The 72,089-nt window shown below is 31.6% G+C and overlaps 3 protein-coding genes and 1 long non-coding RNA gene across 4 annotated transcripts; 2 read left to right on the forward strand and 2 right to left on the reverse strand.

Annotated features, from left to right (window-relative positions):
- Window positions 1–29,570: 29,570 nt before the first annotated feature.
- Window positions 29,571–29,987, reverse strand: LOC121121607 (longitudinals lacking protein-like). The gene has a single exon (XM_040716570.1). It carries the CDS (start codon window positions 29,985–29,987, stop codon window positions 29,571–29,573), a length of 417 nt encoding a protein of 138 aa, XP_040572504.1.
- Window positions 29,988–30,519: 532 nt separating this feature from the next.
- LOC121121635 (uncharacterized) lies at window positions 30,520–32,760 on the reverse strand. Its single transcript, XM_040716602.2, has 2 exons — window positions 32,016–32,760; window positions 30,520–31,780 (listed from the first exon to the last, which is right to left on the reverse strand). Exons 1-2 carry the CDS (start codon window positions 32,641–32,643, stop codon window positions 31,512–31,514), a joined length of 897 nt encoding a protein of 298 aa, XP_040572536.1. The 5' UTR covers window positions 32,644–32,760; the 3' UTR covers window positions 30,520–31,511.
- Window positions 32,761–63,376: 30,616 nt separating this feature from the next.
- On the forward strand, window positions 63,377–64,790 carry LOC139905912 (uncharacterized). The gene is made up of 3 exons (XR_011781039.1): window positions 63,377–63,462; window positions 64,089–64,143; window positions 64,585–64,790. It is a non-coding gene; the product is annotated as an uncharacterized lncRNA (long non-coding RNA).
- Window positions 64,791–65,100: 310 nt separating this feature from the next.
- LOC121121275 (transducin-like enhancer protein 4) lies at window positions 65,101–69,789 on the forward strand. The gene is given in 9 exon segments (XM_040716172.2): window positions 65,101–65,393; window positions 65,456–65,565; window positions 65,638–65,809; window positions 65,928–66,002; window positions 66,363–66,681; window positions 66,744–66,775; window positions 67,953–68,490; window positions 68,541–68,918; window positions 68,921–69,789. Coding segments are annotated over 9 exon segments (2,292 nt in total). The 5' UTR covers window positions 65,101–65,345; the 3' UTR covers window positions 69,541–69,789.
- Window positions 69,790–72,089: the final 2,300 nt, after the last annotated feature.

The following is a 72,089-nucleotide window of genomic DNA, read 5'->3' on the forward strand; positions in this document are numbered from 1 at the left end:
TAGATTTTTGAAACTTTTTCCCCAAAAATTAAATTTTTGGAATTTTTATTTTGCAAAAAATTTCATTTTTTTAAATAGCTAAATATTTTGGGAATTTTTTTTTCAAAAAATTCCGAAAACAAACCCCCCAACCCCCACCCTGCAAACATATATATATATAATCTTGGGGACGCCCCTGAATATGTTGTACTATAAAACGAGGAGTGCAACTTATCAAACCAGCTGGGGGACATTGTGCCCAAAGTTAAAAAGTCTTGCAACTGATCCCTGTCACCCCTAGGAATACATAGTGTGTAACATGAACACCCGGTCCACACAGTGCTAACAATAATAACACAATCATTATCCCCTGTCATAATTTACAATGTATGTATATAATAATAAAAAAATGATTTATTTTTTTTTGGTCCCCTTTTACACTTGTATAAACACCTTATTTATTTACCATATTATTACGCCAAAGTCACATACATAATAATAATCCAGAGAAACTTTTGTTGTGTTCATTATTTGTATTCGTTCACCGCCACCTTTACGTAATAATGTAATCATACAACACTACTCACGTCATGTACTGGATATCTTTAGATGAGTGATGATGATATAAGAAGTAATTAGTAGGAGCACATAGACGGATCATTAGGAGATAATGAGGTCAGCATCGTCTGGACAAGGGATATTTTGAAAACATTCACCTTTCATACAAAATGAAACAAAAGAAAAAGGCCCAAAATGCGTTGGTGACGAGTAAGGCAATTTTGAGACAATTCGGGACCATTGTATAAGATGCAAAGTGATGAATATATTATTGGAAAGGGATCTTAACTCAATCCATCACGACATGCTAAAAGCTCCAGAGCTCGGATGAGAAGTTCTTATGCATCCACCTTTCAGTCCGGATATGGCACAAAGAGACTACCACCTGTTCCTGTCCTTTGCCAACGCACTTTGGGGTACGAAATTTGACTTTCATGGGGGCCTGTCAAACATTCGTTGTCCGATTTTTTGACACTCGGCACAAGGGCTTCTACGAGAAGGGCATTATGAAGTTTGATGCTTTTTGAAAACGAACAGAACGGGGCATACTTGGCTTAAATCGGATGATTGTAATATTTCTTATAAAGCATTGAAATTAAGGGGAAATACGAAATAGCTTTTTCGTCAACCTATTACTCTATTGGAGTAGAAGGAGGGGGGATCTCAACTCAATCGGTCACAATTACTCGAATAAGTTATCCACGTAGGATTAGACAATCATTGTAGTTTGTAGGGTACATTTCTATTCATATATGTTGATAGTAATTTTCTGCAACAGAAGTTAATGGATTTGATGACATAGTAGTTCCTCTCCATGATACCTAATTATACTATAATGCTTCATGGTGAGATGCGATCTCCTCCGGTCAACTTCATTAGATCCACGCCGAGCCCCACTCCCTGAATCTTCATAAAAACAAACTTACAGATTCCTCCCCATTATGAGGCCTTCACTTTACTTTCAGGATCCTACAAAGACCTAATTCTCGGAATATCTCGGTCTCGAAAAAGTCGAGATCCCTTTCCCTCTATTCCAATAATATATTCTTCGCTCTGCCAAGTTATTTCCTTATTATTAAAAGGTTGGAATATTTGAATTTCAACTACTATCTGTCGTTGCCTCCAATTTCGAAATAGAAAGAGAAAGCATGACGTGGGGGCAAACTTATAGAATGTGGCCGACAATTCTGCACAACTACATAACTATTATTCAATAATAGTTGAGAAGTGTCTGCAACTTAATTATTCTCAAAAAATTATATTTTTGTAAAAAAGTTTCAAAAATCCATAGCTGTTCACAAAAATTTGAAAAATTAAATTTTTAGAAAAAAAAAAAAATCAATAATCCAAATCTGTGTACGGGAAATTAATTTTCTGGAATAGAATTTGATTTTTTTTTTTTTTTGGAAAAACTAAAAAATTATAATTCATTAAAAAAAAATTTCAAAAATTAAATAAAATTTTTCGAAAAAAACTTCAAAATTCCATAGTAAAAAAAAAATTATAATTTATTTTGCTTAAAAAATGATTCAAAAATCCATAGTTGTTCACAAAAAAATTGGAAAATTAAATTTTTAGGAAAAAAAAATCAATAATTTACGTCTGTTTACAGAAAATTAATTTTCTGGAAAAAAAACTTTTTGAACAAAATTGAAAAATTACAATTTATTAAAAAAAAATTTCAAACATTAAATTTTTTCGAAAAAAACTTCAAAATTCCATAGTTAGTCTAAAAAAAAAACATTTTTTGCAAAAAAAAAATTCAAATATTTAATGCTGTTTACAAAAAATTAAATTTTTTCAAAAAAAAAAAAATTAAAATAAAAATATTTCAACAATATATTTTTTTGAAGAAAAATTTGAAATATCCATAGTTCTTCACAGAAATTTAAATTAGTGGAGAAAAATGAAACAAAATTTCAAATATTAAATTTTTTTGAAAAAAAAAATTTGATTTTAAATTTTGGACTTAAAAGCAAAAATTTCTAATTTGGGTGGGGGCACAAATTTTTTGAAAAAATAGTTCAAATATTAAATTTTCTAGAAAAAAACAAAAATTATCAAATTGGGTGAGGAGGGTGCTGTTTTTTTAGATTCCCATTAATCGTTCCATCACTAATACATATTTTATTTATGCCCAAGGTTAATAGAAATACAAGGTTATACCAAGGTTTATAGAAATACAAGATTATACCAAGGTTTATAGAAATACAAGTAACGCGTCTACGACTGATGTTTGAATTCCACCACGCTTTTAATATTGACGTCATAGTAAAGGAATGGTTGCGTGTTTTGTCAAAATCTGTTTTTATGATTTTATGTGATTATCACTGATAATCACATCAGTATTTATCAGTTACCTGCTTTATTATGATTTTTGAGGGTGTAACGAAAGTATTTATTAGCAAAATGTTTAATAAAGATATACTACGTATAATTGACTTAGACGATTTTTATCCGTTACAGTAGATTTGGAAACCTCACACTCCATGAAATAGTAATTTATTGTGAACCATATTCTCAGAAAAATAACTAATAAAACGACAAAATAAGAGTATTTCGAAATATATTTGAAGTTCCAAATGTCATATAATGTATACATTGATTTTGTACATTTTCTAGTTTAAATTATATATACCTCACACTTTAACGGGTTAATGAATTATTTAATGTCGTGCAAAGTCAGTTTAATTATATCTTGTTGAATAAGTAAAATTTGAATGCATACATACATATTTTGAATATTCCAAAATGTTTAAAATGAGAAAAGATGCATGTCTGTAGTCTTTTCTATTCGCGTTTGATTAAAGTCAAGTAACTCATCACATATATATGAAATGGTCATAAATTACACCATAATTGGAGGTGCATCTTTGTGGCTCAAAGTTGATAATTGTACTACTTAAAATGAACAAATTTGCAATAAATCTTGAAGAAACTTCATCAAATGGCTTTGAGAATGAACAAAACCTCAATAGCTGCATTGAATACTACTAGATGCCAAATGGTAAACAGGGATACTTGAATATGATCAAAGTATTAAGTACTGAAAATCCCTATGAAATGTTTAAATGTAAGAAATTAAATAAGTTTTATTTTCATATTTCACTATTGTTCAGTACTCCAAATTGACTAACATGAGTAACATAAATACACGGTCAAACCATAACGCGTGTACGATTGATGTTTGACTTCCACCATGCTTTTAATAATGACGTCATAGTAGATGAATGGTTGTGTGTGTTTTGTCAAAATTGCCTGTCTTGCCCAAAACAGTCGGTACAACAATACATCAGATTGAAAATTCTAGCAAACCCGATTACATGATGGTCTAACCTTGCATTTCTATTCACCTTGCATTTTATCTATTTTTGAAGAAAACGAAATATGTTATTGAATAAAAGGCGCTTTAAAATATTTAGCTGTCCCAAAAAAGTTTTTTTTTTTCCAACAAATTTAATTTTCTATGAATTGCTATAGATGTGTATTATTGTTTTCCAAAAGGTTCATTTTGTAAATGGCTAAAAAAATTGAATTTTTTATTCGAAAAAAATTACTATTGAATTTTTCATTCGAAAATTTTGGATTTTTTTCTAAGAAATTCCAAAAACCAAGCTCTCAAAAAAAAAAAATATATATATTCTTTAACCCCTGATAATGCATGTTGAGACTCGCTCCAAGACCGAATATTTTTTTCAGTTAGGTCTTAGAGGATTTTTTCTGCTCCGATTTCAACCGATATTTCGGTCCATACGGTAGACCAGCATTTAATTGTTTTCAAATTGTGGACCAATTTTTTGGTATCTCTATATGTATACTGATTTGTTCAATCTCAATCTACGGAGTTCTCCGCAACATCTATGCAAAACATTTAACAGCATATGACGCCATTGTAGGTCCATCTTCATTGAATCAATGTAGCATAATCCTCCCTATAGCTTGAGAAGGTACAATGGTGCAGCGTCTTAACATTTTTTTTTTTTTTTTTTTGCAAGATTTTCATATGACGTCACTAATTTATCTTTCTTACTGACATAGACTGGGATATTATAATAAAGCTGGATGATCCACTCCTCACACAACAAAATTGCTGTGGGAAATAACAAATTATTTTATTCTTTGATTTTTCCTTTTGTGAATATCCCACCAAAGACATGCGGAGTTTTCACTCGTACATTAATGATTTATTAATAGTGATTATAATTAATAGTAGTATAATAATAAATGTATAATTTAATATGCAATGCTCAGTGATTCCGTTAACGACTCAAAATCAAATTTAAAAAAATTAATCACTCGATTCAAAACACTTAAAATGATTAATCTACGACTCAACACTTGAAACCCACTTCGTCTACTCTATAACTGTTTAATTAAATTATGTCAAATAATCAGGTATCTATGAAGTCATTCGTTGAGACATGTACATAAGTATTGACACTCCACATTTTTACTAAGATACTCTATTATTAAAACCAACAAAAAAAAACACGATAGGATAAAATATTTATTGATAATTAATGATATATACTTTGTCTACTTTGATAAACAGAATTTATATATATATATATATATTATATTTTAGAGGCAATAATTTAAAAAAATATATCGTCAAAGTATTGCCACCCCTTTAATTGTGTAACCTTTATTTATGATAACTTCAACTAATCTTTTATTATAATTTACAATTACGTTCAAACAAGTTGTGGAGAAAGAATATTGTGCCGCTCTTCAATACTACTAAATGACTCGAATTCTTTGATATTTTTGGGGTTTCTGGCATGAACCCCTTTTTTTTTTTTAAATCACCCAAAAGGATTTTCAATAGGATTGAGATCTGAATTGAACTGAGGGAAGTCCAAACCTTAATCTTACTCCTGTGAATCCACGAGGATGTTACTTTGCTGGAATCCTTTAGGGCATTGCCCTATTGGAATAACATCTTACGACCAAGGACTGAACTTGTGTGGAGAATTTCAAATTTTCCTCTAAAGTATTGACATAATCCTCTTTTTTTATTCTTCTATTCACTTTGACAAGCCTTCTAGTACCTTTGAAAGAAAAACATCTTCCGAGCATGATTTACTCTGGGTATCGTGTTAATAGGAGAGAAGGCTTCTCCAAATGTCCTCGAAACGACCTCGCAGCTCGATTTTTGTTTCATCTGACCACAATACTCTTGACCAGAAGGTCATATATCCTTCTCCAAGTATTCTTTGGCAAACTTTAATCTTGATCTTAGTTATCGAGGTTTGAGTTTTTGTGTCTTTCTTGAACGTCTTCCATGATAGCCTTTTTTGTGAAGCATTTTAGTTATCGTTCTTCGAGAAACATAAATCCCACTCCTCTCTAAATCATCTAAAATTAAATTAGTATTTGTTCTGGGGTAAATTTTGACTTCCCTGTAACCTTTTCTTTGCAAGTGAGGAGATAGTTTTGATGGCCGACTGGTACAAACCATGCATATTTCTATATTATATTGCAAACAGTTGATTTAGGAACATCCAATTTCTTGAAAATCGATTTGTATCCACTGCCTTACTTAACAAATTTAATAACTATTTTTCTGACTTGAATACAATGTTCTTTGGACTTGGCCGTACTAGACAATACTGAGGTAGTTCATCACGTTTAAAAAGATTCTCTTGGGAGGACTTGAAATACTCAGATTAAAGAAGATTTTGAATCTTCTTGTTTGAATAAAAGCATATTAAAAGGGATATTCTAGACTCGGATGAAAAAATACGACAAATATCAAGAATAGATCATGAATAAATATAGCCTAAACTTTTGAGGGTGCCAATACTTATCCACATTCTAGTATCTCAAAAGGCTAAGAAATATTTACGAAAAACTATCTAAAAAAACATCATTTAGTATTTTTAAATAAATATTTAGAATAAAAACAGTATATAAAATAGAATATTGAAATATTATAGGAAAACCAAAAAAAATATATGGGGTGTTGATACTTATGCACATAACTGTATATCTTAGTCATGCAAATGTAGGTATGTTTAACAACCCTGCTGTAACAAAAGTTGAAACACCCTTAGTCAAATATATATATATTTGTTTTTTTTTGACAATTTTTTGGATTAAAAAAATATGATTTTGGCCATACGTTTACACAAATCCGATGTTCACCAGATTGCACAAAAAACTTGTTGAAGATATCCTTGAAAGACATTAAATGATCGGGCAAGAGATTTCAGTTTTAAGAGTAAATGCAGTAAGAATGAGTGAATAGGAATCTTCAAATCCCATTTTTTTGGAATTGGTAATCTGAAGAATGAATGAATTCTCTTTTCCTTACCAATTGGCATTATTATTTCATTCCTGAGTAGTGAACATCCTTTCATAAATAGATTCAATTACATATTGAAAACCTGGTTAAACATTCGCATAAATCGCGAGGATTGTTACGGAGTTATGTATAATTGTAAGTCCTTGTTGGACTCAGAGTAGAACTGAGGATCGACAACAGAGTCATCCTTGCCAATGTTCCTTTTATTTTCCCTTCTCCCTCTCATCTCTCGCCACAGCTGATTGTATCATGACAGCTAAACTGCTCTACTCCAAAACATTATTCAAATTGTCAGGGTTGCAGGGTAATTATTCCCAAAAATACACACGATTTTCATCATTAAATATACTATTCTAAATGCATTAAAATACCCATTTGTAACGGATTTCATATGTGTATGTTTTGTTTATCCTTTTCTCTCCCTCCTTTTTTTAAAGTGGTTGGTGCCCCTGGTTCCTTTATGGGTGCATACAATCTCTGCGCCATTATGTAATTAGAAACTTTTGTTTATATAATATGAGAATGTTCAAAAGAGAACAAAACAATTACCTTTGCTTCTTCTGAAGTAATAAATAATTATAATAACTATGAATATTACATATTATTATTACTACAACAAGAACCAAGTCATTAGCGGTTTTTAATAATAATAATTTCTTTTGCAATATAGCTCTCCCCTTCCTCTTTTTTTTTTTACTCATATTTATAATACAAAACGTTTTGCATTTTGTATTTTCAGGAGTGCCACATGTTCTATTATTATTATTTATGTATGTAATTATGATTTGTGTACATAGGAATACTTATTATAAGCCTATATATTTATAGAGGGTGCTTCCGAAAAAATAACGCGTCAAGCAATACAATAATTAACTCCTTATAACTTTTTGAAGTACCAATATATTGCTAGATGCAACTGTGTATATCTCTAAATATGTGGGCCCCGTCAACACAAAAACAAACTAGAGTATTCTTCGACAAATTGTCCACAATTTATATCAGTAAATTATTATTTTTAACCCTTTGGACGTGTCGTAAATTGCATGCGTAAAGTAGGCAAAATTGTTCGTCTTCGTAAAGGAATGAGAAGTTGATAGATTTTATGGTTGAGAGGGGTCAATTCGGGAGTAGTACAAGTAGTGATGTAAATCGTGTGTATTTTTTAGGTTCCGCGTTTTTTTTATATATTGGTAATCTGAAGAATGAAATTTATTTTCCCTAACTGTTGTCGTTATTATTTAACTCTTGAGTAGTGAACATCCTTTCCTACTACACTCAATTATATTCAAAATCTGATTGAACATTCCCTCGTCATTGGAGTAATTCTAGCAAATTTCGTTATTTATATCCTTTTCTCCTTCCTCTCTTGTCAGAGCTGATTGAAACTGATCTAATGAAACGTCATGAGCATTACTCTTTCGATCCTCCTAAACATTCTTCAAATTGTCAGGGTTACCAGGTCGATTGTCGGTTTCTTATTTACACATGCCCATTCTACGCTGGATTTTCATCATTGATGAGGATGCTCTTTTTTTTACCCAGATTCATCAAAAGAAAATTGTAGAACTCTAGTAGAAATTGAAGTAGAATTGTAGTAAAAAAATTACCTTGTGTTGCCTGGTTTCATATTTCGGCCGTTTTTGGCGAATTGCATGATTCAAATGGGCCAATTGTTATTGGTAGCAATCATCATTAACGGTTTGACCGGGCTGTAGAAGGTCATACCATATGACACCACACTGGTCCTAGTACACAAACAGCATTGCCTTCATTTCTTTCATTTTCATTTCTTACGTCAAAGTCAACACTTTGGAATTTTTCAAACTACTTGAAGCACTGTGCTCTGCTTAGAGCATATCCACCGTAAGCTTCCACAAGCATTTGATGCGATTGAGAAGCGGGTTTCTTCAATTGGTAAGAGAAAATCAATTATGTCTGCACATTGTAGTTTGTAGGCAAAAAATTAGACATTTTTATGAGCGAAAAAAGTGCGTTGCTCAATGAAAATATACAAACAATAAATTAAATAATGTTGACAACTGTCGAAATAAGCATTTATATTTTTGGACCGGTTTATTTGGCGACAACTATGGACCAATAGCCGAAAGTCTCATTTCATAGGCGCATACCAAGTATAGTGATGAACATCATGTGTATTTTGGGTATGTTAAAAAAAAGAAAAAAATAATATGGTAACCCTGACTATTTTAAGAATGTTTTAGAGGAGAAAGGCTAAGTTGTCATGAGGTTTTATTAGATCAGCTACAATCAGCTATGACGAGGGAGGAGGAGGAGAAGGAAATAAACAAGGACCGTTTTTGATCACCAATTCTACTCTGAGTCCAAAGTGGCTCTTTTGTCCGCTACAATACGCTCCATGTTTCAAATTCGAACCCTGAAAAGCTCTACAATTTTCTTTTGATGATGAAAATCCAGCGCGGAATGGGCATGTGTAAATAAGAAACCGACAATCAACCTGGTAACCCTGACAATTTGAAGAATGTTTAGGAGGAAATAAAGGGTAATACTCATGACGTTTGATTAGATCAGCTTCAATCAGCTGTGAAAAGAAGGAAGGAGAAAAGGATATAAACAACGATATTAACTGGAATTACTCCAATGTCGATGCCCACTTCCACTCTGAGTCCAACAAGGACTAGCAATTATAAGTCCTCAACAAATCCGCAGGCTTTTATGAGCTCACACGAACGTTCTGAAAATAATTGAATCTATTTAGGAAAGGATGTTCAGTACTCAGGAGTTAAATAATAATGACAACTACTAAAGAAAAGAAAATTCCTTCTTTATATTACCAATTACAAATTAACAGTCCAACTAAAAATACACCGGATTAATCATCATTCTATATTTGTTTACCAGCCCACCATGTCCTTTCTGAATGAATTCTATTCAAACAAAAATAAATTTTAATAAGAAGAATATATTTCATTTTTATCAATGAACTTCATATTGCTTAAAATAAGAGTGTAAGTACACCTCTTGCAACCCAACATTTTGGAATCGTGCACGTCCGTATATTATTTAATAAATGAATAATTAAATAAATAAATTAAACAATATTATAAAGGGCTCTTTAGCAAATAACAAACAATATAAATTGTTGGACACAATGAAATTAAAATGTCGATTCGCATAAAAATCCACATTTTTACTACCATTAAATATTATGTATGTATATAAATATATGTCATATGTAAAATATAATCACTAATTCATAAAACGGAGGTAGGACGAGAAATAAAAAGGCTGTAAATTAAATAATAGTGGCCTTATTTATTACTTTTTCTATTTTGTTATGGAAAAAAGATCTATTCAAAATCCATAGGAACTGTTCAACCTCCTGTCAGCTGATGTGGGATGCCCGTATTGTAGCAAAACCTCAGGGGATTTTAATTGATATTGATGACTAAAAACATTATGAAATGTGAAATGTCTTGACGGAAATTCAACTTATTCTTAGTGTTGAAAATTTGAGATCCTGCTAGGATTTGATTGAATAGAGGGAGCCCTAGTGGCTATTCTTGTACATCAAACAGTTCCTATAGGGGTTATAAATAAACCACGTGGTCATTTTTTAACATAATTTTTACTTACTTCCCCCAATGGTAACTTAATTAGCTTCTTTTCTTTACTCACCCCTAAGGCCTAAGTCTCTTTATTACCAATTTTGTAGAAAATAATGTTTTATTTTATTTTTGAAAGGCCTAATTGTAGCATTTTTCAAAGAATTTAATATCGTGATAATTTTTTTATAATGCAAACATTTCTTTCTATTTCCCATATGTCCTTTAAAAAAAAAAAAGGTTATTCATTTTTTCAAAAGTGAAAAAAGTCAATTATTTCTCTATTTTTTCAAAATATTATTCCTTGATTCCTATGACGTAATTTATGCCATCTTAGCATATTTTCTGGTATAGGAATTTTAAATTGAATCCCAGGGGCGTCCGCAGGATTATATACATATGTATATATTTTTTTTTTTTTTGAAGAGGGTTTGGTTTTTGGAATTTTTTGGAAAAAAAATTGAAAACTCCACAGCTGTTTTAGAAAAAAGGGAGTTTTTTCCGTAAAATTTCAAAAATCCATAGCTTTTCTGAAAAAATTATATTTTATCGAAAATAATTTAACAAATCCACAGCTATTAACAAAAAAAAAAATTCGGAAAAAATTGAAAAATTAAAATAAATTTCAATATTAAATTTTCTAGTAAAAGGCAAAAAATGTATATATTTGGAGAGGACTACAGTCCCTCCATCATACCCCTTGCGAACGCCCCTGACTACACCTTTCGAGCAAAGACATTGTTTATGGGCAATTTTTTCGGAAGAGGAATACGGCCACACTTTATACATGAATTCAACACATATCGACATACCATTCCGTTACTATAGTAGTGGCTATATTTGCATCATTCCTAACTTTTTCTACAATATCATTGAAAAAGATTGAATGAATATAATGTACATCATTTGGCCGAATACAAATAAATAAAATAGTTGCCCCGATTAGGAAATAAAATTAATATGGATTCAAATAGGAATGCACATGTTGACTACCATTGAACATTTTATATATATGGCATATGTATGATATAACAATGGGTAGGCCGTATAAGGTTCAAATAAATAATAGTGGCTATATTTGCAGCATTCACCACTTTTTTTTAAACTTTTAGTATATTCTTAGAAGTATGGATTAAAATGGCATACCAATTTGTTTTTGACCGAATACGGTCATATAATATTTAGGGTATTACACATATTTTTTTATACACAATATAATTCCCATTTGACTTGTAAAATCCCTACTTTTGAATGTTATATACAAACATAATAAATCCCTAATTCAAAAAAGGAGGAGATTAAATTATAATAATGGGCTTGAAGCGTTCTAATTAAACAATAGTGATCATATTCCTTATTTTTTGTAAAATGAAATAAACAAAAAACTATTTTCCTAATCCGGTCACACACTATTTCTGGATTTTTTACCCACTAGTGATTACTTTATACTTAGCCAAAACTTGTATTAGCCTGACTAAATTACAAAAAAGTCCAGGGTGTTTAGAACCGGTCTGGAGGAGGGTCACAAAGAGGTAGGCTAGATGTCAGCCAAATTGATACTGCATAATTTTTATTTCTTCTTGCCTTTACAAGGTTAATAGAAATACAAGGTTAGACCCTCTTGTAATCGGGCTTACTAGCATTTTCAATTCAATGTATCGTAGCGACTGCTGGGTAAGAAAAACAGATTTTGACAAAACACGCAACCACTCATCTACTATGACGTCAATATTAAAAGCGTGATGGAAGTCAAACATCAGTCGTACACGCGTTATGGTATAACCTTCTATTTCTATTAATCTTGCCCTTTATGAAGCTTTAATGTACTTCTTGATGTTGTAAGTCATAGCAAAAAGTCTTGCAGTCCATCTTATTGGTAGTTGAGATGGAGATGCCAACTGTGTTTGTGGTCTTCTCGGCACTGAAGCTGCCGCGGAAGAGATCTCAGTCGCGTTGCCTTTTGGTCTGTTGCTCTGATATTTTGTCACTAAAAGATATGGGAATAAACCTCAACTTGCTAATTTTTGTCTAAAACGCTGTCGTTTGGTGCCGATTTGAAACAATTTAAATAAAGACAACGGGAGGTGGGGAAACCAAGATTAATTAAATGTTTGTTGCAGTTTTGGGTAACCAATCTGTCGAGGTTCTCGCTTCAAGAATGATTTTTGGGAGCTTTGATAAATAAAAACACTCTTCAGATTGGCAACTAACAAATGGGTTGAAAGGTCGTGAGCGTAAAAAAACTTCTTTTGTTCAAAATCAGCATTTTTAATTATTATTATTATCTTATTTTCTTTATGGAGGAGAGTCTCCCTAGCACTATTCAAGCAAATACTTTGAAGGAACAGCATTTTTACCAATCAAGAAGTAGTGTAAAATTAAAACGCGTAATTGTCCTTGATTCAATGCTTTAGAAATGGGAATTTTGTGCCCATGTGATATGTATCAAAATATATTCCACGTATTAAGGTCATATTTTTTACAACTCTAATAATCACGGTATATTATTGTAGCTACTCCCTTTACCTTGGATATTCTATAATCTCTCTCTCTCTCTTTCTTTCTTTCTATAAAATTCCTACATATTATCTACTACTTAATAATATGTATGCATATATTTTGATAATTACTATTACCTAACATTTATACCTACATATATATATATATATATACTAGTGATAGGACGATTCCAAGATCCCAATACGATTCTAGTAAAAATCCCAATGCCGGTCTTTAATATTTTAAGAAATAGTTAAAGAATACATTTTGCTATCAGGGGCGTCCACAGGGTTATATATATATATATTCTATTAAAAATCAAAAATTAAATTTTAAATATGAAACTATTTGAAATAAAGGTTCAAATATACAATATGATATCTACAATTTTTTTAAATAATCAACAGCTATTTTCCAAAAATTAAAATTTTTTGAAAAAAATTTCAAAAATTAATTTTTTCAGGAAAAATTTGGAAAATTATAATTTTGAAAAATAAATTCAAATTAAATTTTCAAAAATTTAAATTTTTTTTGTGGAAAAATTTAAAAAATCCTTAGCAGTTCTCAAAAAAATTTCAAAAATTAAATTTGTAACATCAATTTTTCTGAAAAATATTCAAATATTTATTTTGAAAATACATATTTATTCACAGAAAATTTGATTTTTTGGCAAAGAAATTGAAAAATTAAATTAAATTTTTTGAAAAAAGAAGAAATACCTTGATTTGGGGGAGGGGCCTATTTTTTTTCATAACTTAAAAAAATAATAAATAGTTAAATAACTCTAATAAATAAGAATCGGAGTCGGAAATAAAATATCCCGATCCCAATTCTAGAAAAAATATCCGATTCTCCTATTCGGATTAATCGACCCATCACTAATATATAAGTATATAGATATGTACATGTAATATTGTATATTTCATTAACTCCGTCTTCACTATCAATTAAGATATTCCCCCTCTTCTTTTAGTTATTATTATTCCTCGTCGAGTTTTTTTTAGTTATTGTTATTCTTCTTTTCCCAAAATTGAATATAATATATTTATGATTAAGATGATTAAAAATATATCATTTATACCTTTCTTATTGCAAGCAATATATATATATATATATTGCTTGCACGCCTTCTTTTCCTCCATGAGAAGCAGAAGAAGCCGAAAAAGGCACAGGAGAAGAAATAACAATCATACAATGTATGTATTGCAAAATATAATACAATAATAATAATGTGATTTTCACGTAGGCGGTTTTTTATTATTCTGTTTCTTACTTTCATAATAAATAATATGGAAAAAAAGAACAAAGGAATGCTTTTTTTTTTTTGTATTTTTTGCAAGGAGTTAGTTATTAAAAAAAAAAAAATTGTATATATATATTTTACAGTCAAATCTTTTTATACGAATATCATCTCCCATATGAAAAAAAAACCCATTAATAAATGAATATTTGAGTACGTTCGTTTTATTCCAATAGATGGATTTAGTAATGTGTATCTCGTGTTGTGTTAGTGCTCTCAGTTTACGCTTGACTGTATTTGAATTATAAGGTGTCCTACTATAAAAAAATTTAAATCACAGTCTTTTGATTTTTTGACTAGGGTTTGTCTGTGCACGTGCGCGTCAAAGGTGGACACCAACAAATATAAAGTACTCCATATTTTAGGATTTTTTTTCGAACAAGGGCTCAATGCAAAAAAGGCCACTGAAAATGTGAATATTGTTGAATGGTCTTGAAACTGTAATAGCTAATAACGTTGTATTTTGGTTCTGTGGATTCTTTTCCAAGGGCTAGTTTTCGAAAATGTGGATGAAATAATTGAAATGTTCGAGTCTGACCCTCATGTAAAGACTGTTTTGATTGTCAAGGATTACTTGGAACAATATTTTTTTTTAAAAAAGCATAAAAAATAATAGATTTCTTATGTATTAGTTGTGGGTAGCGGTCTAAAAATCTTCAATCGGTGAGAGACCGTTATGTTAATTTGATCCTTTAAAAAAGTTTGTTCTGGATCGATATTACAAAAAAACTGTTTCATTTAATATTTGGTTTACATATATCCTATGGATGAACAATGGTTTATGATGTTCGTTGTCTTTCAAAATGGTCAACATGGACCTACAATGACGTCATATGAAGTAATATATTTTGTATAAATCATATTTGTACAGCTCATTTATCAAGAGTAGGGAGAAAATCGGTCCACGATTTGAAAACGATTAAATATTTGTCAATTGTCTAAGATCGAGGCCTGGACCAAAATATCAGTCCAAATCGGTATAGAAAATATCACCTAAGACCAAACCTAATCTAACACTTATATATACGCATTATTACGGGTTTTTTTTTTAGGACAGTCAAGCATTTTAAAAAGCCTTTTATTCAATAAACTTATTTTACGTTTCTTCAAAGAAACGTAAAATGAATGTTTGTAACATTAAAAGAGGTTGGACTCTCTTTTAAGTAAATAAATACCTATGTATTTATATGTGGTTTTTTTTAGTACAGTCAACCCTTGTGTTACACACTTTTATTGAATGAAATATGTGAAGCGTCAATATAAAACAGTTTTGAACAAAAATCAATTATATTTTTCTACTTTCACCCCAATATTTCATAGAGTTTTTGAGTCAACGTATAGCCTTTGACTTCAAATTTGTGGGCCAAGTATAGATAACTAAGAGTATAGGATGAAGTTCAGGCCATTTATTTGATTTAATTATCGTAAATTGTCCCCCATATGACACATTTCAAATAAAATCTATCAATTTCTCATTTTTTTAATATAATTTTGACTGCTTTAAGTAGTGCAATTTGTAACACACATAAAGTGTTAATGAGAATAATTTGCAAACAGAAATGAACGATAATTTGTCCAAGAATACTTTCAAATGTAATTCACACTCAATTTCGAAAAAAAAAAAATCATTCTAGCTTATGTTTTTAAAGAGTTTTAAAAGTTTTTTGAGATAAAATACTCAAACTATAGTTTACTTCGTTTATTTGCTTTAAAAGACTTAAACTAAGCCCGATATGAACCCTTATCCAGAATCAAATGACTCAGTTTCTCATTCCTTTATTGTGACAATCTCCAATTTGCAACACAGCCAAAGTGTTCAAGTTATCGATAAAAATTGACCATAATTCGTTGAGGAATACCTTCAAATTATAATTCCAAATCAAACTTTCTTAAATGCACAGGGTTACCTTTTTAAGTAGAGCCCTACAATAAAAATTCGGAACGTTAAGGAAGGTTTAACTGTCTTTTTCTTTTTCTAAATATATACAATATAATATGCACGTACTTTTTCCATATAATATATAAAAATGATTTTTTACTTTTGCACTTCCTTATCACGTGATTTGAATTAATTTGTGGTTAAGAGAGACGCAGAGAAGGGGAAAGAAAGGGAGAAATGATTATTATTTTGTGTGGTTTTTCTTTCTTGGTTAATCAGAATTTTGCGGTTCGTATAATAATAATAATAAAAATAACAAGGGGAACAAAAAATAAATGTAATTTCTTGTTTCTGTTTCTATTTCTTGGTCGTTCTTCTTCTTTTTCTCGTCTTCTTCATTGCCTCTCTGATTCTTTTGTTGTGGCTTTCACAATCAAACATTCTTACATACATTGTACATACTTAACTAACAAACAAACAACACAGGAATAACAATAAGAACCAGAAGAAGAATAATAAGAAAAAAACCACTCGTTTTTATGTTCCAATACTCTACAAACTTTTATGAATACATATATGTATTTTGTAAAAATGATACTACTAGGGGGAGGTTACACAACATCTTTACTCTTCTTAATACTAAATGGGAAGACTGACTTTATACTTGGATGTTCTCTCCTCAAGAATGAAAGAATAACGATAAAAACTTATCAGAGTATAAATTAAACACTCTTAATAAAGCCAACAATAACTTAAAACTAAATGGAACGACGTAACTCGATGGACTACGTGCACGTGAGGAATTATTCTATTGACTTCAATACTTTGCGCCCCGGTTGTTCCTAGAGAAGGAAATATACATTAGTTATATGGACTTTCACAGAAGATTCCTAGGTCTGATAGCAGGGAATTAAGGAATTTGCTTTTTAGCAGAAAATTGACTATTTGAAATTTTTTTTCAAAAAATTTAATTCATATTCGATTTTTTTTTTTCAAAACATTTAATATTTGAAATTAATTAAATTTTATATTTACAGCCTTGGATCTTTGAATTTGTTTCCAAAAGAAATAATATTTGAAATTCAACTTTAAAAATTTTTTTCCCAAAAATTTAATTTTATGCAAACAGCTGTAGATTTTGGTAGAAAATTAATAAATGAAGTTTAATTTTCTAAATTTTTTTTACAGAAAAAATATAATTTTTTCTGAAAAGCAGTAAATTTTTGAATTTTCTTAAAAAATGGAATATTTGATATCTTTTTTTGAAAAATTAAATTTTTCATTTTTTTTCCAAAAAACTTAATATTTGAAATTAAATTTTTGAAATATTTTCCCAAATTTTATTTTTGTAATTTTTTTCTATATTTTTTGGTGAATAACGAGATATTGATTTTTTTAATAATTAATTAATTTTTTTCAAAAAAAAAAATCCATAAACCAAGCACCCCCCTCCAAAAAAAAAAAAAAAGTAAGTATATATATAATCATGCAAATGCCTCGTCTTATTATAACGACCCCATAGAAACAAGATTATTTTGCTTATAAAAGGGTGTATACTGAATATATGTATGTCTCTAAAAAATCATATGATTCTTTCTTATAATGTAAAATACCTAAGCAAAACGAATCCTTTTTTTTCTCAACTTCCTCTTTTTATCCCAGCCTCCTTTTGTGTCGAATTGTCCCAAATACGTATACATATATATGTATTATTTGACAACAGAAATAATACATGTATATATGTATGAATGTATAATATGTATGTACTGTGTAATCTGTTTACATAACTCAGTCATGCGTGATATGATAAAGACGACTACAACTAAACAAACATGAATGTAGGAGTCTCAAATCTTAATTACTCACTTATGTTCCTACAAGATCTCACAAAATACATTTCCACCCCAAATTGTCATCATTATGACAGATAATAAGTTACCTTAAAGGCAGGGACGTAATCATTTTGGGAGCAGAGGGGCTTCAGGGGCGTCCACAGGATTATATATATATACGAGTTTTTTTTTTCGGTTTAGGGGGAATTATTTATGTTTTAGTTAAGGAACTTGATGAAGAAGCTTAGGATTAGGCTTTAGCTTTAATAATAACCCCATGAAAACAAATATCTCTAAAAAAAACAATTGATTTTTTCTCATGAAGTGAAATTACTAAAAAAAAAAATACGAATAAGGGGATTTAAATTTTTTGAAAAATAATTTAAAAAATTAAATTTCAAATGTTACATTTAGAAGAAAAAAAAATCAATTATTAAAAAAAATCAATTATTCACAAAAATTAAATTTTTTGGGAAAAAATTTAAAAAATCTACAATTATTCACAAAAAATTAAATTTTTTGCAAAAAAATTCAAAAATCTACAGCTGTTCTCAAAAAATTAAATTTTAAACAAAATTTCAAAAATTTAATTTATAAAAAAGATTAAAATATTAAATTTTTATTTGACGAATTTCAAGTTGAGATACATTACTTTTTTGTGATATTTGACACTCTACATTTAATATTTTAATTTTTTTTTTTATAACAAAGGTGTCTGAATTTTTTATTTTCAAAACCCCGAAAACCAAGCACCCCCCTCCCCCTAAATAAAATCCTGCAGACGCCCCTGAAAAAGATGTATGAATTATCTTGGGCAAAGCTCTAGGTTACACAAAAATTAAAAAAAGTTTTTTCGCTCTACCAAATCCCCAATCCAGTATTTTTTTTAGCTTGATTGAATGATTTTTTTTTTTTTTGATCAAGTATCTACGCAGACCAACGTTAATAGAAATACAACCCTAGATCATCATGTAACCAGGCGTGCTAGAATTTTCAATTTGATGTACCGAACCGACTGCTAGGCAAGAGAGACATATTTTGACGTAATAGAGAATAACAACGGTATATTAATACCATATATAATACTAGAAATTATATGATTAATAGTAATAGTATATTCTCTTTGACGTCACTATTAAAAACCATAAAAATAAAATAAAAATTGAAATATCGAATTTTAGGAGAGAAATATTAAAATCCAAAGCTAATTTTCTAGTAAGAAGCAAACATTCTTTAATTGAGGGAGGGGGGGGCAACCCCTCCAGCCCAACCTCTGGTCTTGGCCTTCAATAAGTGTGGGTATTATAAAGGACTATTAATGGTTATTGGCAAGTCATGGCAGGGACTATGGGGTGGGGGTGTTACACCACAACTCCCTGATAAAGTCTTGCTCACTCATTTCTCGATAATAATTTGTCAAGTATTCTTTTTTATTTTCAGAGATAAAAAATTAAAAGTGTTATGGTAAAACCTTCTATTTCTATTAATATTACAGAGGCATAAGTTTACACTACATAGAAACAAACAATGTTTCCTTTATTAATATGGATATTATCAGCACCAATCACATGAATGGTTTGAATACATCTTTATAACAAATCTCTGTCAAAGTTTGACAGAGTTGTACATAAAACCCATGTACAAAGACTAAAATAAAAAAACTCATAATTCTTTCTGAGTGTTTAATAATATATGTAATTACCTGAGACAACCAGGTACTCTTTATCATCTAATAAAAACATGTATGGGTTTCATTCAATGACGTGCTATTGTTGTTGTCTTGTTATCATCCTACAAAATCGTATCGTAAAAAGTATACAAATATATAAAAATACATCGTTTTTTGTTTTGAGCTATCAAATGTGTTTATGTATTTTCTCTCTATTTCTATCCCTCTCCTCCCACTTAAATTGTGTAGATTGAAGAAGATAATAAAAAAATATAAATATATGTATAGGGTGTGCAAGGAAAAGTCCTCTAAACTTGAATGGCTTATTCCTATCTATTTAACTACTTTTTACTTTTCTAAGTTATGAAGAAAAAAAAATACCTCTCCCAAATTGAAGAATTTTTGCTTTTTAATACGAAATTTAATTTAATTTTTCAACAAAAATTTCCAAAAAAATTAATTTTCAGTAAATAACTATGTATTTTTGCAATTTATTACCAAAAAATTTAATTTTTAAAATTTTTTTCTTAAAAATTTTATTTTTTGTGAACAAGAATTCAGTTCTGAAAATAATTTCCGAAATATTAAATTTTTTTCAGAAAAACCATGGATTTTTGAATTTTTTTTCTTTAAAATTTAACTTTTTGTGAGTAGTTGTGGATTTTTGTAAAAAATTTAAATATCAAATATTGTATACCTCAGAATAATTTCATAATTTTTAATTTGTGAATTTTATTTTACAAAAATTTTAATTTTTGGATTTTTTTTTCAACAAAATTCCAAAAATCAAGCCCTGCCCCCTCTCAATATAATCCTGTGGACGCCCCTGATAGCAAAAGGGTATTTTTCACTATTATTTATAATATTAAAGAATAGGAATCAGCGTCGAAAATTTTTACTAGAATCGAATCGAAATCGGCTTTGGGAATTTTTTTTTTTTTTTAATCTTTCCATCACTAATTAAGACCCTTGTTAATATCAGCTGCCTGTTTTATGATTTCGGTGGAAAAAAATGACATACTGAAATAAAAGGGAGAACCTTCTACATTTAAAATAGTTTTAGTGATCGGGAAAATATTATAATTACATTTAAATATTAATAATATTATTATGAATTTAAAAAGATTACAACAAAATTAGGGGATCCTTCAGAGGGAAATGTTGCCTCCACGACAATCTATTAAACTATAATAATAATAAAAAGATTCAAGAGCGCACGCACAAACCGTTTTCCTTTTTCTAATCTGTAAACCGTTTTTTTTTTAAACAAAAGTCTCAAAACATAAATTGTTTACAATGAATAATATTCACTCCAAGTATTTTTGCAGGATGTCTTTTTGACCTTAAATACCCCTGCAAAAGATCCATAATTTTATGTCATTTTCTTTGATGCTCACTCCTTTTTCCGCACATTTTGGTCAATCTTTCGTAAAAAAATAAAAACATTTTGTTTTTAAATAATTTGAATGTATGAAATCCCAAAATTGTAATGTCTGGTCCCGTCCGAATCGGACGTTAAAAGCCTCACTATTGAACAATCCTCATAAATCAATCATTTTAAAATATCTAATTAGACCTAAATACAGAATAATGGTAAAATATGTAGTGATTTAAGGATACTTAAAGTGTTTTTTAAAGTCCAATAACAGGAATCAAAGTGGAACTGGACCTATTTTACAGTCCCATATTAAGAACGAATACAGCCCTAGTTAATAGAAAATATAAAGTAGATTTACTATTAGGATAATTAAAAAGTTTTGCGTTTTTTGCCATATGTCACTAGTGAGCTATATCTCAGATAAATACATTGAATTAAAAAGCTTAAAGTATGCCTAAAGGTTAAGCGTACACTTTATAAAAAGTCCATTAACATTTTTTGTGCTAGGTGAAGACAGTTGTCTGTTTCAAAATGTAAGTAAAAAACGTAAAAAATCGAAGCATTCTTCTGTATCACTACGACCAAGGTGAAATGGTGGCTAAAACAAATTGTGCTGTTTATGGACCCAATAGAGTATCCAATACAACCGTAAACCGGGGTTTCAACAATTATGTTCTGGTAATTTAGATTCGAAAATGCCGATTAAATAATGGAAATCGTCGAGTGTGAACGGCATGTGATAACTTATTCCAATGCCCGGGGTCAAAAGTACTCAAAGCAGACTTGCAACGAAAAATATGGCTTTCTTTGATTACTGGTGTCAAAAATGGCTGCTCCAACCTCACCAGGCCCTTTCTACTCTTTTTTGATGGTTTTGTAGGCTATCTGGTGTGAAACTCCGAGATCTCTTGCATCGCCCCTCATGGACTTGAGGGGACTTCGTTCTGGTAATTATCAACGTCGAAAATGTTGATAAAATAATGGAAATTGTCAAGTTGGAACGCCCCTGAGCACTTATTCTATTGCCTAGGGTCTGATGATTAACTAGAAAACAGTTTGGAACTATCTAAATGACAAAATCCTAGCTATGTTCATTTTATTGTAAAAATAAAGCGAAAAAATGCTCTAAACTTTTTAATTCATCTAATACTTTACTCAATATCCCTCAATTTAACTGGACATTTTACCGCCGCACTCTGTACGTACATATATATGTAAGTACATACTCCATTAAATATCATAATAAGGTTTTTTTCTTCATATATGTTATGTTAATCTATTTCATGATTTAAAAAAAACTGTTTAAATAAAAAGTATGTATATATGTAGAGGGATCCGCCTCTGGCTTTAAGATCTCTGTGTTATAATTAATAATAAGGTTTTTCTTTTTCTTCTCGTTATTATTATTGTTTTTCTTCTTATTGTTATTATTGTAACTGAGAAATTTCAAGGTTGTTTTTTGTACCACCATGTTACTTAGTTATCATGTACATCGTCTCTCAAACTTAATACTTTAGAGCAGGGGATCTCAAACATTTTCAGTAGGGCTACCCTTCTAAAGTTCATTTACGGTTTTTTTTTAAATACCTCTGGATACTATTATTTCCATCTATGGTAGCAAATGGTTTAAAGGAAAACAGTTATTTTCATACGACTTTGGGAGCCATCAACAATTGTTTCATTGATGAACTAGGGTGGGAAGTAAAATAAGTTTGACTTCCCTAAATAGTATGGCGGTCAAATGTAAAGTATATTGAATTATCTGATGATAAAAGCCTCAGACTGTGAGACAAAAAAAGAAAAGATTTTGAGTAAAGAGTAAAGGGAACATCATATTTCTTTTTTGAAAAAAATAAAAAAGCATGACTAACACATTTCAAAAAATTCCTTTTCAAAATGATAATAATATTAAATAAATAAAATTTATTAGATGCTGTGTTAAATGAAGGGGCAATTGTACCGCTTATAACTGAATAGCTCCAATGATGATGGAGGGAAGAGGGAGAGAGATGGAGAGGGGATGAAGGGGACAGCTGTAATAACAACCACTCACTCAGCAGTAGCAATATTAATTTGATATGTATAGGGTCTTCCATAATTAGGGCAACGCAGATTTGAAATTATATATCATTATTATAAAGATTTAAAAAGTTTCAAACATTACACAAAAGGGATATTTAGGTAAAAGTCTTTAATAGTGAAGAATGTGTCAATGTCTAGACCAAGGTTTATCTTGGTCTAGAGTCCTCATTTCCTGACAGATTCTTGCCCCTATTTGTTCAGGATTTTACACCTATTTCCCGGGAAAATTCGAATTTAATTATTGTTGTGTTGATCCTAATTTATTTGGTCCAGTTCAGTCTTAGCGTCGGTCCCATCAGTCCTTGGGACCGGCCTTCGGACTATCAGTACAAGAACTGATTAAAAAAATTAATTTAAGTGACGTCATGAAGGACGGAACTTATTAGGCTTGATATATGAATAAAAATCCTCTTGAACAACGAATATATTTCAAGCTGATGACATTCTAAAAGAGATTTACAAACATAACTCGCGCTATAAATCAAATAATCAAGGGATTTACTAATAATAACATTTTACGAACAAAGGCTCCACAGGACCGTTTTTTTTCAAATACAGAACTCAACTTCCTTCAGGATCCTTCTTTCTCTTCTAAATCGTATAACTTGTAAGCCTCTCAGATAAAGTTATATAATTATTTAACATGCAGGACTGGACTGAACTGATCTGGCATGCAATCTTCATAAGGACTGAATTATTTTATTATATAACTTTAATACATATTAAAATGGAATAATTTGATAGCTTTTTTATAACCTTTTATACTAACGTGCAAATGGTGGAACATGTCCAAGATGTGGGAAAAGTTATTTAGTTTGGGTTACTATATCTATATACGTGTATCATCAATTTATTTCTGTTAAAAAACTTTTGCATAGTATGATCTTCAAACCTCAATAACTTTCCCATTCAATGTAAAGAGGTTCCTCAATGAAAATCGCCACTGCCTATCACCATCAAATATAAATTATTTGTTCAATTATTTATCTAGTACCCTTCTCATAAAATAAACCCAAAAAATATCCCAATAATAAGTAAGTAAGCAGGGTGGGGGGTATGCAGGGGGTAGGATGGAGAGTCTGTAACTACCCCTCAAAAAATATTAATTCTGGCAAATTATGCAGCAGAGCAAAAAATGTAATACTTAAGATTTTTTGTGAAGAGCTGTAGATTTTAAAAATATTTTTCGAAAAATGTGATATTTGAAATTTTTTTGTAAAGAGCTGTGGATTATTGAATTACTTTTCCAAAAATGCAATATTTGATGTTAAATTTTTGATTTTCTTTATCCTAAAATGTAATTTTTGCGAATAGCTGTGGATTTTTGAAATTTTTTTCCAAAGAAAAAATAATAATTTTTTGTGAATAGCTGTGAATTTGGAAAATATTTTTTTCTAAAAATTTGATTTTTCGTGAATAACTGTTGATTTTTGGGGGATATTTTTATCAAAAAAATTAATATTTAAAATTTTTTGTGAAGAACTCTGGATTTTTAATGTTTTTTTCCAAAAAAAAATTAATATTTTGTAAACATTTGGGAAATTTTGTAATTTATTTAAAAAAGTTTTAATTTTTGGGCTAAAAAAATTCCAAAAACCAAGCCCTCATAAATCTTCTTTTTTTGCCCCTCCCCAAAGAAAAGAAGATATATATTTAATCCTGCGGACACCCCTGGTAGATTGCCAATTCTTTAGCAACGATACAATTATTATTCAATAATTATTTACAGATTTAGAAGAGCCAAGTCAAATTCCAGCAATCAACAACATTCAGACCACTCATAAGGGAAAAAGAAACATCAAGAGCTGACAACAAATTACAATGTTAGTTTTTATGTTAGCAAGCTCAGTAACCATCAGTAAAAAGATTTGACTCTGAACAATACACAGCCAGATGGCATTAGAATCGCTATTGATTCGTGAACAGCTGATACAACTATAGATTTCATCAGTGAACACAATATATATACAATCAAAGAAATGGCTCAAGTGGCTACGCCCCCTCAGTATCCCCCTTGTTCGTTTTAGGAGGGGTGGGTGGATGGGCGTGTATGATTTGGGATTATGATGAATCAAAATTGTTTTTTTCTTCTTCAAAAAAGAAAAGCAAGGAAAATTGTGGATTATTTCACATATAACTATTATTTTACTGGGGCGTAAGTAACAATGGATATTTTTAATACTATTCCTATCCAAATGTTCCAAATCTAATGAATAATTACAGGATTTACATATGTATATGTTCATGTATTGTAGAGCCGACCGAGGAAGAGGCTGCACAACCTTTTTCTTGAACATTCAAAAAACCTACATCATGAAAATGTAGAGCCTCATTAATAGTATAATGTAGATTATTGCAAATAACGCTGTTTTTAATGGATAAAGTAGTTATTTCCCGATTTTTTTATACAATCCCAGTCTCTTTTTCAATATTTTCGATACAACTGATATCAATTGAAATATTTTTGTTACCGTTTATATTGTAATCAGTTGATGTAATATTCTAAAAATCATGAAATAATTCAGTGATGAGAAATGTGAGATATTTAAACCCTTGTTACACAGGTAATAGTTGCAACAAGGTCGCTAATTTGCATCTCATTGTATGTATATAATTGCACTTCACACCATGCATGGTTTTTAGACAGAGTAGGGCCCTATAGATGTTTTTGAGAGTTAATTCATATTATCAATAATGGCGATAAGATCTATAATATACATCTTCTTATTTCTTAATCAGCTATAATATAGGACTCGGCAACATTACTTCCGTTTTCCAAAAGGCAATAAAATAGGCTTTATATATGATAAAATTTCATTTATACTTTCACTTTTTTGTTTCTTTTTAAATAACTTTTCATTTGAAGATTTTAAACGGGTAATTGTTTATACAAAAAGATGCAAAATTTAATTACAATGTTATTTAGTTTTATAAAAGTGGATCATTAGTTGATACGATACTAAGTTAAAGCAATTCTTCAGAGGACTTAAAAATGTTGGTTTTTCTGTAATAAATCTGGTGCCAATATAGTTCTACTTGGTCAAATCCAATCAGTTTTAATTTTAGCATGACCTCTGATCTGATAGCACCAAATAAAATTGCATCCGTAACTTATATTACACAATAAGTGTGGATAAATAATTAGCTATTGACAATTTAAAAAAGTCTTAAATATGAAGTTTTTTTCAAAATAAATCCGATTTCAATTACCCAATTTGAACAAACTCTGCCAATTAAGGATCCTTACATAACATCAAATCTGATGGCATCGGTTTTTCGTTCTTTATCATCATTATACGTAAAGCAATTAGCGTTCAAATAATTTGAAATTTAGAAAATGAATTGAAAAATCGTTGTTTGTATATTAGCAAACGAAGCAATTAACAGATTCTCATAAATCGAACAAATAATAACTCAGAAAACTGAATCGGAATCAGTTTAATTTTATAAAATATTATGTCAAATCATTTTTTTGGAGTATTTATTTTCGACGAGAAACTCACGTTTCTCATTACTCCAACGCATCATAGCGACTGACTCTATGTCCAAGAAAACTCATGAATCTCACCTTTTGAATAAAACCAATCCCACTCCGCTTCTAAAGCCTGATTGCCTTGAGCTATAAAAAAGGAAGTGTTGATGTTGCACCTTGAAATTTGATAGCTCAACATCATGAAAAGTATTTACTATTTATATTATTTTTTCTAGGTGGTCCATTCAAATCTGATCACTCACTAATTCAATAATAAATAAAGATTGAGCGATCTAAATTAATTTATTTTCTTCTGATATATTAAAGCATACGCAATTAGTTACAAAACAAAAAAAAGTTGAGCTCTCTAGTTTAAATACATGTTGACAAAATTCGACAATTGAACGTGTTTGACGAATTTCCATTGTTGCACTCCAAGCAGTTGAGCGTCTCCAGGAGGCCCTTATACGCTGCCGGCAAGTCCAAAACGTTGGAAAAGAAGAAGGGCTCTGCCAAATAAGGTCAAACACGACATAAAAGGAGTTAAATAAAACAGCCCAGGCCAATCACCTCATGTCTATGATGGCCCATGTAAGAGATCTCGGGATTTCACACCGGAATGTCCACAGAGCTATTAAAAAAATGGATAGAAAGGGCCTTGTGAGAGTGGAGAGGCCACTTTTGAGACCAGCCATGAAAGAAACCCATCTCCTCCATTGCAACACTCTTTTGAATTCTTGTTTGACACTTTTGAACAACCCCCCCTCCCCCTAACAGCCATGATGCAAATCCTTCGACTATCCCTTTTTGGGTACATGTCGAGGGGAAGGCCTGCAGTATCCATATTCCAAACACTGAGGCCCTTACCGCCATCCATAACGGGTGCCAGGGATTCCACAGCCGCATGGAACCCATCATTGCCGCTAAGGGCGGCTACATTAATGACTAAGAGAGCTAAGAAATACATCTATTTACAGTATTAATTTTCTTGAAATTATATTCTTAATTAATAAATTATATCTTGTTGTTGACAATTAAAATTCAAAGTATTCAGATTTGAATGTACCACTCCTCACTCTTCAAAAATATTATTTAGACATATCGTTTTATTTCTAACTCATATTAGATATTTTTTAACTTTTGCAAGTGGAAACCGTCCCAAACTACGGGAATAGTTGCAAAAATTGACGAGTGACACTCAAACGTAATTTATGGCAAAACGATTGATTCGTAATAACCTTAAAAGCATACATATTTATGGGTGCAGTGTTAAAAAGGAGCGAGTCTAAGTTAAAATAGCTCGGAGTAATGGAGCCCAAAAAGTATTGCAACTCTCTTGCCGTCTACCCTACATAATATATTATCGACAAAGTAGAGCACAATTGAATTCTTTTCTCCCTCAATGTAATAAAAATCAAAAGACTATAACAAATTATAATAATATGTGTTTGGATATTGTAATGAAGCCATAACTTTGTTATAATATTCTATTTGAATAGAAACCGCAGAGAAAAAAAAAAAGATATTACTTATTAATTACATGGTATTTAAGTTTCAAATATATTATGTCTGTGTGCAAAGGGACCACCATTAAATAGAATACATGATATTATATGTATTGTACAACCATTAGGGTGTGTCAATACTACAGAGAAACGCAAAATAAAAGAGTACAAAAGTTTTTTCATGAAAATACGTAGTTACACGTAGTTACTCGGTTGTATTTAGATATTCTCTGAAAGCTGTAAGTAACAGCTGTAGAAAAAGAAATATTCAGGGGCGTCCAGAAGGGGACGCCTGGAGGAGCTGTAGTCCCCACCTAAAAAAAAAATAATGGAATTTTTGCTTTTATTAGAAAATATATTATTTTATATCTAATTCGATTTTTCAATTTTTTTCTCCAAAAAAATTAATTTTTCTTAATATCTTTGGATTTTTTAAATTTTTCTCCATACAATTGAATATCTGAAATTAAATTTTTTGATAACCGCGGTGAATTTTTGAATTTTTTTTTTCAAAAAATTTAATTTTTGAAATTTTTCCCGAAAAAATTTCAAAAAAACCAAGCCCTCTTAAAAATATATTCCTGCGGACGCCCTTGATGTTTTTCAAATTGCTTACAACAAAAAAACTGGCAGGCTTACGAATGTTAAGTATTTACAATCCTAAATTGATGTACACCTCTTATTTTCTCAAGGGTTTGAAACTTGTACTAGAGGGGGGAATTATGTTAACAGTGCATCCTTCCAAATTGTGAACGAATTATCCCAAGCTTCAAATTTATCAAGATTCTTAAAAAGTACAAGTAGTGAGACAATTTCCTTAATATAAACAATTAAATCTGAAAATGGCTTCCCTTGGCCTCCACCATGGGTTTGATCCCATTCATGAATCCCTTGCATATCTTCTTCAAATATTCTTCTTACATGTTAGCCCACTCCTTCTCCACGGCTGCCTTTAGTCAAGAGGGTCGCAGTTTGGTGAGGACAGAGGCTAAATTGATTAGGTCCAGAAATTAGCCATGTTGTCTTCAAACCATTTTGAGAGGATTTTTGGCCAGTCTTACTTTAAGGCTCATTTTGTCGTTCTTCAGCTTTTAAATCTTTGTAATGAGAACCTTGGAGCAGGGAACGATGCAGGAAATCTCGTCATCACTCATTCCCGCATCAAGTTGAAGTAACACAAGATTTATTTTGGCCTCCATATCAGTTGTCCTTAGATAGATTTTTGAAACTGTGTAAAGCATAACATTTAACGTTTATTATCATTATGAAACAAAAACACATGTTAATCGATTGGTTTAAAATTAAATGATAGACAGAATCCAAGGATTTAATAGTATATATACGATGTGGGAATGATTTAATCAATTAGTCATCTTAATGATTAATAACACCGGACACCTACTCCCAAAATTATACTCCTAGGACATTTAGTGACAATTCTGATGGACTCAGACTTGATGTCTAAGAATTAGTACTATGAGGACTCTGACTCTAATACTGATGTTCTGATCCATTTTGAGTAAATTCTAAAGTATTGCTCTCATCCAGGTAGAGGGCTGAGATTCACATCTTTTTCGGGGAGTAGAATAATTTGAGAGACCTTTGATTTGAAACTCTTGAGCAATGGAAATGAAATCATCTAGTTCTTCTTGACCCACACTCACTTCTCCGTAATACATAAAGCAAAGGAGTAGCTCCAGATAATAAAAGTTGATCCCTCTCAAATAAATCAGGGGATATGTCTGGACGGGTGCGGATCCAATTATAGAACGAAATACAGGAGAACATGCACATAGAATCACCTTGTGAGCCTTGATGAGCTTTGATCCGGAAATGATCGTCACGTCAAAAAGTTCCTCACTTTGACGGAGATCCGAAAACCCTTGTTTGAAATTGGATTCATACTCATTCCATCGCAGACATAGGCGTTCCAGAGATCCCATATTCTTTTATTAAGCTTATTAATATTCAATGACGATATAATTTTCTTACAATTTATACTAATTTGAATATGAATAGATTTGTTGCTCTAAACGTTTTCTCTGACGTCAAAAATGGCATCATAATTCAGGAGTACTAAAGTAAATAAAGTACTCGTTTCATAAGTATAGTTGAAGCCAGTTGTATATCAAAGAATATATATATTCTACTTCAGGACATGAAAGAAAATTTCGAGTGCGAGTATTCATTTATATTTAATAAAATTGCGTTCCGTTTACTAAATAAATATACGCACTCAAAATTATCTTTTGTGTCCGAGGTAAAATTGTCTTTGTATTAAACAGGGAACATGGAAATTATATGGAACGATATTTGTTGCAACAAGATAAAAATAATATTTAGCAAAAATCGAGAAAATTCCGATTGGTTTCTTAACTTACACTGACGGTAGTACACGGCATTCTCGGAGTTTTTAAGCGTCAATGAACAGACCAAATTTTCTTTAATATTATAGAAGGCTAACAAAGGGTTACATGCATTATAAATTATAGGATATTATATCAAATGTAATATTATGGATAAAAAAATGTGTTATAAACTTCAAATAACATAGTAAATATATTCTTGAAAAAAACATTGTCTAGATGTGAAATCTATATTTTATTTGTGTCAAATATTCACAAATCGAAATTCCTAAAGACTGTTTAGCACTAATTCAAAAAAGAATTAGTTAATAGCATTTATTGCCACAAACCAAGCAAGATTTTTTCCGTACTGGCAAAAACAAAAAAGTTATGAAGAATAATGTTGTCGAAAAAATAATCCTCGATAACTGTTTCATTTTTGTAGTTATTGCAAAAAAAATGTGATAAAACTTTCTGGAAATTGTAAATACTATATTTTGATAATTGCATTTATTTAAATAACGTACTGTTTTGTGACATTTCTTCAGAAAAATTGAAAATTGACGTTTGATGAAAAAAGAGATTTTTTTTTTGAAAAAATAGAAAAATTATCCTGAAAATGACAGATATTTCAATTAAAAATCAATTTTTATGTGTCAAATTTATATGCAAACGAATCTCCAGATAAATTTCTACAAACTTTACTACATTTACGAAACCAATATTTCATTGGAAGTTCATTTTTTTGCACGTGAAAAGAAGAAAATTGTAATTTTGACAGACTTTTTTTTTCCACATAACATTTTTTATTATGAATACATTTAGAAAACGTAGTTATTATTATAGTTGTTGTTTTTTAGACGCCATTATATGACATATCGAGGATTAATGTCAATTTTTTTGCGAAAAAAATATTTACAAGATATAAATTTAAGCGGAGTAATCATCACGGCCATGCTTGTCATTATTTCAATCATCCAACCAGCCACTATGAAAAAAGTTCGATGACCTCTGAGAATATGTAATACAACTGAATATAAATTCAATTGCACCTATTTCTATATAGTGTCCATATTTTATACTACAAACTTATGACCCTTTTTTTTATGAGATTTTGTTGCTTCAATTAATAACTTTGGGACCTTCAAAACCGACGCTTTCAACTTTATGTTTTCTGTATTTGTGAAAGTAGAGACTACGTTTTGTATTGTATTTTTTCTCGCAGATGGAGCAAATGTAACCCCTTGTAACAAGGTGCTTGGCCTCAACATGATTATGCATATCACGCCGCCTTTGAGCCATATAACAACATTTTTTGCATTCATATCCCTTTCCAGTTTTTTGCTTGGAGTAGTGTTGAATAATTTCTCTATTTAAGGCTTCATCATAGTCTGGAATTGAAAAAAAATAATAGCCAATAGTTTAATTGAAACATGATTCAATTTTTAGTAAAGAGTGGTACTTGGACTCATTTTCATTTCATTTTCCAAGGCCTCATTGAAGTTACTACAGAATAATAATAATAAAAAGGATGAAGATATCCGTGCTAAATTGTGCGTAAGTACTTTACTGAAACCACCTTAGGACTTTCTAGCACCTGCATTACTAAATAAAATAAAAGCAAACCTTGGTTTTGTTCGGATGAAATTGATTCTAAAGATTCTTTATTCGTTTCCATTTGTTCAGATGCCTTGTGAATAAATTCTAAAGTATTGCTCTCATCCAGGATACAACATTCTTTTTTTTCTGTATTAGGGCAAGATTCTGAGAGGGAATCGTTTATATTATGTGTCACAAAGGAAGGGCCCTGGGAATCATGAGGTGGATATGGAGTGAGTTCATTTGGAACAGTGGAGGAGGTAGAGGGCTGGGATTCACATCTTTTTCGGGGCATAGAATAATTTGAGAGACCCTTGATTTGAAACTCTTGAGCAATGGAAATGAAATCATCGAGTTCCTCTTGACCCACACTCACTTCACCGTAATACATAAAGGAAAGGAGTAACTCCAAATAATAAAAGTTGATCCCTCTCAAATAAATCAGGGGATATGTCTGGACGGGTGCGGATCCAATTATAGAACGAAATACAGGAGAACATGCACTTAAAATCACCTTGTGAGCCTTGATGAGCTTTGATCCGGAAATGATCGTCACGTCAAAAAGTTCCTCACTTTGACGGAGATCCGAAAACCCTTGCTTGAAATTGGATTCATACTCATTCCATCGCAGATAAAAGCGTTCCAGAGGTCCCATTTTCTTTAATTTATCTTGCAATATTATTAATATTCAATGTTCATTATATAAACACAACACAGAAGTATGTGCTTCGAATGTCAAATCTTTACCGTTGTTGTACTTTCAATATATTAAATAATAGACAAACGAGACAGCAAATATACTGTAAGAAGTGCTAATCACTTCTCCGTTATCAATTAATAATAATAATTCGATATGATAGATTATTCATATAGGTTAAATACTCATGGACTGACGAATAAGTATAATAACAGGCTAGACTAGACCTCTTCAAATTTGATTTTTGTCATCAAAAATATAGAAACTGATGTTTGTCCCATGAACCAAGGTTAAGCTAACATTTATACAAATAACTTTAATTTTAGACCTTGAGTATGCCTGCCACAAAAGCAATTTAGCTTAAACATTGACGTTTTTCAAAATTGCTACAAAAGTTCATGCGTTGAAAGTGGAATCAAATGAAAGCCATGTATCAAATATGTATACTTGAATATGAAGATAAAAAATACATATTTGTAAAAATCGTATTTATTTTCAATATACAAACATTAATATGCTTTATACTTGTAGAGGATGACATCCTATGATACCTCATTATGATTTCAAAACGTTGCTCTTAATATAAATGTCTAATGAGAAGATATCCATAAATATTTAAATGATAATGCAGAGTGCAGATTGTTTACTAAAATCTATGATGAAAGTACTTATTTAGATATAACTTAAATAAAAAAGAAAACGGACAAGGAGATGCACGATCTAATATGAACAAAAATACTAATTTTTTTGGATTTTTTTGAAAAAAAAACCCAAAAATAAAGCTCTCCCAAAATATAATCCTGCGGACGTTCCTGACTTTTCCACGACAAATATCCAAATTTTTTGCTAATTCTCTGAATACTCAAATTGTATAGCATGGTCACATTATGAAATACCCGTATTTTCTTAATAGAACATCCTTTTAGATTGAAGGAAGGAAGATTTTGCATTATTAGTAACGCACAAAAATGTACATTCTTACACAAATTGAGCCTACCTTACTTTATACGTGTAGTGAAGTTCAATAATTTTAATTAAAATAACAGTGCTAATTATAGATTACTCACTTAAAATTTTGGACTATGCTAATTTCAGCTACAATTCAGAAACTTTACAAGATTTGAGAAAATAAATTTTTTTGTGAAAAAATCCAAAGGTTTAATAAGAAAAATTTGTTTATAGAACATTGACGATAATTCGCTTATATTAAATTTTTGAAAATAAATTCAAAAATCAACAGCCTTCACTAAAAATTAAATTTTTTTTAGATAAATTTTAAAAATACACAGCTTTTACAAAAAATATAATTTCAAAGATTAAATTTTTTGAAATTTTTTTTCAAAAATCAATAGTTGTTCACAAAAAATTAATTTTTTTGGAAAATAATTTGAAAAATTAATAGTTATTCACAAAAAATTTTTTTTTTTTTTTTTTGGAAAATAATTTCAAAAATTAGAGTTTAAATATAAAATTATTTGAAAAAATATTTCAAATACTAATTTTTTTTTGGGAAAAATTTCAAATATTAAACTTATAGGAAAAAAATTTGGAATCACCATAGATCATTGACAGCACGCTCGAGAGTTATTCTCTTGAATTTGATCTGTGTATTCCTATCTTAGATGGAGTAATTGTAATACTATAATGTTTACTTATACTTAATCAGTGCAACCCCATCTAACCAATAAAAGGAACATTAAAAGAAGAAAAAAAAAATCTATAGTTGTTCACAAAAAAATTATTTTTTTCTGAAAGAAAATTTCAAATATTAAATTTTTTTTGGAATATTTAAAAAAAAATTCAAATATTAAAAAAAAATATGAAAAATGAAATGAATATTTAAAAAAAAAAATTCAAATATTAAATTTTCTTGTAAAATCAAAAATTTATTATTATTTTTGCCTGCTGTCCCTCCATCCCTCCCCTGTGGACGCCCCTGAATTATCAATTACTTATCAATAATATAATTAAATTTTGATCGACTAAAGCTACAGGGTTATTCTGTATTTATGAGTAATATAACTCTTGGCAGATGTGCCACGGCATCTATTTTAGTAATTTTTATTAAAATTATCAAATTTTAGAGCACTAATATGTCAATCATCATCCATGGAAGATTAAATTATTGCATTTTCCCAAGTACTGTAAATCCTTTATTTAAAAATTATTCTCCCATTTTTTTATTGCAACTTGTACAATTTGCTTATACAAGTTACAACTTGTACACAATTTATATAAATACAAATGTATTAATTCATAATCAATTTTAAGGTTTAACTTGCTTTTGTGTCGATGGATCACATATATCACATATATTTTAAATAATTTTCTCATAATCATAAAGTAAATTGTATGTAGTAAGACATCATATCTTACCCCTTTCAAAAAATAGTTGAATCTTTGTTTACAGAAAGTTTAATCATTAAACAATCATCATTTCAATGAATTGGAATATGTATTATGCATGTTTAATTTAATTCAATTTTATAACAAACACAGATAGATTATGTCAAATTAAAACTTATATACTAAACATGAAATGAAGTTAATTCATACTTCAATCAAAGTTTTGAAGAAAAAAAAAATTAAGCCATGTATTATTCAATTAAGTTATCAAGTTTTACTAACAGTTTCATCAAGATTTATTTGAAATTTGTCCTTTCTATTTTGTAAAAAAATATCAACTATGAGCCCCCATGATGGCCTCTGCCTTCATTTATTATGCAACTTATGACGTCAGGGGTAACTCTGTATATTTTTAACACATATAAGGGGCTGATATATAATTATTAGAGTATTTTAGTAAGATGTGTTGGTCGCATTTTGACATCCAATAGTTAATAGTTCACTACTTTCCTTAATATCAATCAAAAAAGATTCTTTATTGTTATAAGACTAAATTATTTAGGGCCCCAAAATTGCCAATATCAACATTGCTAGCTTCAGAGGAAAATCCCCTATATAGCATTTTTTTTGACGTCATAAATTGCATCATAGTTGAAGGAAACGCTCATATTTGATATTTTTAGTACATTAAATGAACAAATTTTTAATACATCTTGATGAAACTTCATCAAATGTCTTTAAGAATAAGCAAAGACTCAATACTTGTATTCAATACTACAAGATACCAATGATGAACACACTGATATTCGAATTATATTCAAAGAAAGTGGATCTATAGACTATATCTATGAATGTTTGTATGTAGGAGTCTCTGAATCAAATGAAGGGCATTTTTGATCTAAGGTGTACATATATATATTATATGTAGATATGTTGGATCTAAAAAATAGCAATGCAGTCGTATTAAATAAGTATTGCAGGCGTGTGCATTAGAGCGGTTTGATTTTCAATTTTTTTCGAATTTTGATTACGACAAGTGCGGAAACGTTGTCATATGATATGAAAATTACCTATGAAAATTGCATTGTCCCATTTAGGTCGCACATTTCAATCAAATTATGAAAAAAAAAAAAAAAGCAAAACTCTTTACATAGTCAATATAAATACTAAAAAGATATTTATATAAAATAATGTCTATAGACATTTTTATAACCTTTTTAAGTTGTAAGATTTTTCTAAAATTTTAATATGAACCAGAGAAGGAAAAACCCGCGTATAGCACACATCCTTTTTTTTACTTTTTCAAAAAGGAAAGATCAAAGTTATCTCTTATAGTATTTTCTCTATTTTGCCCCATAAGGTAGCTTTAGAATAAAACTTTATTGCTATCTTTTATAGGTTAGACCAGGGGTAGGTAACCTTTGATACATGGAGTGCAACTTCAACATTTTTAATCAATGAGCTTGCCACAATCAACAATAATGGTGGAAAACATACCGAAACTACGAAAATATGATCTAATTTGCGAGTGCTAGTGAATATATCTCCGTGTGCCATAGGTTGCCTATCCCTGGGTTAGAATAATGTCTACAATAATTATTTCATGCTAAATAATGATTAATGCAGTATTCTAATCCTTATTGACGAAATAAATAGCTTTTGTCTACTTTCATACTTTGAGCAAGATGTGCAATCTAAAGATGACATTGTATGCATATTTTTGATCTAAGGAAGAAAAACAAACTGTTTTTCTTTGTTCTTCCTTATAAAATAAAAAATAATGAATGTTAAATGTAAACAAACTTAGGAACTAGGTAAAGCACAGGCAGTGAAAGTTATGCAGACTAAAGTATTCCTGGCTCATCCTCAGTTACCATATTATTTTTGTCCTCAAACCTCTCATTATCTTTCTTTCATTCTTGAGGAGAGAACATATATTCGTATTGAACAGCTACATGTGAGTGTGCTTATGAAAAACGGCATTGGTACGATCACCGAGGTACGCCTAACTCCGTTCGATGAAGAGGGTGTGGAAATTTGATTTGCTACAGTGGATTCAATCTTCAGGACATACAGGATTGTAGAAGAAAAAGGGAAGGCAAATATAATGGTAGCAACGCTACCCTCCCATATCCTCAGAAACTTTCCACCAGAAGATTTGGGGGCTCTTACTAAGAGATCAAGGATTGCTTTATTAAGAATTACTGCACTTCTCCTCAGAACAGATTCGGAGTGTCCAGGATCTTCTAAAGAACGAATCTCTTTCCCCAAGTAAGGTAATGTCGAAGGTTCGACGATTATTTAACCCGGCATTCGTACCTGACTTGAAGGATTCCTTATGCAGGAGGATGGTGATACGATCCGCCCCGGACTCATACAGACCCATGGACCCGGCCCAGACAAACATGAAGTCAGAAGAATTTGTGAAGGCTTGTGATGGTTTAAAGGAATCTGCTACGGCTGGGATGTGATTTTCTAATTCTCCTTACTGTAGTTCGGAAGAAATATTTGAGGTGTCTATAGTGAGAAGGCAAAGAGATGTGAATTGGAAGAAAAGAAGAAGTAAACTTCAATTTGCTATAAGCACAGGACTTAAAACGCTGAGGCAAAGCTCTGGGCCGCTATGTCCCTTCTTTTCTCTCATCTCAAAAACTAAGTAGTCCTCAGCTCTTCAGGGCTGAGGTTTTAAACCCATACAAGGATCTAATTTACGCAATCGACACTAAAACAAAATTATTTTCATTATCGATTCAGGAGCTCAGGTCTTTGTTTTATACAAAAAATTGGCACTTAAGGATTTTAAAAAGGTTAAGCTACCATCCTTGGTCGCCTTTGGAGGAATTTAAAGTTGTTCATTTGGGGTATCATACCTGGATATCGTCCTTGACGGGAAGAACTACTCCTGGATTTTTTATGTAGTAAACAAGGTTCCTCCAATTTTAGGTGTTGATTTTTTACGACGTCACGAGTGGCTCCCTCTTCAAAAGACAGGCATGCCTCCACCTCAACAAGCTCATCCTTGACCAAGAGTTCACGGAGCAGTTTCCTTTGCTCTTCTGTTCCTAGGAGTCTCACACATCTGCTTGGCACTCGGTGAAATACTTGATAGTTACTACAGGACCGCCATGTTTTGCCAGGGCTGAGAGACTTAGTAGGCCCAAAATAACGTTCCTGAAGGAAGAAGTGGGCGAGCTCTTGGAGCTTGGAGTTCTATGAGTGTCCTACTACTCCTTTTAATCGGCAGTACACATCTTGCTGAAGTCAAGTGGAGGTTTTCCGTCTCTGTGGGGACTTTTGTCCCCTGAATCGTATGTCTAAGCTGGATCACTATACCCTTCCAAACATGAGCCCCTTTTCTCAAGGCCTTGAGGATCCAAAGTGTTCAGTAAGCTAGATTTATGCAAGGCATACAATCATATCCTTATAGAGGATCAAGATGCTCACAAGACGGCAATCGTTAAACCCGACTATACTCCCATGCCTTTTAGGCTACAAAATGCAGCACAGTCTTTCCAGTGATCTCTCTTTAGAGTGCTGTTGAAGCTACAAGAAGCATGTCTCCGTCTCTTGGAAGATAAATAATGTAAATGGGCAGTACACTCTTTACATTTCCTGGGCCATCACGTCTCGGCAGAGGGAATTAAACATATTTCAAGTAGAGCTATTGGAGTGTTAGCTCCTCAAAAGTCTCGTTAAGAACTTCAGGTCTTTTTAGGATGGTTCAATATTATGCAATTTATATACCGCGTCTCTTTATCTACACCATGTATCCCATATTGCGAAAGCATGCCACGTTTTAATGGGATGAAAAGCAGCGGGAAGCCAAACAAAAAAATTATTTCTGAACGGACTCTATTGGCATTTCGAGAGGTTAGCACCCCCTTGGCACTGTCAACATATATGTTGTTGATTGGGATGGGAGGTTCTTTAGAGCAAAGAACAGGAAGTGTTTGGACACCATTGGCTTTTTGGTTCAACTCCTGTCCTGTGCAAAGCGAGGAAAGAGAACGTCGTGCCTGACACCTTGTAGAGACTAATAGCTCCAGTAAGATCTGAAATGTTTTCCCACTTGAAGAGTTGTTACAAGAGCAGGTTTCGAACGACCCACGTAGCCATGATTTTAAAGTGTCATCTTTTGTTTCTAGGAAGTTTAGAAAGTTTGTTCTGGTCGGTTTTGAAACGGAAAGAAATTTCAGAGTTATAATGTCATCAAACAAGTCAAGTAAAAAAATATTTGACTTAGCTCACGGTCTTTCACACTCAGGTTTTTAAGCTACTTTATGTGAGGTCTCCAAGTCATTGCGTGGCTTAATTTGAGAGAAACGGTCAAAAATGGACCCTGGAATGTCTATCTCGTCAGAAGAACAAAGCAGTGACTCATTCGTTTGGTCCTACTCCGTTTTCTCCTGATCCTCCAAGACTTTGCACACTTCTTATAGATATTGTTGTGCCCTTACCTCCTTCAAATGGATAAAGGTAGCTTTTAACGGTTTTGGATAGGTCCACAAGATGGACTCTATGTGTGATACTAAGTCTGAGATCATTGTGGAGTCTTTTTTTCGGGGTGGATTTCAAGATTCGGAGAGCCAGAGGAATTCTATTTATGGAAGGACTTTGGAAGAGAATGGGAGAAGTCCTCTGATCAAACAGTTTTTCCACTACGGCTTATCATCCCGAGTCGAATGGAATTCTGGAAAGATTTCATAGAACTCTTATGTTAGTCTTGACTGCAAGGATGGACCAAGAGGGCGAGTCGTAGTTTAAGGCACTTCAGTTTGTGCTCATGGGGATTAGAGCATACATCCTATGTTTACCGGGAGCACCATTTTTTGGTATCAGCTCCCACTTAGCAATGTTGTTGGCCGATTCCTCTGATACTCCAAAGGACAGGGACCTTTTCAATAAAGTGAGAAATATGAATGATATTTCACCGAAAATTATTTCTTAGCCTTCAAGCTGAGTCCAGACTTCTCTAGATGCACTCAAAAAGGCGAGTCATGTGTTTATTAAAAACAAGCCGATCAACCAACTTTATCTCATATGTATATTGGTCCATTCAAAGTACTGTCTAATTCCGACAGGGCTTTCAAAATAGACCTAGGTTATGGGTAAGACATTGTATCGGTAGACCCTTTGCCTGCTTTTTGGTGCTTAGGACGCTCTCCCTGTTTTTAAAAACTTATTTTAGATCCGCCAACAAGGATTTTATCATTCATTTTAAAAACAACAACTTCATTTTATGCTTTTATTTCAATTTTCTCATTTACGTATTTATTCAAATTTCTCATTGATTTTTTTTATTTTTTAGATTGGTGTAGAATCTAGGGGGAGCACTGAAGGACCTCTTAGAGCTGTTCTTGTTTATACCGCGTGAATATATCTAATAGAAGGACTCTAATAAAGATTAGTTGAAGTAAGTTAATCAACTTGTATGTACAAAAATTGATCACATGGTCATTTTTTCGTTTAAAAAAATGAACTGACAAATTGTGAACGGTCCTAAGCCTGCACAGTGCTCACTAATCAGTGCAATACAATTGATGAATCCCATAAAACTAGCTGTACCATTGCCAAATCTTCAGGATATCAGTTACCTAACACCATACGAGGGTGGACTGAATAGTTTTCCACCTCAATAAAAGCTAGTCACATCTGTTGACAATTACTCAGTCATTTTGATTTGAGGGTAGATTTTGAGGAGTGTCGAAACTTTATAAAGAGGAAAAATCATTTGTTATAGCCTGATTTTATTAATCAACCTAATGTACGTATATGATTAATCGAAACAACAATATTTTGTGCATTACTGCCTAAAAAATAACATTTAGATTCGTTCAAAAAGAATTTGGAATTATTATTAATAATACATATTTGTAGTATATTTAAAAATATAATCATTCAATGAACTAACCTGGTACAGCAATAAAAGGTCATGATTAAGGTCATGATCATGCTACAAATTATATTTTAAAACTTTTATTTAAAAACAAAACAAAATGAATATATTTGGACTTGAAATTACTTTATTTTCTCTATGCAATAAGGTGAATTCTATCAGTTTGTATACATGTATGTATGTTTTCCGTAAAGTCATTTTTGAGTTTACTTTGGGACTGCATAGATAACTCTGTCTAAGAAATAATAATGCAATCTTTGCTTGACATAATAAAAAGAAGAGAAATGGGAGTAAATAAAATTTCGGTCAGGAAGCTCTCAAGAGACTAAAGTACTCCCTGCTTCATCAGTTATCACGTCATATTTTAAAAAAAAGAGGTGTACATAGATTTTGGGTTGTAAATAAAGGCTTCTTAAGCTTGGAAGTACCATTTTGTTGTTGGCAACTAGAGCAATATTTATTTTTCTCAAGGTGTTATTTACATGTTTGAGAAAAGAACATCCAAGTATTGAGTAACTACGTGTGAGTGTGCTGACGGAAAGTAACACTCAGGATTTGTTAATGAGTGATCTTTTACATTATTGAAGTAAAGTGTGTCTGTTCGTAGACGTCTAATCACTCCGGGTAATCCCGGATTAGTTAAATACTACTCTGGGCGGGCAAGAGTTTGAAAATTGTGATAGAGGGGGAAATTTTGTTTACAGTGTGTCCCTCCAAATTGTGAGCGAACTTTCTCACACTCTGATTTATCAAGAGGGTCCAGCTTTTTCATCTTGATAATGACACCCTTGGAGTAGGGGACGATACGACAATTCTTGTCACTACTCATTCCCACGTAAAGAACCGATCACACAAGATGTACTTTGCCCTACATCTTAGTAGTCTTTGGTCTGATGAATAAATTTGTTTCACAATAATTATTTGCTTTTACCATTTTGATGGAACGGGGAAAAATCGGTAAATTATTTAGTAAGGCAATCAAACCTTTCCATAGTTTCAATCACGATTCGCTGGAACACGCTGTATTTGCATACTAAGTTTATAAAATATGCATGCTCATAAATTATGTATTTTTTTTTTTTTTTGACAATGGAATATTTCACAAGTACCTTGACAGAATATTTTATAAATTGAAAATATAAATTGAAATTTCGCTTTTGAATTTTTATCAAATCAGTTAAATGCTTTAAGTTAATTTGTACTAACACAATTTCTCCATAATTTGTAATTTACAAGAACGCGATTAATTCCACAGATAATTATGCTCGAAAGCTATAATTACTAATTACCACATCAACTTATCTTCCACAACTATAACATTGCAATAATTAATTAAAATATAAAATACCTAAATTCAATCTATTTATTGTCCCGGACTTCATCTATCTGACATGAGTTTCGAAACTGTGTAAAACATGACTTTTAACGTTTATTATCATTATGAAACAAAAACACATGTTTATCAATTGGTTGGAAAATAAATGCCAAGGATTTGATAGTATATATACGATGTGGAAATGATTTAATCAATTAGTCATTGTCATGATTAATAACACCGGACACCTACTCCCAAAATTATACTCCTAGGACATTTAGTGACATATCTGATGGACTCAGACTTGATGTCTTAGAATTCGGACTATAAGGATTCCAATACACCTATGTAACATTTATCCACGCTATTTATCATCTTAGAATAATTTTTGAATACTTTATGAATTTTTGAAAGAATTAAAACAAAACTACTAACTATTGGAGAACAAAATTGGTGGTATATTGTAAAGTCCCTAATCGATCAAAAATAAAGTAAATTTTACAGATTTAGAAATTTCATAGGGATTTTCAGTACATATTACTTTGAGTATATTCAAGTATCACAGTTTACCATTTGCCATCAAATAATATTCAATACAAATGTTAAGTATTTCCGTATTCTTAAAGTCATTTGATAAAGTTTCATCAAGATTTATTAGAAATTTGTCAATTTTATATAGTGAAAATATCTACTATGAGTCACAAATTTGTCGACGTATTCAATTATGACGTCTGTGAAAACGGTCCATTCATATTTTGATAAGAATTGTCTACAATGACTTTAATCAAACGTGGATAGAACAGACTACAAATATGCATCTTTAGCCAACTTTTTACCTTTTTAAAAATTTGTGAATATTCAAAATGTATAAGGATTTAGATCTTACTTATTCCATAAGATATGGTTAAACTGACTATTTACGATATCCAATAATTAAACAATCAGTTAAAGTGTGAGGTATATATAATTTAAACTAGAAAATGTACAAAATCAATATGTACATTATATGACATAATGAGGATTATTGTCAAATTTAGATAATATATATTTAAGGCGAGTTATCATTTCAAGTTTGATTACCTCTGAGAGTATATAATATAGCTTAATTAAAATTAAATTACACATATTTCTATATAGAGTAGATCTTTTAGAGTACAAAATTATAAATTAGGACACTTGTTTTTGAGGATATTTTGTTGCTTCATCTAATAACTTACGGACCTTCAAAAACGACGCTTTCACCTTTATGAATTCTGTATTTGTGTAAGTAGAGACTTGTTTTGTACTTTTTCTTGGAGAAGGAGCAAATATAACCCCTTGTAACGATGTGCTTGGCATCAACATGATTAACACAAACAAATCTCTACAAACTTTATTTTATCAACAAATCCAATATTTCCTATTTTTGCAACTGAAAAAAATGAAACTCCAATTTTCACCTATTGCTTTCTTTTCCCATAACTTAAGTATAAAAGAGAGTTTGTGTGTGTGACCTTTATGCTTGTCCATACCCTTGAACCTAGGAGGCTGAAATTTTGCATGGGTCCCTCTTGTGAAGCTGGTGCCAATTTTTGGAGGTTCATATAAGGGGATTTATTCAATAACCAAAACACAAAAACCATTTTTTGAAGCTCAAGGAGACTTGATAGGGGATTGAGTTAAAAATCAAAAGGTAATAGGCGTCTTAAAAATCTACTACTTGAATAACGACATTATCTAAATTTATTCAAAATTAAAAAGTTATTAACAAAAAATAGAAATGTGAAAATTGGAGTTTCATTTTTTTCAGTTGCAAAAAAAATGAACTTCCAATGGAATATTGGATTAGTAAAATCAATAAAATTTCTTTTGACATTCGTTTGCATATAAATTTGACACAGATATTTAGGTCAAATATCTGTCATTTTCGGATTTTTTTTTTTTAATTTTCATTTGTTGTCTTTATGTTTTCATCAAACGTCAATTTTCAATTTTTAAGAAGAAATGCCTCTAAACGTAGATTTTATTATATAATTTTTACAATATTTGAAAAAATGAACCAGTTATTGAGGGTTATTTTTCCAAAGACATTTTTCTTTATAACTTTTTTCTTTATGCAAGTACGAAAAAAAAGTTGGTAGGATTTTGTTTCTCTTTACAATTCCAATAAATGTCATTTAAACTTTTTTTGCAAAATTAGTACAAAAAAGTGTTTTTTGCAATTTTCATCAGGAATTTCGATTTGAAATTTTTTTGACGTAAATAAAAAATGGGTTTCTCATCCAGACAATTTTTTAGATGCATATACAAGTGTTGTAACAAAATATATATTTTCTTTAATTCATAATACTACAACTAAGGTTACAAGAGCCAAAAAAAAGTATTTGCTATCATGAGACTTTGTAGATTACCTTATTTAACCGGATTGGTGTAGTCTGATTACTAAATATTTAGTATAAAATATAGTCAATTTCCCGCTTCATCGTTATTATCATAACCAATGATAAAACTCCAGTGTAGAATGGGTATGTAAAAAAAAACCCCAAAAATTAACATGGTAACCCTGATAATTTGAAGAATGTTTAGGAGGAGAGAAAGGATGCTCATGCCATTTCATTAGGATCGGCTTTGACAAGAAAGGAAGGAGAAAAGGATATAAAAGGGACATTTGCTAGAATTAAACCGATATCGATCCCTAATTCTACTCTGAGTCCGACAAGGACTTACAATTATAACTCTGTAACAAATCATCAGTGTTACAATCCGTCTTGTATGTACACACACGAACGTTAAATCAGGTTTTGAATATAATTTAATCAATTTAGGAAAGGATTTTCACTACTCAGGAATTAAATAATAATGACAACTGCTAAGGAAAAGAAAATTCTTTCTTTATAGATCCAATTAAAAATTAACGGGCCAGCTTAAAAAACAGACCGCATTTAGATCATTTTCCATGTACATTAAGTATATTTCCTTCTCTAGGAATGGCCGGGACACGAACTTATACACATTCTGTAGAAGATATCCTTTCCCACTTCTGTTCCTTCTTCTATTCTCTCTCTATTTAGGAAAGAATATTCATTACTCAGGAATTATATAATAATGACAACTGCTAAGGAAAAGAAAATTTCTTCTTTATGTTACCAATTACAATTTATCAGGCCATCTAAAAAACTCATTGGATTTACATCTTGGATCATAACCAATGATGTTAATCCGGTGTATTTTTTGAAGAAATTAAAGGTACTAATTCTTTTTTTGCTTATGAAGTTTCATGAATATTTATGGGAAATTTGACCTTACTATGTTGTAGAAATATCCAGTATGAGCCCCCCAGATGGAGGCCCACCTTAATTTATTTTGCAATTTATGAGGGCAGTGAAAACTCTGTATATTTTTAACACATATAAGGACCGAAAATATAATAAAACCAGGTATTCGAGAGATAGATTTTAGTAAGATATAATTCTGTTTAGATATTGGTCCCATTTTGACATCCAATAGTTTGAAACTTTCCTTAATATCGATGATTTTTTTATTCTTATATAACAACATAGTTGTTTAGGGACCCAATATGGCCGATATCAAAAATGCTGAGATCAAAAAGAGCTCTATAGAGCATTTTAGTAACGTCATAAATTGCATCAGAATTGAAGAAGACGCCATCTTGGTGGCTCAAAATGGGTACTTTTACTTGTATAAAATCGAAAACATTGTAAGGGCTCGTAGTTGGAAATATCGTAAATTCAATCCCTTCCAGTGACCAGCGGAAATGTGCCAGGGTACTTTTGTTGATGAGTCAACATTTGTACCAAAAAGCCAATGGTGTCCATTCGCTTCCTGTCCATTGTTCTAAGGAAGATCCCATCCCAATCAATGACGTGACTGTCGTCAGTGCCAAAGGGCCACGGTTCTCTCGGAACCCCAAGAGAATCCATTCAGAAAGAGTCTTTTTAATTTTTTGAAAGGCTTCCTGCTGCTTTTTTCCCATTTGACCGTGGCATGCTTTTGCGATAGGGGATGCATGGTTCCCGTGTATTTAGAGAGGCCTGGTATGAACTTTGCAAATATTGAAAGACCTGAAGTTCTTCACGAGACTTTGGAGAAGCTAAGACTTGAATAGCCTCGACTCTACTTGAAAGAGGTTTAATTCCCTCTGCTGATACGTGGTGTCCCAGGAAATCTAAAGAGTGTACTGCCATTTACATTTATCTCCTGAGAGACGGAGACCTGCTTCTTGGAGCTTCGATGGCACATTAAAGAGTAATCCTTGATATTCCTCTCTGGACCTGGATGCGATAATGATATCGTCTAAATAAACAAAAACTCACGGCACATTTCTGAATATGGAATCCATGAGCCTTTGGATAGACTGTGCTGCATATTTGAGGCCAAAAGGATGCGAGTATACTCGAAGAGGCCGACTGGAGTAATGATTGCCGTCCTTTGAGCGTCTTGATCCTCAATAGGGATCTGATAGTATCTCTTGCATAAATCCAGCTTACTGAACACTTTGGATCCTCCGAGGCCTTAAGAAAAGTCCCTCATATTGGGAAGGAGATAGCAATCCAGCTCAGACATATAATTCAGGCGGCAGAAGTCCCCACAGAGGTGGAATCCTCGATTTGGCCTCTGTACTATGTGCACTGCCGATGAGAAGGAGGATGAGGACTCTTCTTCCTTCAGAAAAGCCCATTTGGGTCCACTAAGTCTGTGAGGCCTGCCAAAACAGGGTAACCCAAAAGTAACTATCGAGTGTTTCACCGAGTGCCGAACAGGCGTGTGAGAATCCTAGGAAGAGAAGAGCAAAGGGAACTGCTCTATGAACTCGTCCTAAAGTGTGATTTTGTTGAGGTGAAGACACGCCGGTCTTTTGAAGAGGGAGTCACTCGTGACGTAAATCCTTAAATTATGACGTCGTAAAAAATCAACTCCCAAATTGGATAAGCCTTATCTACTACATAAAAAATCCAAGAGTAGTTCTTCCCGTCAAGGACGATTTCCAGGGACGACATCCCCAACGTAACAACTCTTTGTCCTCCGAAGGCGACCAAGAACGGTAGCTCAGTCTTTCTAAAACCTTTAAGTGCCAATTTTTTGGGTAAAACAGAGACCTGAGCTCCTGAATCGATTAGGAATTTAATTTTGTTTTTTTGTGTCGATCGCATAAATGGAAGTTTGTTTTTTCTTTTCTTTCGAATTCACATCTCTTTGCCTTCTCACTATAGACACCTCAAATATTTCTTCCGAACTCGAGTAAGGAGAATTAGAAAATCACATCCCAGCCGTAGCAGATTCCTTTAAACCATCACAAGCCTTCACAAATTCTTCTGACTTCATGTTTGTCTGGGCCCGGTCGATGGGTCTGTATGAGTCCGGGACGGATCGTATCACAATCTCCCTGCATAAGGAATCCCTCAAGTCAGGTACGAATGCCGGGTCTAATAATTGGCGAACCTTCGACATTGCCTTACTTGGGGAAAGAGATTCGTTCTTTAGAAGATCCTGGACACTCCGAATCTGTTCTGAGGAGAAGTGCAGTAATTCTTAATAAAGCAATCCCTGATCTCTTAGTAAGAGCCCCCAAATCTTCTGGTGGAAAGTTTCTGAGGATATGGCAGGGTAGAGTTGCTACCATTATATTTGCCTTCCCTTTTTCTTCTACAATCCTGTATGTCCTGAAGATTGAATCCACTATAGCAAATCAAATTTCCACGCCCTCTTCATCGAACGGAGGAAGGCATACTTCTGTGATTCGAAATCGTTCCGATGCCGGGTCATCTGGGTCGGGCCGTGTTGGAGGATTTGAAGCATTTGCCTACTCCATAGTAGAGGGCTCTGAAGGAAATTCTTTTGACATAGTGATTGCCATTGTGTTCAAATGTTGGGGTCACCAATGAAGAAGTCTACGCAGGTTGATTATCTTACTTCAAACAACTTTATTAGAGTCCTTCTATGAGACATATTATTGCTATAAACAAGGAGAGCTCTAAAGGTACTTCATGTATATGAATCTTTGAGCCAAACCAAGGCATTTTTGATATGAAATATAACAATATAGTTAATGTAGATTTGACTGTTGTTTAGCATGTATCATCTACTGAGGGTGCACTGAATATAGGGCTCCTCGATGTATACAAGAAACATATTTTTACCTCAGGAATATCAATGCAGTCGTATAAATGAAGTACTGGAGACTTGTGAATGGAGCATTGAGTATGTACAATAGGGTGAACTCTCTTATAGTGCTCCCAGATAGATATCATATACATATTTTTGATCTAAGAAATATCAATGTAGTCGTATTAATGAAATTATTACAGGTACACTCGAATGTACATACAAGGAGTACTGTTTGTGTTATTTGAAATATATATTACACTGAATATGAAATCTAATTTGGCTCAGCAATGAGGTAAAGCAGAGTTAGTGAGCACTATACAGACTAAAGTATTCCCCGATTCATCGTCACATAACATTTATTTCCAAACTCAAAACTCATGATTACTCTTTCATTCTTGAGGAGATAACATATATGAATTGATATAAGTATTGAGTAGCTACGTGTGAATGTGCGCATAAAAAAAGGGTAAACAACATTTGTCTTTGAGCTGAAGTCAAATTTGTCCGGTCAAGGCCAGGAACTAGCGCTAGTTAGAATTAAATTAAAGAAATACGTACTAAAAATCCCCAAAAAAAGGCTAGATTAGTACGTGTTTTTATTTTGTTAGATCAACTAGGAACAAAAAAAGAACAATTGGAGAAAAATGTCCTATTATTCCATTGTTATAGTTAACTTATTGTCTACAAAAGTATATAATTATTATCTAATAGTTTACTAATGTACCGAAAAAAATTTGAACGATTTCTTTGGCCAAAATGAGCATCAAAAATATCAAAATTGAGATCAGGATCTACAAGTTATTTTTCTCCAAAATATTTCCCTTTTATCAGAAATTGTTTTAATATTTTTTTTTTTATCTTCAGAAAGGATATTCAGTAATTCAGTATTCTTCTGTTTTAACATTTGTAAATTGTTTCGGGATCTTCAAGAACTTACTTTTCAATCGAGGGGGTATCTTTTTGATTCAATTTACGTGCAATCTTCATCATCTATTCAAAATAGGTTATGTAGTACATGACAGCCTTTGTCCATGATCCCTATCAAATTTAATCGCACAGGATTCAATCATTGCTAAGAGAAATTTGCCCTAAAAATATTTCTCATTTGTTGCAAGATTTAAGAAGGATTATTCAACATTAATTTTGAGCCAAATTTCACATACATCTCATTAGCTGTTGTCGGAATCTCGCTCCCTCACATATTTGATCATTCAATCATAAACCTCAAAGCATCATATACATACATAGTTTTCCCTCCAAAAAGAGACAGGGTTAATTTTTCTTTTGAAAAGGGCTTTTCCTTCCAAAAACCTCATCAAGGAATCATCAACGCTGTTGTGTTATGTATTTAAAATTCAACTAGTCTCTATTAACTTGATAGGAGACTAGAAAAAGGAGTGATTTTCTCCAAAATGGTCAATAAAAAAATTGGGGGGGATTCGCCGATTTCTCACAATTCCTAAGTCTACTCCTTAATTAAGTTAACCTTAATGAACAAAGGTTTTTATTGCTAATCAACTTGGTTTTTTAGCTCCCAAAATGGCCGATTTTAACAATGCTGACGTCACAGGAAAATGCTACATACTGGCAAAAACATAATGCGTCTAACTCTAAGTTCTATCTATCCACAACTCTCCCTTATCTCCATTTCTATTTATTTTGTAGATGGAGAGGGGAAGACTGAGTAGTAATATTATTTTTCTCACCCTAATACTACTACAACTCCTTGTCACTCGTCTCCCCCGGAAGTTATTTCTCATTAGAACTCACGTGTCATCATCATACACCCCCCTCCCTCCCAGTCAGTTTAACAAAGAAACAAGTAGAACGCTTTGCAGAAATAATTCACGTGATTATTATTTTGTTGTTGTTGTTGTTATGACTCCCAATCCGACGATGATCCGGGGTTAGTGTGTTCTTTCTCTCCCTCCCCCTCCCCCTCCCTTCATATTTCATTATTATACAGCTGAACCTACAACAACAATAGACATGTTTATTTATTCTGCTCCAAATATGGAAAAACAACCACACGAAATGGCTCACGCATATACATAGATATATGATCAAATATCACATACATATATACAATACCAAGAACTCACTCCATCATTTGTATATATTAAGTAAAGTATAATGACCTTAAAAATAAAGGGCATGACCTTTATTTTTAAGGTCAACTGGTTGAAATGACAGAAAATGAACAAATCTATTTATTTATATGTATACGTGCTATTATCATATTTTCGTATCACACCTCTAATTCAGTTTGACAAATAAACTCAGGGGCGCCTGCAGGATTTTGAGGGCTATTGGGGCTATTTTTTTTAATAAATATCATATTTGACAAAAATAATTTACATGATTATTCTTGAAATACGTTATGACTTCTAATCAGATGATTCGGGGTTAATTCCTTTCTTTCTCTTTCCTAATTATCCGGCTGAGTTTAATACAAGAGTAGGCATGCTTAACCACAAAATGCTTACCTCTGAGCACGCATATAGGCCACCAAATATTTATTATATTTATACACACAATACCAAGAACTCACTTTAACATATATTATGTAGGTTGAACTTAAAAACGAAAGGTCATGCACTTTCATTTTTAAGGTCAAGTGGTTATAAAGACTTGAAATGAAGCAATGTATCTATTTCTTTTTATAAATACATGCATTGATTATATCTATCTGCATAAATATTTACAATATATATGTATACTAGCAAGGATTACTCGGCATTGCTCGGCCTAAGAAGGGAGAGGGGAATCACATAGGAAATCGTCAAATTAATTGAGGAAATTAAAAAATTATTTAGAAAATACTTCTATATACTATGAATGTTATGTTGTTGTCGAAAAAGATCCTGATGACTCTAATTCTATTTCTCTTGGATTCTTCAGACTATATCAATTTCGTCTTACTGGGGATCTTGTAACATTTTTAGTATTGTTATGAATTTATAAAATATATATTGTGTTATAAACCTTTCTTATAACACAACAACATTTAAGCATCTAAAAATTTGTTTAGATGAAAAGTTCATTTTACATTTACTTACAAACATTCCCAAATCGAAATTTGCAAAGAAAATTGTAAAACAAAAAACAACTTTTTGGACTAATTTTGCAAAAAAAAAGTATATATTAGCATTTATAGAAGCATTTATTGGAATTGTAAATGAAACACAACCCCATCAATTTTTTTTGTACTCACAAAAACAAAAAGTTATGCAGAATAATATTGTGAAAAAAAAAAATATTTTATAAAATGTTCCAGAAATTAAAAATATTGGTAAATATGACCTAATTGACATTAGATAGAGTTCTAAAATTTTATGTACAAAATATATCATTTTGTGGCATTTGATTTTTAAAAATTGACGTAAATAAATTGAAAAATTATTATTCAGAAAATGACAGTTAAATTATTATTACATGACTAAGCGGTATTTTAAAAAACAAAGAAACAAAAAAATAAAGTGGTAACCCTTACGAATTGAAGATGTTTGAGAGGAGAGCAGGTTAGTTGTCATAAGGTTTCATTAGATTAGCTACAAGGAGCCGTGTGGAAGGTACAGGAAATATGCATAAGGCCTGCTCTGTATCTAGCTATCATATAGGCAGAAGATAAACTGATGACTATCCTCAATTCTCATTTTGTGTCAACGGATGATGGGCTGGAGGGGCTGTAGCCCCCCAAAAAAAGAAATTTTCGCTTTTTACTATAAAATGTAATGTTTGAAGTTGTTTGTTTCAAAAAATGTAATATAACTTTCCAATTTTTTCTTCAAATTTTTGAATTTTAATTTAATTGGTCGATTTTGTTTAAATCCAAAAACCGGACGACCCTGATTTTAATCTGAGTTACAATAAGGACTTACATTTATAACTCCTTAACAAAACCAGGGTGTGACTCTTTCTCGCACTAGTGATTACTTTATACTAATATGTTCTCTCTTCAAAATAAATAATATTAATAACAGCTTTAGAAAACAAAACAAAAATATTTATTCGGGTAGGAATTACAAAAATACTTCCATTATTTTTTTTTTTTTTAATTGTTGTAATGTAGCATAGCATTTACTGATCAAGGGTCAATCAAATTCGGTATCCAAAAGTTCTCTGATGCCCGTCTTTGGTGACAACAACCCCAATTTTATGCAAATGTAAGTATCCCTAGTTTAAAGGAAAAATAATTAGCTTACAAAGAACTCCATTGACAAAAACGACGCCCGTGGCAAGCATTTTAGTGATTTTGGTCATTTCTAGTATGGTCCATGTGACCCCAAAAGCAACATGGCCTAAATATAGGCCAAACATGCCCTCATTAAAAGCCATGCATGAGGCTGGGGAAAATGCCCATCAGTTCCCCAAGTCTATCGGGTACTACGTGAAGAGCATTCAAAAGGTCATCTTGTCCCTCATAAGCAAGTGCAAGATGGGGGGGATGCCCTCAAGAAAGGTGAAAACAAAACCAAGGACAAAAAAGTCAAGGAAATGTTGAGAAAACGTCCCTTCGTAACATCCAAAAGCTTGTCAATCCCCGGAACTGAAATTCTCACCTCTACTTGGAGTATAGTTAAGGCCTCAAGTCTTTGTGGAGACTTGGTGCACAGGCTAGGATAGGCCGAACTGAAGGAGGAAGGTAGTTTTGATACAGTACGGTGCTCCCTGTCATAACGTTGTCCAGGCTTATCTGTTCCCAGAACTAGGTTACGAATAATTTATGGGCAAAAGAGATGGTGCCTTCCTCCTCCAACGACCTTGTTTTGGAGGCTATGACCAACTGAGTATGACACACCAAGATAATATCTGCAGGACCTAGAGAACTGTCTTGGAGACATCAAGGAGTTATGTGTCGAAGTCAGAGAGAGGATTAGGAAGGTGCTGCCTACAAATTGGAGATCATTTCATTCAGTTTTGAGTATAAAAATATGCTTATTTTTCGGTCGATTTAAAAATAAAAACCATTTTGAAAATGACAGTCCTTGAATACGTATATTCCCCCCCCCCAACAAAATCTGATGTTAGTAACTCACTCATAGGCACTCAATGTAATATATTAATATTTTGTATATATCCATATAAAATTATGCCGTTTTGGACTAATCATCACGTACATATACCTAAAACTTCTTCTTCTTCCTTTCAACTCTAAAGAAATTAAGTCTAATAACAATAATAATTTTTCTTTTTTAGAATACATATATAAAAAAATTTATTAACACTTTTTTTTTTCTTTTTCTTCTTTTCCTTTCCTCCCCTTTTTTTATAGCACATGAAAAAGAATAATAAAATAATAATATTACTTTTCTGCGAAAAAGATTTTTATTTTTTTAGTAGTGTGTGTAGTGATCAAGTTCTTCCAACTTTTATTTTCCTTTTTATTTTCCTTCCTTCCACTCTTTTTAAAGAGTCATTCCTCTTTAATCATCCATCTTTATTATTATAAAAACTTACTACTTCAATGCTTATTGTTATTTTTTATTATTTTTGTGGTTTGACATTTTAATATATTGATTTAGTGCGTTTTTCCCTTTCTTTCTCTTTTTCTTTCCTCTCTTTATTCTTTCCACCTTCTTCAACGAAAAACTTCTCATACTAATGAATTATGTACCGGGTGGTCCATTGAAATCTGAAAACTTACTACTTCAATAATCAATCAAGTTTGAGCGATTGAAATTAATTCATATTTCTATATATTAAAGCATAAACAATTACTTACAAAACCATATCTAAAGTATCTATTTGGGCGAGCCTCTTTTCAGCGTCGTTCATTTCAGAAACATTTTCATAGTCTAAACCAAAAGTAGCTATGGATTAGAGGGACAATCTATAGTTTATTTATTCCTTAAAGAATGCTGAATATGTCTTTGTTCAACGAAGCTAAGAGTCTGATTAAAGAGTACCCTAAAAGATGCCTCTAAACTTCCTTGAAGCTTTTTCCCTAGAAAGAAGAAAGTCAAAAATGCCTCATGAACTAAAGGTTTGATATCATAACATTTGACAACAAATATAAACGGAGAATGTACATCCTTTTTTTAACGATACCACTGCATAAGTACCTATTAATCAAAGTGTTTGAACTCTGGGGAGTGATGGTATTTAATAATGACGTTATTTATCTTCTAATACAGGAGTAATAGAAATACAAGGTTAGACCATGATGTAATCAGGATGGCTAGAATATTATATTTGATGTACTGTAACTACTGCTGGGCAAGACAGACAGATTTGGATGTTAATAAATGCCCCTCTAACAGTATCAGTCAAGGAAGTCGATACGTAGCTCCTCTTTATAAATGGTATACTCTTTGACGTCACTATTAAAACCCCTGTTGGAAGTCAAACAGCAGTTAGAAAAGCACTATGGTATAACCCTGCAATTCCAATACGCTTTTTAATAGTGACGTCATAGAGTATAACTCTTTTCAAGAGTAGCCATATATCGCCTTCCTCGACTGTTACTGTTAGAGTACCGCTCTAATAATAATCTAATAAGTCAAAATTTGTCTGTCTTGCCTAGCTGTTGGTCGGGTGCATCAAATTGAAAATTCTAGCAAGCCGGGTAGCTTGATGAACTAACCTAGTATTCCGATTAACCTTCCTAATGTTTACTATATCAAAATGTCATTGAAATGAAGGAGGCCTAAACAAAGCTCGTAAAATATCTAATTGCTCCAATGAATGTTGCTGAATATTAAGACTGGCTCAAATGAACGGACACGGTACAAACCATTGTATATTGTTAGTGCACACCCGGTACATATGAAATAAAAAGGAGAATAACTTATACCATCATGTACATAAATAATATGTACATTGTACTAACATACATATATGTAATATTACATACATATATATATATATATATATACACGCGTGTATAACAATAAGAGAAGAAAAACTTTTTTATTGCTGGCATTAAATGCACCTTAGTGGAAAGAAAGATTTTTATTTTTATTTTATTTTATAGTCCCATTACCGCAACTTGCTATAAGTAAGTATGTACATAAGATTAATATCATGTTTATAAGTCAATATAAATAAAACCGCATTATAAACTAAATATAACTAAGTGGAAGAGAGGACTTCTTTTTTATATTTTGATTCTTTCTCGGGGTTTTTTTTCTTCTTCTTTGGTATAGAGTCATAGGAAATAGATTGACGACTTTGGCACGACCACAAGAGACAGCATAATATGGGTTGAGAATACTTTAAGTCACAAAATAGTGTTGATACGTTCTCTACGAGAACGTATTTTTTTCCTTTAGGTATGGTCATGAGTAATTTTTTTAGACTGGCAACTGGGTGGTTCTAGACCGTGTTATCAGACTGTAGGCCATTTTTTTTCTGTCTCAATATATTCATTTATATTTTACAGTCTCAATAACTTGACCGATTTTGTTCGATCTCAATATATGGACAAATTTTAATTCGGTCTCAATTTATGAACAGATTTTTATATGTCTCAAAATAGACAGACCCTTTTTTTTGTTTCAATCTATGGACCATTTATTCCCTTCTCAATTATTGGACGGAATTTTTCCGGTCTCAATTTATGTACAAATTTTTTCCGGTCTCAATATTTAGATAGTTGATGTTTTTTTCCCCGTTTCAAAACATGGTTCAATTATTTTACGTCTCAATATTTAGAGCGAGTTTTTTATCTACTCTGATTTATGAGTTGGTCAAATATGATTTATGTAACACATTTAACCCTGAATGTCGTCATTGGAGGTCCAGGTTCACAGCTGACGTTATAAACAATTATTCATCTATAGACTCCGTCTATATCAATTTTTTTAAATGAGATCCTACCCGATCCATCTTTATCTTTAAATCATAATTAAAAATCCCAACAGTCTTTCAGAACAAAGGCAAATCTACTTAAAACAATACAGCAATCAACAAAAAAGGTGAAAAATTATAGACCTTGAAACCAAATTTCTGGGATGCGTCTAGAACCCTCAGAACCTTAACTATAGTGTAGTACCTTCCTTTGATTTATGGGACTTAAAGCAAGATCTTTTCAACCATACAGAATATATTCAATTTGGATACAAATCCTTCTAGCTTGCATTTATGTTGAGGGGGGATACATCATATTATTGTTACTAATATATATTAATAAGTTATAGTCCAGCATGTATTGGTATGCAGAATACACGCTCTGGCTATCTCATAATTTATGTAGTAAAGAGAGAGAGAATGCTTAATGTATTAATAATAAATGGGGTTTTTTTTCTTCATTTCTCTCTCTCGTATCGCATTGTATGTATGTATGTATGGTTTTGTTATTCTTGTTGTTTTTCATAGAATGGTAGTATATATATTTGGTAAATGCAATTAACGAAAACTAATTACAAAAGAAAAAAGGGGAAAGAGAGTTTTTTTTGTTTTGCTTTTTATTTTGTTTTTCTATTATGCGAGTACCTTTTCTGTTTTTTCTTCTTTTATTTGGTTTCTATTTAAAGAAGAAGAAGAAGAGAAATAAGGAGAAGAAGGGAGAAGAAGTAAGAGAGGGGAGCAAATGTTTACTCTTAATGTATTATGTGAATGTAGTATACACCATAAGGAACCATTATAATAATATCCAGGGATCACTCTGTATATTATTTATGTATCAATATACAAGTAGGACACGCAGCAGCCTTTCGTATATCACACCTACCATTATTATCATTGATGGTGTACAAAGTTGGGATGGCACGATTTCACATAATAATAATATTAAAATAATAACTTAATAAATATACCAATTTGCTATCAGAGGTAAACAAGGGATTAAGTATGGGGGAGGGGAGAATTAAAAAAAAAAAATTATGTTAAAACAAAATTTAAAAAAACATAACTGTTCACAAAGAATTAAACTTCTTGGAGAAGATTTGCAAAAATCTATGGCTATTCACAAAAATTAAATTTTTGTGAAAAAAAAATTCCATAATTCACAAAATTTTTTTGGAATAAATTCCAAATATTAAATTTTTATGGAACTTTTTTTTCAAAAATCTTCCACGTTTCTCAAAAAAAAAATTAAAAAATAACGTTTCCAGTTGAAACTTTTTTGAAAAAAAATTTAAATATTACATTTTTGCGAGTAAAATTTCAAAAATATATAGACATTTACAAAAAAATTAATTTTTGTAAAAAAAAAAATCCAAAATCCACAGTTGTTCACTAAAAAATTTTGAAAAAAATTTCATATATTAAATTTTTTTCAAAAATCCTCAACCGTTCTCAAAAACAGCCTCTCCAGCCAATCCCCAGTGCTTGTACTACAAAGCTTAGGATAAATTAGGTAGAAAAAAGCAAAAATTATTTTTTTGGGGGGGTAGGAGGCCTACAGCCTTATCCCCAGTGATTGTACTACAAAGCCCTTACTTAGAGGTAGACTTTACTGTTATGACTTATATGTATACAGTCATATTATGTATATATAAATAATTGTATTAATCATCCCTTTAGTGAACAAGAGGCAATATGCTAACAAGCTATTAATGTACACTACACATCTACACACGTATCTTTATTTTTATTACTATTATAATATTATTAAGCTGTGGGAGTGTTTCAAGGTCATTTAAGTATGTATAAAAAACTAAGTAGTTTATACACCGTACAGTTATACCTTAGGATACGAGCCTTCATCAATATACAAGTTTTTTGAAAGGGGCTCCCTGTTGCAACAAAATTGGGGACTAGCATTTTTTATTTTAACACCATTCATTTATGACCTTTTTTGTGCAAAAACAACCCTTTGATGACCTTTTTTATAAAATACATTCTTCTTTGATGACCTTTGCTTTAAAAAAGACATCCTTTGATGTCTTTTTTCTTAGGAAATACTTTTTTTTCTTGATCGTTTTTTAGAAAGGTCAAATATTGACAAAATGTACTATATAATTGCTATCATGGGGATGAGGAGGGGGGTGGACAAAATTGGTCCACCTTTGCCATTCCGTTACCTAAAGCTACACGAAATATATCCTGTATTAATATACGAGATAACAAAGGGCCGTGACTTGGATTTTCCTTAGAAAAGAGGTTTAGGAGGGCTTTGAGACACATATTTGTTATTTTTGAAAGAATGTTTTCTTTTAAATTTTTATAATTGCCAAATTTGACAAATAAGAGAATTAAAAAAGACAACATTTTGAATACATAAGTTTTTAAAACTGTCTTTTTGACAATAGCCTTATAGTCAGTTGTGGGGTTATGAGCATTGAGCATCCACCCCTAATCACAGGCCAGGCAAGTTTGGCTATACATGTTTATTTTTAATTTTCTAAGCTCTAATCATTATTATTTCAATCCTAAGAAGGGAAATTCCAAGTATAAAGCAATACCTAGAAAGATTAAGAGTAAAGCTAAGGGTTTGCGCGAGAGTTATACTTTATAACTGTAAGTCCTCGTTGGACTGAAAATTGACCACAGAGTAATTCTTGCCTATATTCATGCATTTCAAAGATTAAGACTTGAGTTTATATCCTTCCTTATAAGTAGATGATCAAATGTGTGACAAATCTTAATCTTAGTTCATTACTGTTCGAGGGGCGCCTGCAGGGTTATATCTGGGAAGGGGTTTTATTTTTGGAATTAAAAAAAAAAAAAATTCATCGTTAGTGAGAGACCAATAAATTTTTGTAAAAAATTTTCAAAGATCCATAGCTATTCTTAATAAGGCAGAGGTGTTCAGAAAAAACTGAAATTTCCAATCAAATGTCTAATATAAACATTTTTAGGAAATACATTTCAATTATTGAATTTGTCGGAGAAAAAAATTCAAAAATCCATAGCTATTCTTAAAAATCCAGAGCTGTTCAGAAAAAACTGAATTTTTTTGGAAAAAATTTATAGAATTAAATTTCAAATGTTATCATTTTTACGAAATATGTTTCAATTATTTAATTTGTCGGAGAAAAAAATTCAAAAATCCATAGCTATTCTTAAAAAGGCAGAGCTGTTCAGAAAAAATTGAAATTTTTTGGAAAAAATATCCCAAATTAAATTTCAAATATAGACATTTTTACGAAATATATTTCAATTATTAAACTTTTTGAGAAAAAAATACAAAAATCCATCGCTATTCTTAAAAATCTAGAGATGTTCAGAAAAAACTGAAATTTTTTTGAAAAAAATTTCCTAATTAAATTTCAAATATAAACATTTTTACAAAAAAATAATTATTTCAAATGTTATCATTTTTAAATTTGTCGGAGAAAAAAATTCAAAAATCCATAGCTATTCTTTAAAAGGCAGAACTGTTCAGAAAAAATTTCCCTAAAAAACTGAATTATTTTTTTGGAAAAAAATAAAAAATTTCTCAAATTAAATTTCAAATATTTACATTTTTACGAAATATATTTCAATTATTAAGTTTTTGGAAAAATATTTTTTCTCGCCCCTCCAGCCCTCCCCTGTGGACACCCCTGCTGCTTACGAGCTATTTCTATGTATAAATCAAGCTCGTATGTCAAGGTATCACTGAGGTGTGTACTTCACACTCTACATAATAGAGAACGTCGGAAATTAATCGTTGGGTTTAGACGGCTCTGTCAGGTAAGTGAAAAAAGAGAGAGAAAACAAAAAGGGCAGGAATTTTTCTTTGCTTTTTTAATTTGTAATTCCCTCCTTTTCTTTTTCCTTCAAATGTAATTAAGCACAATGTAGTATTATTATTATTATTATCATTTTCCTTTTCTTTTCAACAGACAAGCTTGTGGCTTTGAAAAACAATAAGAAGAAGAATAAATTCCATTGAAATATACACATATTATACATTTACGTCAGCCCAAAGTCCTGAGGTTATAATATAAATGTTGTTGTGTTTTTTTCTCTCTCTTTCTATCTTTTTCTAACTTCATATGTGTGTAAAATATTATCTCCATTCTTCTTCTTCTCCTTTTCAAGACATACATAATATATACATTTATATGTTTATACTAGATTTGTTGTGGTTGGGGTTCGGTTTGAAAATCATAGATTGCTAAGGTCCACACATAGGGTGTACACAGGTTTATCTTATTTTTGGGGATGCATGGTTCTTTAGAATTTTTTTGGAAAAAAATCCTAATACTACAAAAAAAATCCTAAAACTACAATTTAAAAAAAAAAATTACTAAAACTACAATTTTTGAAAAAAAAAGTTAAAGAAATTTCAAAAATCTATAGTTATTCTCAAGAAATTAAATTTTTGGGAAAAAATTTCAAGAATCCTGATCTCTACACAAAAAAATATTTTTTTAAATCTACATATATTCTCAAAAAATATTTTTTTCGAAAAAAATTTCAAAAGTCATTAGATGTTTACAAAAAATGAAACTTTTGTGAAAAAAAATTATAAACTTGAATTTAAATTTTTTTGGAAAAAAATTCTGAAATTGAGTTTTAAACTTAAATTTTAGTGAAAAAAATTCCAAAATTAATTTTAAATTTAAATTTTAGTAAAAAAAATTCTAAAATTAAATTTAAATTTTAGAGAAAAAAATTCTAAAATTAAAATTTTTAATAAAAAATGTCTGCTACACTTTAGAACAAAGAGGCATAACGAAAATTAAGATTTCCATATTTGCACAAGGTATTGGTACTCGTGGCAGTGGTGACAGAATCATATGATGTCAAAATTGTGTCAATTTTGAGATTTTAATTTATCATTTATAAAAAAATATTTTTCAAAAACAACTCCCTCCATAAAATTGACTATCACTGCACAACTACGTAACTATAAATCTCTTAACTGAACATAAAGGGACGTCCACAGGGGAGAAAACCTCTTGAGCGCCGTACCCCCCCCTCCATCAAGGAATTTTGCTTTTATCATGGAGTTTTTTTTTTTGTTTTTTTTTTTTCCCCGTAGAATTAGGTTGAAAAAGCAATTTATTTCAATTTTATGAGTAAATCCCTGATAATTAGTGGAAAGGAACGCTAAATTTTGTGTTTAAAAAAATTACTAAGTGACTGGAGTCCTATGAGTCTGGCCCTGATTAATTTTGTCTATCCTAGGACTGGTCTTATCAGGCTTTAAATCTGTTATTATTTTGGCGTCTAAGTAAAACATTTATTTGTATAAATAGATATTTTTGTAGGAATCCTTTTCTTGGGAAAAAGAAGTCATTTGGTCCAATTCAAAGCTAGAGCAATTTAAAAAAAAAGTCCTGGGGAGGCCCCTCATATTTAAGTTTAATTTACAAAAAGATACAATAAGTTGTTGAATGATGTATTGACGTCATTTGTACTCGTATCATCATAAAAAATGACATCTGCAGTGGAAAGAAGAGGTTATTTGAACAAAAAAATCTACTCAATATACCAGGCGGGCTTTGCGTCTTTGTTTTAAAGATTTACATATAACCTGACCAATTAATTTATAATTTTTGTTCAACTAAACAATTTATATAAGAGTTTGTACGTGATGAGTAGCATGGAAATTAAAAATCCTACTAGAAAAACGATTTTATATATGAATAATTGTTCTTTATCCAAATATCCCATGGATTGTTGTGTTTCAAATTTGATTCAAACATCTCATTTTTCTTCACTAACATATGTTTTCAATGTCCCCCACCAAAAAAAATCAAAAACCTTTCTTAATATGTAGTTTGCTTCATTTTTAATGGGTCTACCTAAATATCCCTCGAGATCGAATGGAATTTATATTTTGATCCACGATCTGAAACCGTAGTTCGAGACAGGCAAGTCTAAATATAAATCCGTCAAGAAAGATAGCAGGCAAATTCGATCTCGAACCGAGTCACAACCAACACTAATATATATATATATATTATACAGCTATAACAAACCTTCTTTTTTTTTTCTTTTTTTCGTAAGAATGATAATAATAATAAAGGAAAAGAAAACAATAACAAAAAATGGAATGTGAAGAACTTTATAAAGTAGAAAAGAAAATCATTCAGCAGAGTTCTTCTTTGTATACTCACTCAAAACGATAATCGTGTAAAAAGAAAAAAGAGAATAAGAAATGGAAGAGAGGGGAGAAGAAGTGATGTGAGGGGGGGGGGGGAAGAAACAGAAGATGGAGAAAAAAAAATAGAAACATATATAATTGAGCACGAAATAACTTACCATAAAGGAAGAGAAGAGGGGGAGGGGGGGGGACAAGAAGAAAAAACTTATTTACTTACAGATACATTGTAGAACAATAATAACAACAAAACCAAAAATAGGAAAGAAGGAAGAGAAAGAGTACCTCAAGAACAACCTCACTTATCCCTTGCATTCCCCCTTCTACACCCCCTTTTTAAATCCAGAAAAAGTTGATTTTTTGGAAAAGGTCATGACCTTAAATTAAAGGTCACGAACGAATATAAATATGTGATTGTGCACAAAATAACTTAATCTAAGGAAGAATCTGACATATAAATTGCCCAATGATAATAATAAGAGAATAAAAAGAAAAAAGGAGTAGAAGAGGTTGATACCATAACATGTACTTTTCTTTAAAATTTGTTCAAAAAAGGATTACATATAGATATAGAGGTGAAGAAAGTAAGGGTATTTACCTTTTAAAAAAATATCGTAGTCCACTTTTATACCTCTATGAAATCATAGAGATTTATTTTCAGAATAAGGTCACCAAAAGGTCATGACCTTAAATTAAAGGTCACTAATGAAAAAGTTGTCAAATTCATATCAAGGGGTTGTCAAATCATCTCCACATACGTTATTGTTATTGAGGATGAGGGGCGTTCTTTTTTGACAAATGAGAAGAGGTCGTTAGTTCTTTAATAATCCTGTAACAATAATAACAAGAAAAATAAGTAGTAGTTCGTGAGGCATTAACTAATATACATGTGTATATTTAATTTGTTTTTATCAGACAAAATTATCTCCCAGTCTCTTAATAATAAACATAAAATAATAAAAATTCCTGATAAAATTCTTAACTTTAAAAGTTAATTAAATATAATAACAATAATAATAAAAAGAGAAAAGAAGAAGAACTCAAGCGGGAGAATAATAATTTTGTCAAGAGAGAGATAGATAAAATTTGACAAATGTATTAAATTATTACTTGACAGTCTAACGTAGTTAGTAGTGTGATGGAATGATTAATCAGAATCGGGTGTTTTTTCTGGAGTCAAAAAAATAATCCGTTTAATTTGTGATTCCGATTTGTGTTTATTACTGGTATTAAACTATTTAATACTTTTTTTAGATTATGAATAAAAAAATTGTCCCTCCAAAATTAAGGAATTTCTGCCTTTAAAATAAAAAAATTTAATATTTGAAATTTAATTAAATTTTTCCAAATAATTGGCTTTCTGTGGATAAGTAACTATTTAATAAGTTTTTCTCCAAGAAATGAAATATTCGAATTTTTTTTCCAAAAAATTCAAATATTACAAATTTGATTTTTGTATAATTTTTTTTTTGTAGAACAGCTGGGAGTTTTAGAAATATTTTGAGAATAGTTGTAGATTTTTGAAGGAATTTAAATATCAAATTGTATGAAAATATATTTTTTTTCCAAAAAAATTTATATTCCAAATTTTATTTTTGAAATTTTTGTCTAAATTTTTTATTTTTTCCAAGAACAGCAGGGAATTTTTGAAATATTTTGAGAATAGTTGTAGATTTTTGAAAAAAATTAAATATCAAATTATCGATTAGATTTTTTTTCAAAAAAATTTCAATTTTCAGATTTTTTTTTTTTTTTAAATTCAAGTTTAATACTGAAAATATTAAAGAATCGGAATCTGCATCTATAATTTTTACTAGAATCGCATATAAATTGACATGAGGATTTTCTTAGGGAATCGTTCCCTCACGTGCAGTAAGTTCATACTTAAACTATTTACAGCTTGTAAAAAAAAACTCTCTCTGGCGACACAAGCCAGACTCTTGTGATTTTTTTCTTCTTCTCCATCTCCCTAGCTGCTCTTTTTAATATATATACGTGTCGTGTCAACACAAAAGCCAGCTAGAATCATTTGTATCCGAATTGAATCTGGATTATTACATTTGTTTTCTTTGATGAATTATCGTTCTCAATTCCTATGAAAAAATCACTCTTAGTAAACTTTTGGGGGTATCCTGCAAAGTGTAATTGACATGTGGGATATTGGGGCCAATTTAAGGCTCTTAAATCAAATAAAGGGCCTATACTACAGCTAAAACTCTAAGGTATCTGAACGTCTACCAGAAAATTGATTAATAAGTCTATAATTGACACAAAATCAATTAAATATTGTACAAATTTCTCCTTTTCTTCCAGATTGTTTTTATGTTATTGAACCCATATGTATCTATTTTGTATGTACACATATTTAGACATAACCGTTTCATCATCGACCACCCGTGAAGCTTTAAAAACGTTAAGAAGATATACTCTTTTTTTATGAGCTTAGAGGAGGAGAGCGCGCGCTCTCCTCCTCTCGCTACGGTGATTACTTCTTCTATTATTATAATAATGGATAATAATCACCACCCTGTGAGTGAGTATATGTGTGTAATACAAATTTGCCGATAATAACGAGTTCTAAATAAGAAGAAAAATATCTTTCCACTCGTTATATTATTATTTATATATATGTATATTTATTGAAAAACCGCGCGGGCGCGCTCGTTGCATTTTTCTTTTTCCTTTTATGGAAGGGAGAAGGAAAATCCATAAATCTTTTTTTTATGGTCATCGTCGCCGCAAAATAAAAAAAAGGAGTGCGCGTTTAGTAGTTGTATATATTTCTTTTTTTTTAATATCATGTTCTTTCTTTTTTTTATTGCTTTACTCAGTTCAATCCTAAACTCTGAGTAGGGCAGTTATACGTACGTTGTTCCATGTTTATATAATGATTTTGTGAATGCGATACGATCAAATTGAATAGCTACATCAATAATCAATCTCCGTTTGAGCACAAGGAGTAGGATCTAAATAGTTATTATTATTAAACAAAGTGTCATTGAATAATATATGTACCTACAAAAAACTCATTTTGTGGCGGAGGAGAATATATAAAGTGCTTTACCATTACTAGAATGAATCCTGCAGCCGCCGTGGCTGCTGCAGCAGCGGCTAGACATAATGTGAGTTTTTGTGCTTTGTGACTTTGTTCGTGTTGTTGTTACCCTTGTTTTTGTATTATTAGGCATCTGGCGGTCCTAATCACGGCTCTGGACCTCCATTCAAGCTCAATATCCTTGAGTCGATCGAGCGGATTAAAGAGGAGTTTAACTTTCTTCAGGGACAGTATCACAAGTAATGTCTACATATTTGTTCATTCATTTATGAATATATACTAATAATCTTGATGAAATATTATTTTGACAGCTTGAAAATGGACTGTGAGAAGCTTGTGCAGGAAAAGACGGAGATGCAGCGTCACTATGTCATGTACTACGAAATGTCCTATGGCCTGAATGTGGAAATGCATAAGCAAATGGAGATTGCAAAGAGATTAAGTGCCATCATTGGTCAATTACTTCCCTTCCTATCGCAAGAGGTAAGGAGATACATAATTATATAAAAGGTTCTGTGTTGAATCAAGCTCTGAGTTAGTTTACTTTTTTTTTTTTTTTTTTTTTTCTTCTTTACTTCTTTTGTATTTTTTTGTTTTTCAGCATCAACAGCAGGTTGTAACAGCCGTTGAGCGTGGAAAGCAAGTTTCTATGTCAGAATTAAATGTCATTATTGGGGTAAATAGAGCTATTAGCATTTTTCTCTTTCTATCTCATTTCGTTTTTATTATTATTATTATTGCTTGTTTTTGTTATATTTATTTCCCTTGTGGAAATAAATATACATATATTAGGGGCGTCCGCAGGTTTATACTTTGGGGAAGGGCTGCTTGCTTTCAAAAATCAATAGCTAGTCACAGAAAATTAAATTTTGAAATATTAAATTTTTACCCAGCTGACTAATTTGCCCAAATGACGAGAAAAAAAAAATAGTAACAAGCAATAACTACAGCCCACCCCCTGCGGACGCCCCTGTATATGTGTAGAAAAATCCTCAAATGACATTCATTTCATCCATCCTTTTCTACTTCAACTTAGCAGCAACAACAAAGGCCTGATCTGAGTCGTCTCATGCAACTCCAAGCCCAAGGAGCAGGACTTCCCGGTTCTCTAACAGGCCTACCACCAGGCCTTCTCCCTGGAGCAGCAGCTGCTGCCGCAGCTGGATCAATTAATCCCGGCTCTATACCAGGTCTACCACCCTCCGTGTCCACTGCAAGCCTTTTAGGCCTACCCACTTCTTCCTCATCCGCGGCGGTGGCTGCAGCGGCTGCGCAGTTAAACGCTATGCGTTCTGCGGCAGCTGCTGCGGGGCTACCTGACTTTGGGATCAAAAAGGATAACGAGGATAATAAATGTAAGTGTAATTATAATCTAATATATATTTACGACTCCTCATGTTTGTTGTGTTATTTGCAGTGAGTTTAAATCATCACGGCGATGATAGGCACGTAAGTTGAAATACTTTGGATTTGATTAAATATCCATGCATACATACATACATACATATACTCAACTATATACCCCCCTCCCCCTTTTCAAGAATGTTTATTCAGCAAAGATTTATTTTATCGCTATATTAATCCTCTTTCCAAGAATTCTTTCTCTCCCCCCCTCTGTCTCTCTCTTTCTAATTCTTCTCTCTTTATAAAATAAACAGAAGAAGAAGAAAATAAGAAATACTTATAAATGGGATAACTTTTCTCTTTTTCCGTTTCTTTTCTTCCTCTCCCTCTGTTTGAGATTTATTTAGTTTTTTTTTTTTTTGTTTTTTTTAACATGTTTATTTAACATTTTATGCAAACTATGATGATTTCTTCCTATTGACGTACGTCCGTCGTTACATTCTATGCTCACCCCCCTTCTTCTTCTTCTTCTCTGAAATCATAATCATAAAAAATAAATAGGAATAATAAATGTTAAAATACTTAGTAATAGTTCTTATAGTAAAAATCATAATTTGCAAGTCAGCAAGTCGAGGATGAAGGAAGAACGATTTATGCCCAGGGCCGTGACTAAGAATTTTCTTCTTTTAAGGGGTGGCTTTTTCTAAATATTTTTGACTTCATGTTGTCAAAATTACGTTTTTTATGGTCTTTTTTTTATTAAAAAAAAAATTACTTTTAGTTGATAAAATACACTATTTGAGTGATATTTTTAATTGTCTTTAAAAAAAAAACATTAAATAATGACCTTTAATTGATAAAATAAACATCTTTTGTATGACCTTTTTAGTTGTCTTTTAATAACACTTAAAAAAATTGGCATTTAATTGATAAAATACATTAAAAATTTGATACTAGACTTGATGTGTTGGTTTGTATCAAATACGATTTTTGACAAAAGACACATTTTTTGAATGACCTTTTTATTTGTCTTTTTAAAAAAATTAAAGAGCATTAATTGATCAAAAACATATTTTTTGAATGATCTTTATTACGACAAGTATATGTCTTTTTTTTTATGAGTGAAAAAGATTCAGAAACTTTTCTACCCTTACACACCCTCTAGTCACGTGCCTCCGTGTACCCTGGACCTCCTCATCCGAGCTAAGCTTGCTAGCAATGTAGAAATCCATTTTCTTCTTCTTCTTCTTCTTGTTTCATAAGATCTATTCTTTGTTTTCAGAGAACCTCCCTCTCACCCTCTCGTAAAAGTCCACGCAATTCCTCACCCCACATTCTCCCCCCGGAAAAGAAAATGAAGAAAGATATAGAAGAAGTCTCTCCACTCTCAAACGGTCTCTCCTCTCGACGAACTCCTCCAAAGGAAAATGGAGAATCCGCCAAAAAAGAGCCCATCTCACCCCGAAGTGGCACTTCCTCCACATCATCTACCCCTGCCCCACCCAAGAGTAGCTCCAATAAGTCCGGAGAAGATAAGTCAACGCCTCCTTCAAATGGGGTGGAAGTATTCTTCCACCAGTCTCATCGTCATCTTCTACTGGATCCAATGGAGGACCAGCACTCAAACCTTCTGGCGGTCTACCTACACCTTCCTTTGGTCTCCCTCCTGGATTTCCATCCAGTCTGGCACATCCTGGTCCACCTCCCTTCTCTGCAGGAAGCGAAAACGGCAACGGGGCTGGTGGATATCGACCTCCTTTTGATCCACATGGCTCCATTCGACCCCAATCTATGGGCATCCCTCCAGGACCTGGGAAACCGTAAGTATTCATTACCCTCCGGTTTATTTGTCATGCTGACAGACCTTCAGACAACTTAATCCTTTCCAGAGCCTACTCATTCCATATCATGGGAGATAATGATCGAAGACCAGTGACCTTTCCCAATGAGGCACTTATGGGCCCAGGGATACCACGTCACGCACGACAAATCAACACTCTCCCCCATGGGGACGTCGTCTGCGCTGTGACCATGAGTAATCCCACAAAGTACGTCTACACGGGAGGAAAAGGCTGTGTCAAGGTATGGGACATCTCTCAGCCCGGAAGCAAGAGTCCCGTATCACAGTTAGAGTGTCTTCAATGCGACAACTACATTCGTTCCATCAAACTCCTTCCAGATGGAAGAACGCTCGTCGTGGGCGGAGAAGCAAGCAAGCTCACCATCTGGGACCTGGCAGCTCCCTCCCCGTCATTAAATCCGAACTTACATCCAGTGCTCCTGCCTGCTACGCCCTTGCCATTAGTCCCGATACCAAGCTCTGCTTCTCCTGTTGCTCAGACGGAAACATTGGAGTCTGGGATCTACACAATCAAAAACTAGTCCGACAATTCCAGGGACACACAGACGGCGCCTCCTGCATCGATATATCTTCAGATGGAACCAAGCTCTGGACAGGAGGTCTGGACAACACAGTCCGCTCCTGGGATCTCCGAGAAGGTAGACAGCTCCAACAACACGACTTTACCTCTCAGATCTTTTGTCTGGGCTACTGCCCCGCGGACGATTGGCTCGCAGTGGGAATGGAGTCCTCTCACGTAGAGGTCCTTCACACCAATCAGCCCGAAAAGTATCAGCTCCACCTCCATGAGAGCTGTGTTCTCTCACTCAAATTTGCCAATTGCGGCAAATGGTTTGTCTCAACGGGGAAGGACAATCTGCTCAATGCCTGGAGAACCCCTTACGGAGCATCCATTTTCCAATCCAACGAGTCAAGCTCTGTATTGAGCGTAGATATTTCCTCGGACGATAAATACATTGTCACGGGATCCGGGGACAAGAAGGCCACCGTCTATGAGATCATGTACTGAACTTTTGCTTTGCTTCAATTGTTGTTATTGATTGTGCAATAATAATACACACCTGCGTGTAACAACCACTTTTGTGCCCAACAACCAGAGACTCACAGTCAGTCAGTGAGTCACCACCACGTTAAACCTTACTTTCTCACTCATCCAACCTCCCTTATTTTTTGAATTCCCTTTTCTTCTTGGATTACAACCTTATTTGTAATCAGATAATGAGCATAGTTTATTAATTAATATTATGGATATTATTAGTGCCAATATACGTGAAGCGTCTTTCTCTATCGATCTACTACAACTCTCTACCAATTGGCTAACTGCATGTGGCTTAACTTCGTACGCAAACCCATCATACAAACCATATTATAAAACATTTAAATATTATTGTTTGTAATTCTCCTGATGATATTTACTGTTATGATTTTGTCTGTCTTATTTCGCTTATATCTTGTAGAGTTTTATGATTATTATTTGTTATCACCCCACCCTCTTCTCTAACTCTCTTTCTTTCTTCTCATTCTTATATATATATAGCATGAATAACAAGAAGAAGAAGAAGAAGAAATATTATTACTTTTATTAAATATTATTACTAAGTACGATTATAACAAAATATATATAAATATCTATATATGAATAAATAAATAATAATATGACGTGCCCTTCTTTTTTTTTTTTGTGTGTGTGTATCAATAAAGGTTCTAGGAGAATTCGCCTAGAACTCTTTTGCCGTCATACATGCTTGCCGTCCAGGACTTTCTCCGTTAAAAGTTATCAAATAGATCAGTGAATATTGTCATGCTATGGGTATTTTTCAGAGATATGTAAATACTTTAACAAAAGATGCGGAATTTGAAGGGGCCCCCATAATAAGCCCCTTAAATCAAATGGAGGTTCTAAAATCATTGTGTATCTTAACTAGTTGATTTAACGTTTAAAAAAAATATCCATGCCAATTCATATGCGATTCTCGTAAAAACAAATGCAAAACTGACTCTATGAACTATTAAATAATAGTTAAAAAGTTCCATTTTGCTAATAGGGACCTTTACAATATAATATTTTAGGGAAACCATGGCTATTCACAAAAAAAAAACTTTTCGAGAAAAATTTCAAAAATCCACAGCTGTTCTCAAAAAAAAAAAAAAAAAATGTAAATATATTTTTTTGGAAAAAAATTTTAATAATTAAATTTCTGTTATAAAATTTTTTGGAAAAAAAAATCTAATATTACCTTTTTTGGAGATAAATTTTAGGAAAAAATGTACTTGTTAAATTGAATTAATTTAAAATATTAAATTTTCTTATCAAAAGCAAAAATTCCTTAATTTTAGGGAGGGGCTATTCTTTTTTTCATAGCTTAGTTAAGTAATAAATAATTAAAATTCAGTAATAAATTAGAATCAGAATCTGTAATAAAATTTTAGTGACCAACTTCCAGAAAAAAACCAAATTCCGATAAATCGTCACATCACTAATCTTAACTCATTCCAGTAATTAACTCAAATATATCTGTGAAATATTGGCCTGACTGTCTATACCATATAGTAACAAAACAAATTGAGATTAATATCTTTTTTAGATATTTTTTCAAGATTGTTTTTATATTCAGACGTCAACACACAAAGCATGTTGGCAAGGATTTATCTCAAAATTGAATGTCGATGTTTACTTAATTCATTTGTATCAGATTTCTAATTTGAAAAATGAAGTGGCTAGTAACACAATAACAGGGGTGTCCGCAGGGAAGGTGCTATAGCCACCCACTTATAAAAAAAAAAAAAAAAAAATTTTTGTTTTTTTAGTAGAAAAATTTAGTATTTGAAAAAAAAATTAAAAAAAAAAAAATATTCCAAAAATTTAATTTCCTGTTAATATCCATGGATTTTTAAAATTTTCTTCCAAAAAATTTTTTTTCATTTCTTTTCAAAACTAGTTTATATTTTAAATTTAATTTTTGAATTTTTTATGAACAGGTTTGTATTTTTTCCAAAAATTTGATATTTTAAATTTCTCTCCAAAATAATTAATTTGGCTTTTTTGAAGTTTTTTTTTTCCAAATAAATTTAATATTTAATTTTTTTTTTTCAAAAAATTAATTTTTTGAATTTTTTCCCAAAATTTTTTATATTTGATTTTTTTTTAATACTTCCAAAAACCAAGCCCTCCCAATAAATAATCCTACAAACGCACCTGAGTTTGAATATTTTGTCACTAATTCGAAATTGATTTATTTTACGATTAAATTAGAGGGCATATGGTGGGCGAATGAAGTCCTATATATCTAAATAAGGCTTTTAACTATAGTCTGGGCTATCTCAACTCATCCCAGTAATTTGAATATAAAGCCTATAATTACTTCTAATATGATAATAAAAATGTAATTATATATATTATAATATGAGTTAAGTTAGCACAGAAGCACTCTGGAATAAACATCAAAAAGAAAAGGAGAAAATAATTGTGTAGGGAAAATGTAATTTCATATTTCCCGCCCTTTTTTTAACTTAGTATATCTTGTTCATTATTAGTCTGTTTTTGTCTATGGTCAAAGA

Source organism: Lepeophtheirus salmonis, chromosome 7, assembly GCF_016086655.4.
Source record: "Lepeophtheirus salmonis chromosome 7, UVic_Lsal_1.4, whole genome shotgun sequence".
NCBI lineage: Eukaryota > Metazoa > Arthropoda > Copepoda > Siphonostomatoida > Caligidae > Lepeophtheirus > Lepeophtheirus salmonis.

What these genes read in the sequence shown, in the direction of transcription:
- LOC121121607 (XM_040716570.1), bottom strand. Translation starts at nt 29,987, where the DNA reads ATGGGATCTCTGGAACGCCTATGTCTGCGATGGAATGAGTATGAATCC.
- LOC121121635 (XM_040716602.2), bottom strand. Translation starts at nt 32,643, where the DNA reads ATGGGACCTCTGGAACGCTTTTATCTGCGATGGAATGAGTATGAATCC. An exon ending in TTCATCCGAACAAAACCAAG is followed by an intron (nt 31,781 to 32,015) that starts GTTTGCTTTTAT and finishes TTTCAATTCCAG; the next exon opens with ACTATGATGAAGCCTTAAAT.